This window comes from Physella acuta, unplaced genomic scaffold (assembly GCF_028476545.2).
Source record: "Physella acuta isolate Inbredline_101_S28 unplaced genomic scaffold, ASM2847654v3 ptg001294l, whole genome shotgun sequence".
Classification (NCBI taxonomy): domain Eukaryota; kingdom Metazoa; phylum Mollusca; class Gastropoda; family Physidae; genus Physella; species Physella acuta.
This window is the reverse complement of record NW_026732809.1, coordinates 11638-83249: the sequence shown is the minus strand read 5'-3', so window position 1 is coordinate 83249 and position 71612 is coordinate 11638. Positions and strand designations below refer to the sequence as shown.

At 36.0% G+C, this 71612-nt stretch overlaps 8 protein-coding genes across 15 annotated transcripts in view; 3 read left to right on the top strand and 5 right to left on the bottom strand.

The window, feature by feature from the left end:
- Positions 1 to 2264: 2264 nt before the first annotated feature.
- LOC131958130 (cystatin-B-like) lies at positions 2265 to 6505 on the bottom strand. Its single transcript, XM_059323008.1, has 3 exons — positions 6292 to 6505; positions 5753 to 5854; positions 2265 to 2562 (listed from the first exon to the last, which is right to left on the bottom strand). The coding sequence occupies exons 1-3, from the start codon at positions 6373 to 6375 to the stop codon at positions 2434 to 2436; spliced, it is 315 nt and encodes a 104-aa protein (XP_059178991.1). The 5' UTR covers positions 6376 to 6505; the 3' UTR covers positions 2265 to 2433.
- Positions 6506 to 7405: 900 nt separating this feature from the next.
- Positions 7406 to 9109, top strand: LOC131958134 (putative PPE family protein PPE12). The gene is made up of 2 exons (XM_059323013.1): positions 7406 to 7530; positions 7677 to 9109. The coding sequence occupies exons 1-2, from the start codon at positions 7518 to 7520 to the stop codon at positions 8942 to 8944; spliced, it is 1281 nt and encodes a 426-aa protein (XP_059178996.1). The 5' UTR covers positions 7406 to 7517; the 3' UTR covers positions 8945 to 9109.
- Positions 9110 to 12376: 3267 nt separating this feature from the next.
- Positions 12377 to 15345, bottom strand: LOC131958140 (tropomyosin). The gene is made up of 6 exons (XM_059323027.1): positions 15060 to 15345; positions 14615 to 14738; positions 13979 to 14128; positions 13004 to 13659; positions 12658 to 12691; positions 12377 to 12530 (listed from the first exon to the last, which is right to left on the bottom strand). The coding sequence occupies exons 1-6, from the start codon at positions 15156 to 15158 to the stop codon at positions 12445 to 12447; spliced, it is 1149 nt and encodes a 382-aa protein (XP_059179010.1). The 5' UTR covers positions 15159 to 15345; the 3' UTR covers positions 12377 to 12444.
- A 10417-nt stretch (positions 15346 to 25762) lies between these two features.
- Positions 25763 to 30828, bottom strand: LOC131958137 (baculoviral IAP repeat-containing protein 3). Of its 7 annotated transcripts, none has more exons than XM_059323018.1 (4): positions 30763 to 30828; positions 29892 to 29943; positions 27308 to 27359; positions 25763 to 26654 (listed from the first exon to the last, which is right to left on the bottom strand). In XM_059323018.1, the coding sequence occupies exon 4, from the start codon at positions 26633 to 26635 to the stop codon at positions 25772 to 25774; it is 864 nt and encodes a 287-aa protein (XP_059179001.1). In that variant the 5' UTR covers positions 26636 to 26654; positions 27308 to 27359; positions 29892 to 29943; positions 30763 to 30828; the 3' UTR covers positions 25763 to 25771. The 7 variants fall into 7 exon arrangements, with proteins under 7 accessions (XP_059179001.1, XP_059179002.1, XP_059179003.1 ...); XM_059323019.1 differs by lacking the exon at positions 30763 to 30828 and adding an exon at positions 30659 to 30703; XM_059323020.1 differs by lacking the exon at positions 30763 to 30828 and adding an exon at positions 30167 to 30183.
- An 11029-nt stretch (positions 30829 to 41857) lies between these two features.
- On the top strand, positions 41858 to 44042 carry LOC131958133 (uncharacterized). Its single transcript, XM_059323012.1, has 3 exons — positions 41858 to 41990; positions 43665 to 43900; positions 43986 to 44042. The coding sequence occupies exons 1-3, from the start codon at positions 41903 to 41905 to the stop codon at positions 44040 to 44042; spliced, it is 381 nt and encodes a 126-aa protein (XP_059178995.1). The 5' UTR covers positions 41858 to 41902.
- A 4060-nt stretch (positions 44043 to 48102) lies between these two features.
- Positions 48103 to 53213, top strand: LOC131958136 (kielin/chordin-like protein). 2 transcript variants are annotated; one of them, XM_059323016.1, is made up of 4 exons: positions 48103 to 48225; positions 49605 to 49745; positions 51471 to 51592; positions 53174 to 53213. In XM_059323016.1, the coding sequence occupies exons 1-4, from the start codon at positions 48168 to 48170 to the stop codon at positions 53183 to 53185; spliced, it is 333 nt and encodes a 110-aa protein (XP_059178999.1). In that variant the 5' UTR covers positions 48103 to 48167; the 3' UTR covers positions 53186 to 53213. The 2 variants fall into 2 exon arrangements, with proteins under 2 accessions (XP_059178999.1, XP_059178998.1); XM_059323015.1 differs by having other exon boundaries at positions 48109 to 48225; positions 49596 to 49745.
- An 8524-nt stretch (positions 53214 to 61737) lies between these two features.
- Positions 61738 to 65573, bottom strand: LOC131958131 (uncharacterized). The gene is made up of 6 exons (XM_059323009.1): positions 65475 to 65573; positions 65260 to 65383; positions 64664 to 64798; positions 63315 to 63850; positions 62663 to 62696; positions 61738 to 62225 (listed from the first exon to the last, which is right to left on the bottom strand). Exons 1-6 carry the CDS (start codon positions 65571 to 65573, stop codon positions 61822 to 61824), a joined length of 1332 nt encoding a protein of 443 aa, XP_059178992.1. The 3' UTR covers positions 61738 to 61821.
- A 5310-nt stretch (positions 65574 to 70883) lies between these two features.
- The window catches only part of LOC131958135 (uncharacterized), a 3164-nt gene continuing 2435 nt past the window's right edge, over positions 70884 to 71612 (bottom strand). Inside the window, exon 3 of the mRNA XM_059323014.1 lies at positions 70884 to 71387. Coding sequence (XP_059178997.1) covers positions 70984 to 71387 — 404 coding nt within the window. The 3' untranslated portion in view covers positions 70884 to 70983. The remainder of the gene's footprint in view (positions 71388 to 71612) is intronic.

The window sequence follows — 71612 nt, the reverse complement described above, 5'->3', positions numbered from 1 at the left end:
TATAAACTTTGTCTTCTATTTATAGTAAAAAAAAATAGAATTGATTCACATTGTGTAATATTTTTAAAGTATTAGTTTTTGTACTAAAATCTAAATTGGCGTATACAAAACTGAATATTGAATATTTTCAAACACAATTTCATTTTACAACTTTTCATTTTAATAGACAAGGACAAAGAAAAAAATCAAACTAAATGTATCACAATTGACAGAAATTAAAATTCTGTCTTTAAAGTTATACAAATGTCATACCTTTATACCAATTACTTCCCTTGAATATATTGTTTAGTAATTACTGTTTTTACTTTCTCGTATATACGAAGTATAGAGAAAGTCTAGTAATCTTGCAAAAAAAAAAAATCGAGATTTTTACAAATCTCGACGTTTTACATCTCACTGAAACGGAAAAATATAATTTTACAATCTTGTCCGTATGTGTGTGTGTGTGTGTGTGTGTGTCCGTGTGTAAACACGATAACTTGAGTACCGTTACAGCTAGGTTGATGAAATTTCATATATAAGTATTTTATCAAAATCGTACATCCGTATCAGCTTTTGAGCGATTTCCGATATTCGGAAGTGGTACTTTTTCTACTTTGAATTTTTCAAAAGCCTATAACTTGAGTTTTATTTCAGATAGATAAATGAAATTCGATATGTAAGTAAAAGATCTAATTCTCTACCTTCTGTCAAATTTTGAGTAATTTCCGTTGACCGGAAGTACTTATTTACGCTATTTCTGATTTCTCAAAAAACGCATGTAAATTTATAAAGTACTAATAAGATTGCGCACTATTATGCACATCTTTATTTAGAGTTCACTTGGTGTGCATTTCTTTTTTCTACGAGATTATATTCTATTTTTAAAAATTGGAGTAATTAAAATGGATTAAAAATTATGTCTAGAAGTCTATATCCCGAGTTGCCATCCCCCATAGTGTTATATTAGAATATTCGAGAAAGTTTAGGGGAGATCACTCCCGGTTTATTTAATCAATTATGCTTTAGAAGCCATACCTAAATGTCTTATTTGTTTGCGTTTTTGTTTGCGTGTAAGTACGGCTCGTGTTTTTATATAAATGAGATTGTATGCGTTTCTGGGAGCATTTTGTTAAATTTCTGTCTGCAGTGATTTCCAACTAAAGAGAAAAAAAACTGCAATGAAATTGATCGCTTTTGAAAAAGTCTGCTATAAATAAATGAAACTTTCATAAGGAAGGTTAAACGAAATTGTTAGCAGAATATATATCGTCAGCTCGGAAATCGTTAAGTAAGCTATCGGGAATACCCCGGTCAGCAAGCATAAAGCTGATGTTAAATGTGTCTAAAACGATGGGCAATAGTAGCTAGTGTTCACTTTACGGGAAATCCTTACTTTCAATTTCTACGTAAGTTGTATTACAGAAAAAGACGTAAGATAAACGTTTTCATCGTTTATTTTAATTTTTTTAGGAATGTAGTAAATTACATTCTGTAATTTTTTTCCCCGCACCTTTACAAAATATATTGGGCCTATGCCTATATTATATTAATATATATATATATATATATATATATATATATATATATATATATATATATATATATATATATAATATATTGGGCCTATGCCTATATTATAATATATATATATATATATATATATATATATATATATATATATATATATATATATACACATATATATATATATATATATATATATATATATATATATATATATATATATATATATATATATATATATATATATATATATATATATATATATATATATATATATATATATATATATTCATTTTTAAAGTTGCTGGTAAAAAAAAAGATAATGTAAAATAGTTTCAAAGATTATGTTACTATTGATAAGCGTATGCGTTCATTCCAAAAACTATAAAAAGCACATGTGCCAACAACTCTTGAACTGATAACAATGTTTAAAGTGTGCTAAATCTGGTTATCGTTGACACGACTCCATAAAACATCCCCGTCAAATTTTACTGAGTCATTACAAAATTCCTCTATGAAGACGGAAGTACTTCCTTTGTTTTAAATGGGTTTTAGTTTCCTCATGGCCTTGATCTAAATCTCAAGGCTAAACAGGCATGTTAGTATATCGTAGCTTGTATTAAGTTTGTCAATCCACTTACATTTTTTAAAAAATCCCCTTTATTTATACAATGTTCCAAAACCTTTCTTTAAAGTTAAGAAACAGAAAATTATTACAAGTGACAACATTAAAATAAACAGCATAAACAACACAATAGTGTATTGATTTAACTAATTTAAATTTTTAATAATCGCACTTCCGTCAACACTATAAAATAGATAAACATCATGATTGTAAATTCGAAATTATAAATCTCACTAATTTACAACGCATTAGCTAAAATTTTCAGCATACATGTAATAACTTAAACAAAACGCCATTTTGCTTTAAAAATACTCGATCTTCTCTTCCAAGCTTTTGTTAACCTGATAATCGGAGACCTCCAGACGTTCTCCATTGGGGGGCAGATGTCGGTAGATCCTAACATGGATATAGCAATCCACATCCACCTTCACCTGAAAAAAAAAACAAAAAAAAAACCATACAGACATATCTGTAAAATAAAACGATTTGATACATTTTTGTTCCTTTGTACTTTTTTGTATACGAAGTAAAGAGAAAGTATAATAATCGTGAAAAAATCGAAGTATTTGCAAATCTTGATGTGTTACACCCCCCTGAGTCGGAAAAATATAGTTTTACAATCTTGTCCGTATGTCTGTTTGTGTATGTGTGAGTGTGTGTGTCTGTGCTTGTGTGTGTGTTTTTGTCTGTGAACACAATAACTTGAGTACCGTAACAGCTCGGTTGATGAAATTTGAAATACAAGTATTATATCAAATGAGTAGTTCTGTATCAGCTTTTCAGCGATTTCCGGTAACCGTAAGGGGAACTTATTCTACTTTCTATTTTTCACAAGCCTATAGCTTAAGTACTGTTTCAGATAGCTTAATCAAATTTCGCAAGTAAGTAAAAGATCTCATTTTCTTTCTTCTTTCAAATAATGAGTCATTTCTGTTGACCGGAAGTAGTAATTTACGCTATTTCCAATTTCTCAAAAAAAAAAAACAAAAAAAAAAACGTATGTGAATTTATAAAGTACTTATAATATTCCGCACTATTATCAGATTGTTTGGCGTTCACTTGGGTAGCAATTTTTTTTTCTACCAGATTATATTCTATTTTAAAAAGTATAATTAATTAAAAATGAATTAAAATAATGTCTATATCCCGAGTCGCCATCCCCTGTTGTTTTATATAAGAACTAGCCGTCCCGGCCAGGCCCTGCTCTGGCTTCTGTGAAAAACCTTTCCGTTAAAGACCATTACCTGTGTGTTTAGTAATCATCATAAACCCGGCATTGCCCACCCAAACCACAACCAACCAAAACAACAAAACGCAAACATAACGCTAACACAATTAGAAATACAAACGAAAACAAAAACCTAACAACAAACCCAACCACAACCACAAACACCAATACAAACACAAAGAAAAAACAAACGAAAACAAAAACCTAACAACAAACCCAACCACAAACACCAATACCAAAAAAAAAAACAACGAAAAAGCAAACGAAAACAAACCAAATCCAAACGCAAAACCAACCAAAAACACAAATACAAACCCAAACAAAAAAAAACACAAACAAAAACGAAAAAAGAAAGAACAAAAACGAACCAAATCAAAACGCAACCACTAACGCAAACCCACCTAAACACAAAGAAAACACTAACGCGAACATAAACGCCCGGGGCAGAATCGCCTGTTTTAGCTTAATAAACGACTATAGTACCCCAACTTATTCATAGTTTTTGCACTCACTTAAACGAACGCGCCTGTTTCAATTTAATGAACAATTATAATACTCCAAGCTTATCCGTAAAATACCTAAAACATTTGCACTTGATCAATCCCCGCTAATTATGTAATTATTTTTTTCCCAACACCAAAACAAAGTAATTAAAAAGTAAATGCTTTTCAACTAATGCAATGATTTCATAAAGGGAAGTAATTGTGTTTTGCCTAATTTATCAAAGGGAAGTAAGCGCTATAGGACTAAATAAAAACATAATTAGAATTTTTGTAAAAGATGATATTTTTTTTAAAACTTGTGTTTAATGAACATGCCGACAATTATTACTATAATTTGAAAAATGAAAATGATTTCCCAACACTTTTAATAGTAATTTTTTAACTCATAAATTTAGACAAACGCGCACGATAATTGATCTAACACTTAAATCCGTAGAAATGCCAACGACAAACATATGCGTTACAGAATTGAGCTTTATATTCGCGGAAATTTAGGGGAGATCACTCCCGGTTTATTTTAGTTAGGTTCACAGAGTCGGCCCTACTCTAAGACCTTTCAAATGATAACAAACGCTGAGAAATAAGGTTCACAAGCATTCAGTAGCTGTCTGTTTATACAACCAGTTTGATGTTTATTGTGTAGGGATAAAGTACACGGATATTAATGCAACTGATGTTTACGACATTAGCCTGGTGGTTTTTGTCTCTTTACTAATTAGGTTAATTGGATATAGCCTTACTTCGATAGTCCTTATCTTTCAATTTTATATTATCATGAGTATACATTTCACCTACTGTATTTCACTAAACTTGACGCTACATTTCACAATTATAATTTGCTACATCGCATTTGTTATTTTGCGCTATACAGTACGTTACATATTACACTTGTCTGAGTTCTGGTAAGCTTGGCTGCTATTCTCTCACACTCCACCCCCCTCGCACAAACACACAGACACACACAGGCACACACATCGCATTACAGAACACTCAACAAACACACTTCAATACACTCACACGCACACAGAAATACACAAAACTTTATTAACACATGCTTCGTTTAACCTTTGAACCCAGATGTAACGAGTTAACCACTTTAAAAAATGTACTGAGTGTCTGTAGTTTGAAGCACCTCGTGACCTTTCTACTTAAAAAAATTCTATCCAGCACAATCTCCCCTTCCCTCCTGTGTGTGTGTGTGTGTGTTGGTAAGGGGGGGGGGGGGTCCAACAAGAATGGAAAAAACAACAACTGACGGTAAAGAAAATATTTCATAACTAAGTCCATTCACCGAATTGTTTGTAGTAATCGTTAGCTTGGTAGAATAGTTGAGCACGCGACCTTTTCAGTGTATGTCGTTAATTTTCTTAAGCTCGAATCTTTCAGATGATTCAATTCTTGGACAGTGAAGAGAATATGACATACTACAGACCTTACATGCGACTGCTAACACGAAAGTCTCGAGTTCGAATCTTCTAGTTCATGTCAGTAGAACGTCTCTGAGTTCACCCAGCTTTAATGGGTACCTAACTCACGTGAGGAAAAGTAAAGTTCGCTGGGTATAGTCCTGATCACGTTATCCCTTCATATGCGAAGGTCAGTGTCAGAAATAGATTAACTCTACTTCACCGACCCATCGACCGTCGGGTTCAAAAGAGTACTTAACTTACTCACCTAACAAGCGATTCACACACTATGTATATATATATATATATATATATATATATATATATATATATATATATATATATATAAATTAGGCCAGTATAAAGTCGACTTCAACTTTAATTTTGTAAATTGGTTTTGTAAGTTTTTTTTTCTAATATACGTGGCACTGTATCAAAGCACCCCCCCCCCCCCCGTTTCAGATGACGTAAGAAGGTCACTGACCTTAACAAAGAAGTTTGTACCTGCCACTACCTGTGACCTGTACCTGATCGCCTCAAACACCTTGAACGTTCTATTCATCTTTTCCTCCAGTTGGGGACGTATCTAATTAGTCATTAGAACATGACACTAATTAGGCGAAAATAACTATGGCATTATTTACTGAACATGTAGAAAAAATATACATAATTAGTAGTAAACTGCTTAATTAATTAATTTTGGCATTTCATATAGGACACATTATATTTAATTAACCCCACAGGTAATTTTACAAATCAATTTACGTAAAATATGTTTTTATGAAGTAAATCAAGAGAGAATAAATACTCCCCCAAGGTCTGACGTCCTTAATTAACATTGTAGGATATCTTTAATTTACTAATAAGGAGAATTAATCAAGTTTTATTTATCTTAAAATATGCCACTAATGAGAAGAACTAATCAAGTTTTAATTATCTTAAAATATTTCACTAATGAGAAGAACTAATCAAGTTTTAATTATCTTAAAATATGTCACTAATGAGAAGAACTAATCAACTGACCTTGTCCACTATCGTCTGAATCTCCTCATTGGCTGCCTGTTCGTCTGTCAAACCCCCAGCGATAAAAACTCCTTTCCCTTCCATGTCGGATGTCGCAAGTCTGTCTGAAAAGTCTGTCTGACAAGTTTGTCTGACACGACTGTCTGACGTCTTAAATTAGATCCTAGCCGGACATAGTCAGGTCACAAGCTGGTTACAAACAGGTCAAGTGACCAAAACCGGACATAGAGCGGTCACAATCTTGGGGAAAACAGGTCACATGAATGAAAGGGTTTTCCACTTTAAGGGGGGATTGGTACTTAAAGCAGAACACTTCAGCTAATAAGAACGGTTTTTTTAGTGACACAAATTAAAGTTTCCGTCAGTCACAACAATATATTTGTTTTTAGTTGCTTTAATTTTTTTTTGGGGGGGAGGGGGGGCTTAAAATGACTAGTCAAGGGGCTAATAGATAGAAATATAATTTATATTTTCTATAATAGGCAATACGCTAAGAGTGTATTAGTACTTTTTGTAGTGTATACAAACACACATACAAGACTGTTATCAGCCAAATTAAGATAAGAAAAGCTTAAAGGTTGAAAATGTAAAGGTTTAAAAATAAAATTGAAATTTTCCTGATACTTGCATTTAGATGAAGTGTCCATGTCACACTTATAAATACTGCCCTCCACTCTAGTTAGTAAGATAAATACACGTTATAGAGACTGATAACAACTGTTAAATATATTTTTGAAAGGTTCAAATGCGGATATCTTCGATTTGTGATGAAACTATTACTTTTGTAGTGACTTCCTACATAGAAAAAAGTTGGCTCTCTCTATCACCCCCTTTCTTTCCCTCGTTTTCCATATATTTCTCTCTCTCTCTCTATCTTTCTCTCTTTATATATATATATATATATATATATATATATATATATATATATATATATATATATATATATATATATATATATATATATATATACTCAGTCTATTTTTTGCTAATATATAAATATACGTTATAAATTTATAAATATCGACTGTCTTAGGAAATGGGCTTACACAATTTACTTTTGTTATTTCCTCTGATTTCAAACACGTAAGTAATTTAGTAAAACTGGAAATTCCCGTTTGTCGATATGTTCGGATTTCCCTGCTAAGAAAAAACAGAACACAAATACTAGGCCTAGTTTGAAAAGACACTAGGTTCTATCTCAACTTCGGATACTATCTCAATTTCCGATGAGAAAGAAAGGTAATTTATAAACAAAAATTAGTGATAAATAATGTTTGCTACTTTAAAACACAATTTAAATTAATACTTACATAAACAAAACTTTATTATTCCAGATGTAAATGTTTCTTTGTTAAAATATATTTGAATGTGTTGAAATATTTCAGTGTTATCAAGCTTCACTATGGATGTTGGAGACATACCAAGCCAAAGACCAACGGATCCTCTAGTTCAAAAAGTCAAGGAGGTTGACAGAAGCAAAAGGTTGGAGCTGCTTGCTGCTTATTTAACTCTTGTGGCTTCTGTGAACCTAAGTTTGGGTTACCCTGTAATGCTCATCATCTACTGTATCGTCTGCCTAAAGGACCTGAATAAAACGGTCGACGTCAAAAGCGTTATGAATTTAGCAGAAGACTTTGAGGAATCTTCTGGGCCAGACTGCTTGGATTCTCTCAAACATTCAGACGAGGAAAGAGAACTCAGGGACCGAACGTTGAGCCTATTACCTGCCCAGTACAGACCAGCAGTCACAGGGGTCAACAACAACCCGCCCGACCCCCGGGGTCAAACTGGTGACTCTAGCACCAACGTAGGGAGCGGTAGCTCTACGAACACGAACATAGCTAGTGGAAACTCTACGAACACGAAAATAGGTAGTGGCAACTCTACGAACACCAACAGTGCTAGTGGTAACTCTACGAACACCAACAGTGCTAGTGGTAACTCTACGAACTATAACATAGCTAGTGGCAACTCTACGAACACCAACAGTGCTAGTGGCAACTCTACGAACACCAACAGTGCTAGTGGTAACTCTACGAACTATAACATAGCAAGTGGCAACTCTACGAACACGAACATAGCTAGTGGCAACTCTACGAACACCAACAGTGCTAGTGGCAACTCTACGAACACCAACAGTGCTAGTGGTAACTCTACGAACTATAACATAGCAAGTGGCAACTCTACGAACACGAACATAGCTAGTGGCAACTCTACAAACACTAACATAGCATGTGGCAACTGTACGAACACTGATATAGCTAGTGGCAACTCTACAAATACTAACAGTCCTGAACAAACAGGACTTCTAATTCCTTTCACAAGACCAGATTCGGGTACGACCTCAAGAAATTCTTTATCACACGAAATCGCTAATGGTTTCATTAACTCTAACAGTTCCTTAAAACCTTCAAACGACACATACGCTCAAACCTGTTTAGCTGCTCTCGAGAGGCGGTTTATGGCGGTTAAAAACGAGAACAATCTCCTGGAGAAAAACATGCGCTGTGTCCATTGTGGTCAGAACCCCCGGGGGGTGACCTTCCTCCCGTGTGGTCACTTCATCACGTGCAAGAGCTGCTCGGGTCCCGTCCACGCCTGTAATCTGTGTAACAAGAACATTCTAGCAACCGTGGACACATACTTGAGTTGAACACGATCGTCAAATTTTAATGCATGCGAGGATGTGGACACGTAAAACCGCAACAGCTGTTTTAACCAGCTGCACCACACAGCTGCACCAGCTACAACATCCAGCTGCACCAGGTCTACACATCTTTAACACCCCCACAAATTGGTCAAGTATTTTGGTGTGTCACCTGGCAGTGTTTCTGTCACGATATGACGCAACACAACTGTACTTTTGGTTTAAACTTGCTACGGCTTCCTTTTATTAATAACATTAAGTACATATTGATGGAAAATGTAGGATTATCTTATTTTATTTATAAATTTATTTATGTTTACAGTTTGGTCTAATTTTACTTCACGTTTTGGATGTAAATTAGACATTTTTATGATAACATAAGGTGTACAGTTAAAGTATGTATTTATAGGCGTTAAGATTCCAGCTTAAGGTTTAAAAGTTTTTTTTAAAAGATTGTTTCTTTTATAAAATTTCACCTTACTTTCGTTTTAAAACCAATATCAAGCGTAACTATTAATATCAATAAAAATTAAAAATAAAACGTCTCCCAATGTTGATTAATTTTTTGTTATTCTCAGAGTGATTGATGCAAACAACATTTAATTTGTGAAAGACATATTCAATCAGATAAAATATAATAAACTAATTAATATTTTAATTGTACTATTTGTAAACTAAAAATCGCTTAATAATTAAAAAATGAAATCATATTTTTACAGGTGAATACAACAGTACAACATTAATGTTCATTTTTTTTCTCAAATAATAACAAAAAGAAAACTCAAATGCAGACTTCTTTAAACTAAGAAAATATTTTTTTAAAAATAGATTTTATTGTGAATTTTGTTTGTAGGTATAAAAATGTCTTGCTATAAATTACTTTCTCATATTCATGTAACCCTTTAAAAAATATCAGTTATGTTTTCCTAAGCGTTTCTTTACCTTTGAGATTTTTAATTAAATGTATAATTTCTTTGTATCTTGATGTTTTATTTAAATATTAAATGTATATTTAAAAAAAAAAGGTTTTTGAAAATTGTGTTGGAAATCGAACTTAGGTTTTACTTATAAATACTGCTTTAAATTATTTGTCAACATTACTAATCTATTTTAACAAAAAGGTGTTCTTCACACAATTTTATTTTTATTTTTTTCAAAAGACTGTTAAATTATTTCGCTACAAATCTAAAGGTATATTTGGCAAAAATCAATCAACGCCTAAAATTTGACTTAATTCATTAAATCCCTCGCTGTCAACGGATGGTAAGGTAGAGCGGCGGCAAATCCAATGTTTGCAAACCCAGAAGTATCGAGTTCGGTTCTATTGCCTGAGTTCATGTGTGTGATGGAGACCTGAGTCCACAAAGCACCGGTATGTACCCGGTTGTGATCAGGAAAAATATTGGCGGCTGGGCATAGAGTTGACCAATAGGTCTTTTCATACGACGAGGTCAAAGCAAAAACTGAGCTCTACTCGACCGGTCAGATCTGATATTATTCGCTTTGTTTACGTTAAAAATTTCCATATTTTCAAATCTAAATAAGTATTTTAAAATAAAGTCATTAAACAATTGAACATTTTGACAACATACAAAATCAAAACGAATTTTAAGCTTTAAAAATAGAATTATTTTTTTTTCGCATTTATAGAAAAAAATCCTAGTTGAAGATGTTTCTACTTTACCCAAAAATAATAAAACCTCGATGTTTGAGTTAATATTTGATTACACGTCACTAAGCAATTTCTAAAAAAAAGATTCTGTTAAAGTGTGTAAAATATTTTAAGAGAATAGGAAAACTAGGTAGATCTATATGGGTTTAACGAGGAAATGTTAAGTAAATACGTATTTTATTGTTTTAAACTATGGATATTTGCCTTTAGAATTGTAAATATAATGCGTAGCATAATTAATAAAATTACGTGTTTAAGTTACATAGACAAATAAATCAGAGTTTACTGTAACCAGCTGTTACTGGCTGGCCGCCAAGATTTAACGAAGTCGGAAGGAAAAAACGGATTTTCCACTTAATCTATTTTCATTAGATCTTTAATTTCATAAATACTTTTTAAAAATGTAATACACTTAATAATTACATCAAAATAGAATACATTTAATAAATACCTTAAACATTGAAAATGTTAAAATTATAATTTTTTCGTTAATTAAATACAAAAACTATAAAGATCACTCATTTTATACAATTATTGACAACAACACATTAAAACATCAGAATGACGTCAAAAAATTAATAGAAGTCTATTATTTCTTTTTTTTTAAATATAAAGGCATAATTTTGTTTTAAAATTGTTAGATACAGTTGTTTTTAATAAATTGTAAACAAAATATAATAACGAACATTTCCGCAAAAAACAGTTATTTATCAATGACTTTTTCTAATTATCAAAAGAGTTTGACCGCTAGCTAATTCATTTCCATAGAATGTGTTTTTTTTTAAAATTTTTTTATTAACTTTTAAAAAAAATTCTATGTGAGATGCAAAAAAACAGCAACAATAAATCAAAATTTGTACTGAAGTCGACAATTTTATAGTTGATAGACAAACACAAACCATCAGTTATCTAGCTTTATTAGCAAACACTGAGATGTTTTATTTTCCCTGATAATGTTACTTTAAGAGAAACATTTGACAAGTTTGTGACATAAAAAAACCCACTGATACACGAGAAACATTTTTTTTTAAAAACTCGTTCAATTGTCATTAAACACAGAGGCGTAGCGAGGGAGGGGGCGGGGGGCGGGGGGGGGGACATATGTCCCCGGGCGCCGACCTTAGGAGGGGGGGGGCGCCAAATTGAAAGTTTGAGGGGGGGTTGCAAATGAAAAGTTCGAGGGGGGGTGCAAATCTAAAATGTGCTCCCGAGGGGGGCGCCAAATTGAAAGTATGTCCCCGGGCGCCGGGAAGGGTCGCTACGCCTCTGATTGAACATGAAGCCTGGATCACACTAGCCACATTCTGTTTGTCTGTTCGGGCTCTCTACACTTCATATGTACTTACTGTACAAAAATACCACATGCACACAAATACCTCGGGTACACACATATCTCCTCTACACAAATACCACATGCACACAAAAACCTCGGGTTCACAAATACCTCCTTTACACAAATACCTCCTGTACACAAATACCTCCTTTACACACATACCTCCAGTACACAAATACCTCCAGTACACAAATACCTCCAGTACACAAATACCTGCTGTACACAAATACCTCCAGTACACAAATACCTCCAGTACACAAATACCTGCTGTACACAAATACTTCCAGTACACAAATACCTGCTGTACACAAATACTTCCAGTACACAAATACCTGCTGTACACAAATACTTCCAGTACACAAATACCTGCTGTACATAAAAACCTCCTCGTCCCTACTGTACCGGGTTGACATTCACCAGAAAGAAACCACCGTCAGGGCTAGTAACTCCCTCATTACATTGTTGAAACGGTAACCTTTGTTTCCCATGATACCACTACCATTAATCATTGTTCTCTTTGTTTTTAGATGGAGTCCCATGTCCAAAGCCTGGATAAACCCCAAGGCTCTTTGATTTGTAGGTAAAATCTGAAAAAATAATTCATGTTTTTTTTACATATGAACATTTGCATATCATACCTTAAACATACATTAATGTACCAATCATTAGAATAAAGTGTTCTCAACATGTTTTATTTTCATTATGCTAACTTACCTCTGATTGCTTTGTTTTTACCTAAATCGCTAACCTAAAATAGAAAAAGAAGTTAAAACAGATTATGTAGATAAGAAGTACATTTTGTGCAGTGAATGAAATCATGGTAGCAATGTTGTCATTTTTATAGAACAAAAATGTACAACTATTTATATAGGCTGTGGTGGAGGTTGAAAAACGTTGCTCATGATAATGATTTAGAAGGAATAATAAATCAAAGGTTGTGTATTTAACGTTTAAGTGTAACAAGATACTTAAATTATACATCAAAGCGAATTACTATTTTTTTAATCTGAAAACGTTTTTATAAATGTAATTTGTACATGTCTTCACCCACAAAACAAACCTTATCGTCCAGACTGCTAGATTTAAGTGTCTGTCTAAACTCGTTGTCTGAGATTCTCCGACTCAAGCTGTCTAACGACTCCCGGCTCTTGGCGAACCGCTCATCTACACTGCGCGTCAACCGCTCTACCGCTCCAGCCACATCTTGTCTGGTTTGTTGGTCTGACAAATCTCGTAAGGCATCTTCCAGCAACTGGACTCTGTTGGACAGTGACTTGACTTGTGTCTGGATGTCTGTGTTTATCTCGGTTAGCTCCCTTCTAAAATCTTCTATTTTGGATGTGTCGTCTTCATGTTTAGACTTCTGTGCGTTAATTTCTTGGCAACAATTTTCAACTTTTTTCTCACTTTCGATCAGCGATTGTTCCAGAACAGTAGCTTTTTTATCGATCTCCTTTTGGCTGCAGATTACGTCTTTAAACTTCTCCTCCATATCACTTTGTTGTTCCTCGATGTCGTTTTGATTTTTTTCTAATTTATTTAATTTTTCTTCCATTGTGTTTTGATATTCCTCCGCTTCTTGCTCTTTCTCTTCGCATTTGTTTAACTTTTCCTCAACTCTAGTTAGTTTGCTAGACATGCGCTTGTTTGTCTTTTTCAAGGAAGAAAGAGATTTTTCGAACTTTTCTAATGTTTGCTGAAAATTATCTTGTTGACCTAAAAAATACAGAAATACTGATTAAACAAGTATATCTCACCACGAATTTATTTAAAACTTTTATTTAGCAATACCCTAATGTAACATTTTTATCATCTAATTATATTGAAGCAGGCATGATCTCTCCTATAAATTAACCTACCTATGTTTTGTTAATGCAACGATAATCATTTTTCAATTATCAATATTTGCACTTTTATCCAGAGTATAAATATAAACAGATATTTTTTTATGCAAGCGATATAACATAACAAAATACAATGTTTAAAATGATATAGTGTATGTTATCATTTGTATTTAAAGTTTACTAATGAATACCTGCCAGTTTTCCTACGTCTTGCTTGAGAGTTTCCAGATTTTCTAGCCTTGCTAAAATTTCTGAAGATTTATCTCTAGAGAGGCGAGGTTCAGAGGAAAGATTGTCTGGGCTTTCAGTCAGCGATAGGACCTCTCTGTCTGCATCTCTATCTGCAAACATATTGTGCACACCGTAGTGAGTGAATACATCAAATCATATTCTGCATTAAACAACAAGTGACGTTATATTTAATATTTTATTTTTAAATATCAAAATATTGCACACGCATGTATTAGTATGCAATTTATTTATTTATTCGTGTATTAGTATTAAATATCATATATATAAATACATATATAAATATAAATATATATATATATATATATATATATATATATATATATATATATATATATATATATATATATATATATATATATATTATACACACACACACATATATATATATATATATATATATATATATATATATATATATATATATATATATATATATATATATATATGAGTAACTGTGTACGATATAACTCTTTATATATGTGTTTTAAAGATTCGTATTTTTTTAATTACGTAGAAATAATCTCTATATGAAAGGTCCAAATATATGTCAGCAAACAACGGTTACCATTACTTACTAATAATTTCCGAACATTTGGTTAAAACAGTTGTAGATGCGTTATCAAGTAGCTGGCAAATATCACAGAAATTTGAATCTTCTTTGTTTTTCTCTTCTAACCAAGATCTTCCTTCGTCTAGTGCCTGGTGAAACGTGGAAACAATTTTTGTATAGATAAACATTATTTTTCATATACACATTTTTTGTATAAACATTTTTAATAGATACACATTTCTTACAAAATATACATTTAAAATTTTTTACTATTATACTGACATTTTTTTTTACTGCTGCACCGTACTTTTCATAAATTCATCTCATTTACATATATTTGGGTTACATATTTCAAACTCTACAACCTCACATCACAAAAAATTAAAAGTAATTAATTGCTATTCATATTTTAAAACAAACAAACAATAACTTATGCGAAATAGTTAAATCAGAAAAAAGTAATTCCTGACATTTTTGATGAACTGAAGCAGCGGCACCAACAGAGATTCTTGCTCCTCTAGACAGAACATGAGAGAGGACACAGCAACAATTTGACTCTTTGGACGCATCTTGTTAGACGAGTTTTGATTAATTAAAGAAATAATCACTAAGCAAAATTAAAACAAACATGTACAATCGAGTTGTAAGTATTCGATTTTTAAATAAAATTGGATTTTTCAAAATAATTAAATTGTGATGCAATCCTGCCCTTAGATTCATAAATAATGGGTAATATCGGTTATTCCCATTGAACTTTAATGACAAAAAGTTTTTTGTTTTAAAAAAAGTATTTGATTTAGACTCAAGCTAAAACTTATAGTCACAAGAAAAAGAAATATAACCGGATTGGCAAACATTCGAGTTTGAAATTACAAAAAAAAAAAAAAAAAAAAATTTAGATTTTTTTTTTTTTGTAAACTGAAACTGAAAATGGCTAGACGCAGAAAACTTCTAGAAATATCAACAATGAATGAGGTGGAAAGACAGGTTAGGAAATGGAGTCGATTGGATTTTGAAATTACTACAACTATTTTTATTTAGATTTGTGTGGTATAATGTAAACTGAAACTGAAAATGGGTAGAGGCTAAAAAGTTCTAAAAATATCAACAATGAATTAAGTGGAAAGACAGGTTTGGGGATTCTTATTTCACCCTCGGTGATATTAAACCCAAGTGCTACTTATTTCATTAAAGAAATTAATATTTTAGTACTGGCCTACGAGCTTATAAAACCTGAATACATTTGTATTATTTGTATTAAAGCATGATTGTTTTTTTTAATACGGTCCAAGGGAAGCTAATTGATATAAAATATCAAGAGCTGATTTTGGAGTATAAGCCCTTTGTTATTTTTCAATTTTTCGTTTAAGTATTTAATCTCATAATTGTCCAAATTTACGGTATTGAAAAATTACACCTTTTATAGGGGACGTTATTAAGGACAAATAAAAAAGTAATATCTTCCTATCTATTTACATTTTTTTTTGGAATATTTTTTTTCTTGTCGATCTGATACTGAAACATTTACTAAATGCCGTTTGGCGAAACGCCATTTTACATAAAGGAAGTTTACTGCTCATTATCTATATTGGCACTTTCTTGGAGGTATTTTATCTCCAGATAGTCTGGTTGCTACTCTAGTTCATTGATAATAATAGCGTAAGGCCAGCAGATAATGGTATTCTCCATGCTTTGCTCGGTAAATGTCATTTATTTTTATTTTTATACGGGTTCTACGCTTTTCTATTGCATCTGTACGTCATGTCAACAATACTACTTGTGTAGGTCTTCAAGTTATCGTGTTCACACATAGTCAGACAGACAGACACACACAGACACACACAGACACAGAGAAATACAGACAAAATACTAAACTAAGTATTTCCGACTCAGGGGGTGGGGGCGGGGGGAGGGGGGGGGGCGGGGGGGGGGGGGAGAGGTATAAAACGTCAATTTTGTAAAAATTACGACTTGGAAATTTTTGCACAATTACAATACTTCATCTGTACTTCGTATAGGAGAAAGTGAAAATGGAGTCTCCGGATTTATTAACTTTAAAAGTTCAAGGTCTGGAGCTTGAGGGTCCATAAACATTGTTCATTTTGGTTGCACGGTTGTTGCACGGTTGTTGCACGGTTGTTGCACGGTTGTTGCACGGTTGTTGCACGGTTATTGCACGGTTGTTGCATGATTGTTGCATGGTTGTTGCACGGTTATTGCACGGTTGTTGCATGATTGTTGCATGGTTGTTGCATGGTTGTTGCATGATTGTTGCACGGTTGTTGCACGGTTGTTGCACGGTTGTTGCACGGTTGTTGCACGGTTGTTGCACGGTTGTTGCATGATTGTTGCACGGTTGTTGCACGGTTGTTGCATGATTGTTGCACGGTTGTTGCACGGTTGTTGCACGGTTGTTGCACGGTTGTTGCACGGTTGTTGCACGGTTGTTGCATGATTGTTGCACGGTTGTTGCACGGTTGTTGCATGATTGTTGCACGGTTGTTGCACGGTTGTTGCATGGTTGTTGCATGATTGTTGCACGGTTATTGCACGGTTGTTGCATGATTGTTGCATGGTTGTTGCATGGTTGTTGCATGATTGTTGCACGGTTGTTGCACGGTTGTTGCACGGTTGTTGCACGGTTGCTGCACGGTTGTTGCACGGTTGTTGCATGATTGTTGCATGGTTGTTGCATGGTTGTTGCATGATTGTTGCACGGTTGTTGCATGGTTGTTGCATGATTGTTGCACGGTTGTTGCACGGTTGTTGCACGATTGTTGCATGGTTGTTGCATGATTGTTGCACGGTTGTTGCACGGTTGTTGCACGGTTGTTGCACGGTTGCTGCACGGTTGTTGCACGGTTGTTGCATGATTGTTGCATGGTTGTTGCATGATTGTTGCACGGTTGTTGCATGGTTGTTGCATGATTGTTGCACGGTTGTTGCACGGTTGTTGCACGGTTGTTGCACGGTTGTTGCGCCACTGGTTTTCGATCACACAAGGGACATTCTTCATTAGCCACCGGTAATTAGTGAGCACAAATCTTGCTAACATGCTAACAAAGCTGATAATTATGAGACTAATACTCAAATCAACACAAATGTCTATAATTTTTTTAAACCTAAATTAAACTGCACGAAATGTTCACTTCATATCAATTTCTTGTTTTAGTAATGTAGTCTCATTTTTTAAACTATTTCGAGGCCTGGAAACTGAATATGTTTAGAAAAGAAAATGGATGATAATATCTCTAAGAAAACGAATACATATTACAGTGAAACATTTTTTGATACTCAGGTATCGATATATAAAACTGCTATTTATTTAATCAAAAGACCAAGTTAACAATGTCGTTTTCCTCTCTGAAATTTTATTTTATCACAATCAAAGGGAAACCAATATTCACGAACAATCCATTTTACTTCCTAGAGTACAATCCCTTAATGTTAAATATCTTCTGTGTGGATTAAATGTGAAGTGTGTGTATGTGGTTAAAAGGCTACTCAGCAAAATAAACAGATGTTATCTTGATTCAGTCAATTTAAATAAAACGTTTTAAAACTAAACGATACTTCGCCAGCGTAAGCCAGTTAACTGTATCGAATTACCAAGTATACACGTTAAAAAGTGCCACCCCCCACTCAAATACACACTCACGATAAATATTGGTAATTTATACTATAATACAAACCTCATTGGATGGATTGGGGTTTCAGGCACTAATTAAACACTGTGACGAGGAGAAACGGATGAACGGGGGGGGGGGGAGAAGAAGAGAGTGGGGGGGGGGGTGGAAGAGTTGGGGGTGGAGAGGGAAGTCAGAACGTGTAACGTCCTATTTTGACAATTTTAAGTTACTTTTAGGTATTTAATTTGTTCCTCACTTTTCATTATCATATAATGTCACACAAGTCAGATAGTTCTTTAGAAAGTTGACGTGTATGACTCCCCCCCCCCCCATCTCTCTCCAAAATACAATCTTCTTCCTATATTTACAGAGCTGGTGAGGAGTAAATTTTAATTATTGCTTTTAAAACACGTTTTAATCTTCAGCAAGTTAGAGAAATTAGTTTTGTGCCAACATATTTAAGTAGTGACGTCTTGCAGACGTATTGTTATTATAACGATATCTTTAGAAAACCATTAATGCCTATATTCATAGACTGCTTCATATGCCGAGTCCACAGAAACAAGTAAACTCTACTTCACCCTCCCCATAGACCTTCAGATTTGTAAGGGAACTTTGTTACTTAACATTAAACAACAGATTGACGTCATTGACCCACCACACGCCCCATGCTCCCCCCCCCCCCCCACGTAGTAAAAAAAAATACATAGCAAACAACGCGTACGTCTGCTACCACCTGCCACCATCCCGTAACCAATGAAAAAGCTGCATGATAAAAGATAACACCCCTATCTAGTTCAAACAAAGTAGTTTTATTATTACACCATTTTTTAAAAGAAGAAAATGTGTTGTATGCTTTCAAACTCTTGCCCACTGTATTTGTTTTACACACGATTAGATACATGACAGCAGAGTTTCTTCCAGGAATCTCTTCGGGGGGGCGCCTCCCCCCCCCCCCCGAACGAAACGAAATTTATCTAATTTATATAGAAAATATATACTTTTAACAGTGTCCGCCCCCCCGAAGAAAGTCTACCGCCCCCCCCCCCCGAAAATTTCAAGTGCCCCCCCCCCCCGGAGAAAAAAGTCTGGAAGAAACACTGTATGACAGATTCTCACTTATGCAGCCGTCAATGTGTATAAAGTGTCTGTCCCCAGCTAACGAGCCTCATCTGCCCGAGGGTTCAAACTGGAGACTTTTCGGTTTAGCAACCATAGCTTTACTCGACCACGCCAATCCCTCACTGACTACTGATCCTTACCAAATTTGTTTTGACCTACCCACTTTCTTCTTTCATAATGGATTTTAAATAAATTATGCCTATCTGGTGATGTTGTTTGTTGATTTGTGCAAGGTGTGTCCAATCCATCTAATTATTATATTATCACGGTAATAGGGCTGGTAAGTAGGTCACCAACCAGTTCTACGGCTCAATAAAACCTGCAAGAGCCATAGAACTGATTGGTGACCTACTTACCAGCCCTATTAATACTTTTTACCGTCTTTTGTATTTCTTGACTAACTAGCAACCATTTTCATAGGTCGAAATTTTTAAAAGTATAATTAATACAAGATATTAGTGTAAAACTGACCAAAGGCTCACAATCACAAGTGTTGTCTAGCACAGGATAGGTCAGTGACTTGCCGTGACAAGCGCCTGTTAGAACGTATACGGATCTAGATGACGCACGGGCTGGTACAGTAGACAAACGTCACAATAAGTGTCTGTCAACATTACAATAAGTGTAAAACTCATATTTTTCTTATGTGGTAGTGATATTCCATATTTTGTTCTTACCCCCACCCCACCACCTCGCTGCTACCTTAGTGTCTACATACATACTTTACTAAGATAAAACCGGAAAAACTAAAACTTACAAGACACGTAATGCAAAGAAATCTCTAACTATATGGATAAGGCGATAAAAAAAATTAACCTTGGCACGTAAAGTCTGATCTTTGTAAACTATAGACTTTATGTCTGAATGTTACAGTAACGTATAGTGACAAAAACCATTGTAAATTCTTTATACAATTCTGGTTAAAATGCACCTGATAATCAGCAATATAAACCTGTTTCTTGCTAAACTTGTATATCACATAAACTTTTGACACTATTGAAAACATTATAGAAACAAATAGTTTGCCTGATTCTGTTGTTGTATTTGCTAAAGTCAACTATACATCAATCAGCATCATCATCATTTCCCAAGACACTAGGGACAGATGAAGTAGAGTTCATCTGCCTCAGAAACCTCGGCATATGAAGCGATAGCATGGTCAGCACTGTGTCCAGCTTTTTGTTTCCATAAGGTAAGTTAGGTACCCATCAGAGCTGGGTGGACTCAGGGTCGCTCCACTTATTTGAACCCGTTCCGTGCTATACATTAATATGGACTCAACATATTTCAAAGTCAAATACACATTTTATTAGCATGATTATAGTCTACACATTTTAATAAGTGGTTCGGTCTATACACTCAGCTCGTGCTTTAAAACCCTATAACAAATAATCGCAGAGTTTCTTTCAGGCCTTTGTCCGGAGTAATTCCACCGTCCTCCTCCCGAATGAACTAGAAAAATTCTATAAATTATATAGAAAATACAACCTTTAGCCATTGCCTTCCCCCTCTCCCTCTGGTTACAAGATCTCTCGGGAAACAAACGCCTGAAAGAAACCCTGAGATTTTAGAACAAAAACTTACAATACATAGATTAAAATACATAGAAGCCATATTTGTTCACATCAGCAGCCAACACAATTTGACAAATCAACATTCTAAAGCTATAAGCCCCGTTTAACTAGTCTTCTAACTGTTTGGCTTGTGATTTCAATGTATCAAATGTATACTACCGATATCGTTGTAATAAAATGTATGTGAAACATTTGAGTTGATTACTGATTATTGATATCATTGATATGAAAGTTGAACGCTGACGCCTTTAAAACGTGGTCCCAGCTATAATCATTGTCTCGAGGTCTACAGTAGAGATTACAGATGTTTAGAATCAAAACAACTTAGCGGAAACAGGAGAAAAATCTCTGCCCACTCTAAAGTTTTATTTTTTAAAGTGAAATATACTTATAACTAAATGTTATATTTCGAAATTTAATAGCACTTACACAGTGTATATGTAAACTTATGTCGTACCCATTTAAACTATCCTTTACCATATCAATAAAATAATCCAACTGTAACGTATCGTAACACTAAACCTTCTTATTTTATCTTCTGAAATCTTTCTGAAACTTTATTCATGAGTTACCGAAAACAGTGATGAAATAATTAATAATTAGTAAACAATGCAGCTGTATTCGACTTTAAAATTAAAATAAACACTAAAAACCTGACTTGTAACTATAGAAACATTTTAATTTTTTTTTTAAATATAGTTTTTTATAGTCAACCAGCTTTTATTTCAAATGAATACTTATTAGGAAAATACAGTCTATGTACGGCGCTACATTTACAATTTTGTTAACCTTAGTGAAACTAAAGTTAAAGTGTTTACACGGAAATTGAGTAAGGTATCGCATCCGGTTACCGGAAATATTTCAAAAGTTGAGAAAATACTGTACATACAATTTAATACATGTAAACACTTTAACTTGAGTGCTGTTTCAGTCAGGTAAACGAAATTACATTTACAAGTGTAAAATCTTATACTTAGATTATTTTTAATTTTGAGTGACCTCCAATAAACGGAAGTTGTACTTTACTATATTTCCGGTTTCTAAAAAAAAAGCGATAACGTAAGTGTAGTTTCACTAAGGCTAACAAAATTGTATGCATAGGGGTCATCCATAAATGACGTCACGCTATTTTTGACGATGTTTACCTCCTCCCTCCCCTCCGTCACACGTCGTTACAAAAAGCCAACACCCCCCCTAATATTACGTCACACCTCAGCCTACAACCCCCCCCCTCAAAATTGTTATTGAATTTTTCTTAAAACATCGATATTTTTCTAAAATCTTGTCTGAACTCTGTCAAAATAGAGTGTTTTAATCAATTCCTATCACAATTTATCAAAACCGTTTTTTAAACGCGAAATAACGGCTTAAACTCGTTTTCTAACATTGCTTTTTTATAATGCAAAAAAAGTGACGTCACACTATATGAACCCCTCCCCTCCCCCTCATCACACACCGTCACAAAACTACGGACCCCCCCCCCCCTACGAGCTTGACGTCATATATGGACGACCACATAGCTGTAAGGTCTCATTATGTTGGCTCTGTTAAATTATGAGTGTTATTATGAGACCGAAAGTAGTACTTTATGCTGTTTCCCATTTCTCAATAAATATCACTTCAAACTTTTCAAGTAGGTAAAGACTCAACGACAATACACTGTGACATAAAATGTTACTTAATTAGATGTTTTAAAGCACCAATATTTCTCTCAATCATGCATGCAATGTTTACATTCATTTTGGTGCGCAATTATTTTTTTCTACTCAATTGTATTTTTTCTTAAAGTATTACGTATTTAAAATGCATGAAAAACGTTCTAATAACAAGCTTTTGTATAATTGTGCGCTAAAAAGGAGAAAATAAACGATTTTTAAAAAATACATAACAATACACTACTATTCAAATAATTGAAACGAATCGGTCAGTTAGAAGTGATCGAAATTTCGCTTGGCAGTTTCGATCCATGCCGACAGACAGATAGTAACACACACAGAGGAAGCATGTTAAATAAAAGCTTGTAAAAACATTTTTATTACACGATTGCACTGAAAGTGCCTTCCGCCTTACTTTTTTAAAAGAATATACGAGAAAGATTAGTGGAGATCACTCCCGCTTTATTTTAAACATTTACGTTTTTTTTTAATTGAATAGAATCGCGTAGAAAAAAATAATTCCGCACCAATTGAATGTAAACAATAGTCAGGAAAATTAGTACTTTATAAAGAAAAACATAATTATTTTTTAAAAAGCTAGACAATGATATAACTTATTGTCACAATACTTGTCATCGAGGCGCGACCTACATACAAAGTTTGAAATAAATCGTTCTGGTAGAAGCGTTCGAAGTTTTGGTGTCAAGTTTCTGCTCATGACGGAAGATACAAAAGATAGAGAAAACAAGTTAATAAAAAGTCTAGTGACAATTTAAGCGCAATTTCCTTATGTTATCTAAAAATAGATATAATGCTGGGGTGCGTTCAAGCTAGGAGAACGATCGGTTTGTAGGTGTTTATGCAATTAAAAAAAAATTGTGACCAAACGAAAGGATATTTTTGAAAACTTTCTTCGGCAATATTGTTCTAAATTATGGCAGGAATCGATTGGTAAATGTTTCAAGTCGCTAAGTGGTCTGGTTGCCGAGATATGGGCAAAAAACTGCATTTTCGAGGTTTTTTGGCTTTTCCGGGAAATCCAGGAAGGAATTCCGGGAATTTTTTTGGGCCCACAATCATCCTCGGAACTTACTTAACATATTTGCTTTTGGAACTAGTCCTCGATATTGCTTCGTTGAGGAGGAGATACGACTTAAAGCTGAGGACACACTCCTTGACGAGTTAATAATCGCAATTGTCCGTATGGAAATTGCGCTAAAAAGTTACATTCTTATGGTTTGTTTTGAGAAATCGGAAGTAGCGTAAAGTGCTACTTCCGGTCGTCGGAAAGCACACATTATTTGAAAGAAATCAGTAGATAAAATATTTTTACTTATACATGAAATTTCGTCTACCTAAAATCGTACTTTTGAAAAGCCGAAAATGTGCCACTTCCGTTTACCGGAAATCGCTGAAAAGTCAATACAAAACTACAAATTTGATATAATATTTGTATATTAAATTTCATCAACTCAGCTGAAACGATACTCAAGTTATGGTGTTAATGCATAGACAGACAGACAGACGGATAGACAGAACAGACAATAGATTTCGTATTTTCAACTGCTTCTGTACTCAGTAGACGAGAAAGTAAAAATGTAGACATAAGCCTATCTGGCTAAAAGCATACTATATTATTTTCGTCTTACTACTACTAATGTAACCCTAACTACAACTAGATCGAAGACTAAAGCGCATGACATAAATAAGAATTCAAACTTTGCTTAAAGGTTTTGATCAAGAGCTAAAACAACTTCTTCAAAGCTCGCTAACAAGTTACGTAAAGCATAAGTATAGTCTATATAGGGCAACAACTGTTTCATTGCTTTTTTTATTTATTTACTTGACAGCTACGTCGGTATTTTAAAAGGCTGACTGCTCTTTCATTAATTATTCGTTTGTAATGTTTAGTATTCCCGATATATATTTGTATATATATATATATATATATATATATATATATATATATATATATATATATATATATATATATATATATATATATATATATGTATGTATATATATATATACATATATATATATATATATATATATATATATATATATATATATATATATATATATATATTTATTTATTTATATAGGCATATTTGTATTTTTTATCTATTCCTATTATTGTAGATATTTTAGAGAAATAATTTTTACTAAATACTACAGCTGCGAGAGTGAAGATCTCGAGTTCGAATCTGGGTCGGATTCGTGTCTCTAGAACTTCCCTGAGTCCATCGAGCTCTTATGGGTACCTGACTCACATTAGGGAAATTAAGGAAGGCTGGGGATTCGCATGTCATGTATGAAAAAAATAATAATTGTATCACTGAAATATTCTGACAGCGCCTGGCGTAAAAATAAAATGTACACACTCAAAATGAAATGTATTGTTGCATTTTACTTGTACAAAGTCAATTACTTCGTAGTCACATTCTATACTTGTATCATAGATTTCTGCATTTGAACCCTTTTTTCTACGTGCAATGACGGTGGACTACGAAATTGAAGCTGAATCGTAATACCACAAAATGCTCTCTCACTGAGGTATAATGCTAATGTAAAAAGGATGGTAAATATAGCATTTCTCACATCACAATTATCACTGATCTAATTAATAGTAATATATCAAGAGGAAGGATATAATTCTTTAAATTCAGCATATCTCAAAAGAATATCGGAAAGGAACAAATAGAGACAAAAGACTTGTTACCTATAAATGTGTTTAGGTTTATTTAAGCTTTAAACTTTGTTTTTTCACACAATTTTAACCCTACTGCTTGTGTATTTTTATTGAGCCAATTGACTTAAAAATGTGTAAAAAAAACATAAAATACGATTCTGAAAATATCAACACAAGTATAGCAGAATATTACGTGTAGTTAAGACAATAAAATAGAAATATTATCTTCAAAAAGCTATCTACAATCATCTTCTCACCAAACTTTTTTGAGAATTTTTACAACAGGATTTGCCCACTAATATTATATAGATATAATATAGTATAGTATCATATTATATTTTCTTTATCAGGAAAGTCAAGTCCTGTTTTTACACCTGCTTCTCTCTTCTACCTTTGCTGCTGCCCTTCAATATTTAATCTCGTCTTTTACCTCTGATCAATCAATTCTGAATTGTTACACAATTTAAAACCAAATTATGTTTTTCTTTCTTTGCTTTATGCTTTTATTCTTCAACTTAAATACGTATCAACGGTCGCTAAAATATTTTTGTTACACAACGAGCAGACATACATGGGGACAGAACATTCCCTGCACGTGGTGAAGTGACCACAGGGCAAGAACGTCACCCCCCGGGGACTCCTTCTACACTGCAAGCACTTCCTCTCTCCTTCCAGAATTGTATTTTCATTCTTCACGGCCATGAGGTGTTCCTCAACTCGAGAAAAATTATTTCTATCTCTCCTCGTTATCCTTGTATCTTGGTCTACTGAAGTGTTCACAGTCGCTAACGAACTTCCAACACTTGCTAAAGCCCAGGCTCCTGTATGTTCTGTTGTTGTATCGTCCCCACTCGCCTGAGCGGATATCTCGCTGTAATCTAACGCTGCACCACTCAACGCAGTAAAATCTACATCCCCTGACGTCAGAAATCCATCAACCTCATCTCTTCCATGTTGACCAGCCACAGCTCTACTACTTCCCTTCTGGCCATCCTCCCTACTCGACGCTGACGTTTGTTTATCAGAAACACTTGAAACATTATCACTCACTCTCGCCTCGTTACTTAGAGTTACCTCCCGAGTTTGAAAATTTCTCGCTTTCATTTTTAAACCATTCTCTACATCCGATTGCAGAAGTAAGCCCAAACACCTCTCGCCTACATCACTGAGCAGCTTCTCTGCGCAGTCCATCAGGCTCTCGGTGTTGACATTACTCCCTGCCTCACGGAGGGTCCAGACACAATAGATAAGAAAAATGTAAGGATACTCCATCACACTGGTCAAGGCGGAGATCTCCTTGAAGAAAGTATTAAAGATGGCGTTAATCTGTTCCCCTTCTAATCCCAGTACTCGCTCAACAAAACTGTTGTCCATGATTTGATTGTGGAATAACCTGATAAAAAATTAATTACTGCACATTTATTTCATGTCTCTCCTACTATTGTCTCTCTCTCTGCATATAACTTGTGAGTATGTGTGTGTGTGTGTGTTCGTCTTTGTGTCTGTCCTGTCCCGTACCGTATCGTACCGTCCCGGTCTGTCTGTCTGTCATATCCTATCCTATCCGATGCTATCTTGTCCTGGTCATGTCCTGTTTTGTCTGTGTGTAAATACGTATAACACACACACACACACACACATATATATATATATATATATATATATATATATATATATATATATATATATATATATATATATATATATATATATATATATAGTGGCGTAGCGAAGGGGGGCGGGGGGTGCGGACCGCACCGGGTGACATCATTTAGGGGGTTGACACCAAGGCAAAAAAAGCAAAATATATAGAGAAAAGTTTGAGTGGGGGGGGGGGGATGCAAATCGAAAGTTTGAGGGGGGGGGTGCAAATCGAAAATTGAAAGTTTGTCCCCGGGAACGCCTCTGGGGGGGCTACACCATTAAGTGCCGCACCGGGTGACACCCGACCTCGCTACGCCATTGTATATATATAATCTTACTTTACTTCAATATAGAACCATTAAACACAGCCAAAATGTGAAAATAAATAAATCATTGACTCACCTGATAAAATATGTTCATTTTTCTTCCTGGCTACAGCTGCATGTACAGTTTTCTTAGACAGTAAAAAAAAATTGTAAATATTTATTAGTCTGAATACAAATAGAAATAAACGACTTAAAATAAGATGTTATTGGCGGTAAAATATGTTAAAATGCTTCATACAATAGTTTAAGGCTAATAAAAACATATAAACCTACGTAACGAAAAGTATGTTGGTCCACTTTGCTAAATAGAAATAAATATCTAAAGCGTTCAGAACTAAAGAGCAGGATTTGACAAATTATGTAAGCATGAACAATTTACCAACTTTTCCGTTATGATCATTCATCAATTCTAGGAAATTCCTGAAAGCTAACACAACTGGCGTATTATAAAGTCAAGCATTACCATTATTTGTAAGCATTACTTTATGATTTACAACAAACAAATAAAAGAGATATTTAACTACATATGACAAATATATGGAAGTTTCATGTGTTTTTAAAATGGTGTATACACAACAGCTTCATGAATTTAAATGAAGACGTATGCAGTTTTTATTTAATTTATTCATTAGGTTGAGTTTTCATTTGGTAATGCAAAGTTCAAAGGGTTAGACGAAAAGGACATAGCTCTTTAGTCTTATAGATGTAGTAAATTATTTTATATAAGCCTAAGGCTTGCAATTAATAATTAAATTGCTTTACGCAATGCCTAATATAAATTCAAACCAAGTATCATAGTCCATTAAGACTACTGTTTGTCATTTGTTTGTTTTACTTACCCTCTAAAAATAAAAACAGAGAAAAATCATCAAACTATTTCGAAATCGGTATTACGGGAACATCTGGGAACACCCGGGAAAACCCGGGAAAACCCGAAATTGTAAAGTAATGAAAACCCGAACATCGGGCAAACCATAGATTACATTATTATATAAAACATTCGCCATTTTTAATACAATACTTGATCATTTAACAATAAAGAAAGTCCATCATTCAAACTTTAAAACATCAGTAGTTTCTATAAAAATTAATATTAACTTTAATTTTAATTTTTTAATAGATCTAAAAGTATGTATTAGGCCTAATTAGTTTATTTAGCTAAAAACTGAACTGAAAACGTGCTAGCTTGTCGCGCAAAAACAAATACAAGTTTAGAGTCACTTAAATAAATTACCTGTTTCCATATCGTATAACATTCTACAGTTGTTTTAATTTTAGGTAACGTTCGTCAACACTAATCTTAAAGTATGAAGCCACTGAACTGTCACACACACGCCTGCCTTTTGCGCCTGCCGGTCGCGGTCGGCTAACGCTGCGTCCTGATTCACCTCAGTGATCGTGAACAGTCAAGTTAATACCGCCTTGTCAAGTAGTAGCCTATTAAATCTCGTTCTAGCTGTGACTGTAAGATCACGCGCTAAAGATTGTGGCGTATTTTTCTTAGCAAGTAGGACCAGTTTAGTTATTATTCATCTTTAGTTGAGTTTTCTTTTTTACATTCGTCAGAATTTACTAACCTCAATGGGGTACATTTAAAAAATGTTTTTACGGCTTGATTTTAAATACATTTTATCTTGTTGTTGCTATTGAAGGATTTCGTTTTATTTCAGGGTATTTCTAAAAAAAATAACTTTAACTATAGACTAATATAATTAGACGTACCAGACTTTAAAAGTAATTTATGGATCAGGTATGATTTAAAGCAGGAGAATGTCATAGCTTTATTACTTGAGTAAGAATCAGTTAACTACATAAGTATTTAAATTACTAATGTGTTGACATTCCACTTTATGAAAATCTGAATGGCATAAAGTTATGCCTCATCTTTATTGACCGAATAACTGTAAGGTTGCTAAGGGTGACTAAGAAGTTTGTTGATATTTCTTTCCATGATGGATTATCCTTGATTTTGAAAATGACTTTAAAACGTTATAAAATTTGATAATTAATTATTTTCTATGTTGTGTCCTTATCATTTAGGGATCAGATCCTATCGAAGCGACGGGTCAAGCTGTATCTGAAGTAGCAGCGTCACAAGGCGGGGTGGGGGATGCCGGGGAGTGGGTCTGCACCAGGTTACACCATTTTACGGGGGGGGGGGGGGCACAAAATCAAAATATCGTAAACTTTACTGTCAAAACAATGTTTTATCCAGTTAAAATAAGAAATTAGTATGGTTGAGGGGTGACACCTAACCGAAACTGCTACATTTTCAGAGTGGAGGGGGATGTGGTGACACCCTTTGTTACCATACTGAATGACACCGACCCTAGTGACGCCACTGGTCTAAATATCTGTTATAGCAGGCTACAGAAACCTGACACAGTCAATGGACACGAACCTCGGCGATTACAGCGATTACACACAAGAGAGAGAGGGAAAAATGGACAGGCCTGCATTAACTTAACTGCATTTACCGCAACGACTGTACGTAGGCTATAACGTAAAAACTTCTGACCACTTTTAACAATGCGAAACTTTTTCCTGGCAAGTCTGTAAGTTACGGTAAGCTTTGAATTGTGTAAAATGTAAAACTTTCTATGTAAGATCTACACAACTAATCGAATCATATCTAAACTAATGGGCTTTTAAAAACTTACTTATTGTATTAAGCTCGCAGTGAATCAAAGTCTGTGCTTTTCGACTACACATCTGAAACAGAAACCTTGGTTATTTAAGCTACCAACCCATCTCTTACTTTTCACATAGCTACTTCATACAAGCAAACTGAGAAACACATTCAAACACCTCATCGAAAACTACCTTTCTGTTTACGCCGGAAGTTACATTTTAAATAATATAGAACACTGATAACGCAGTAACCAATAACATAATTTGGTGGGTTTATTTTACAGGTTTTAAAATATTGTTATACTTGTCATAAATGCATAGTGGTAACTACGAAAACATGCATTAATTGTATTATTATGCACTGAAGTTACACCTAGTTTGGTAAAATTTCTATAATCGGGAAATCCCAGAGTATGTGCGTTGTTAATGAACTTAACAGTTTGATTAATAATATTTGTGCATGATTCTTTAGAGACATATCTAGGCCTAATAGTAGTCTTTTGAAAATCGATACTGAAAGTCGGTTAATCTTTTAGCGTATCTCTTACATGGAAATAACGGAAGATTTTTCCACAAATAACAATATTCAAAACTCGTTAACTCATGTTATAGGTTCAAATTAAAAATATATAAAATAAAACAACCTTAATTTTTTTTCTTTAAAGCTTTAGGTATAGGGCCTACACCAAAATAGAAAGCTACGTTTTTCGACGGATTGAAAAATTTGTTTCTGAATCAGAAAATGTAAACACCCAATTCCACGATCTGGCACCACTATGGACTAATTGATACCTACCCACATCTGTTTGGCTGAAGTAAACAATAAATGGAAACCAAAGGAAGATACATAAAGTAATAAGGCTCCCTTTCTGTTTAAATTTACCAGTGACAATTGCTTACCATCTAATTTTGGAACTTCAGTATCATAGTATGCCTATAAATCCAACTCTTACCTCACCACGATAAATTTTAAAAGACCCGCAGTTTATTTGCAACATTCATACACACATAGAAACACACACACACACTAGTCCTATTTATATAGATCTACATAGCCTACATATAGCATATCTTTCAATTCTAAAATTCCCGAAAAAATAGGTAAACATTGCTTATGTCTATCAAATATTTTTAAACATTGCAATCGCTTGAAAAAAAAAATCGATATCTTAAATCGATATAAAAAAACGTCTTTAACAACTCAAGACCAAATTATTACAACTTTTAATCATGGAATATTTATCAATAGTTAAATATTCTCCTCGCTCCACCTCTCACCCCACCCACCCCTTAAAAAAACTTGGTCTACATTTACGCTAGAAATAGTTTAAATCATGAACAGGAAGTTTTTTTTACGTCCTGACCACGTCAGATTTCATTCTAATAGAGTACGATACTCAATTAGGCTTTTTACACTGTACAAAGGCATGAGTTCGAACCCTCGGGCAGATGAGGCTCGTTAGCTGGGGACAGCCACTCTTCTAGGAGAGACAACTCCAAAATCAAACAACTACTGCCTTGTAGCAGTGGCGGAACTAGAAAAAAAGGGCCACCCCGCAAAATTTTTTTTAGACCCCCCCCCCCATATATATATATATATATATATATATATATATATATATATATATATATATATACAAGCACAAAATAAGAACATAGGAATAGGATACTCATTACTGGCCTGTTCGGGTTTTCAAAAAACAATGTTGATTTTTTTAAAGTTAAAACAAATTACTAGATCTAGATCTACATCATGCCAAGTGAGTAAGTGCATTAGTGTGTTTTGAGAAAACCATATTTTTGCATCTGCGCTATAGGTCCTCCTAACATTCAGTCGGCCAAAAGAATATAAAACATGAAAGCATTGTAGAAGTAATGATGTCTCGTGTTATGATTATTTTATGGTTTTTTTTTTTAATTTATATTATTAATTTTAAACACATTTCCTTTTTATACAATGTCATTCTTTAGTAAATATTTTATAAAAAAAAATAAGTAAGAGAAGTAATTGCTTTTTAATTCGTTTAGTACAAATCTATTAAAAGGAGCTTATGAGCACCTCTATTTGACTATTTAAAAAAGGGAAATAAGTCATGGAAGTGGTTTGAACGTTTGCTTATCTTTGTTAAGTTTAATTGTAGGAGAGTGAGGACTCGGCTTTCACAATGGTTCAAAAACAAAGGGAAAAAGAATATACTAGAGCTTGGGTTGGTGTTAATAGAATAAAGATGATCCAACCGCAGCTACGATAATCGTTTTACAAAACAACCATCAAGTCAAAAATGCAAGAAAATTAGATTTTTTTTAACCAATAAAAAATTTATTATGGTCGGCTGTGGGCCCCTAAATGGCGTGGGCCCCCCCGCATTGCGGGGTCTGGCGGCACTGTAGTTCCGCCCCTGCCTTGTAGTGTGTTCTTGGTTGGACAAAGGCTATGGAAGCAAATCTAAAAAGAAAAGCAGGCTGAAATCGGAATCAATGGTCTCAATGGCGCATAACCAGTTGACACGTATACTTAATTGTGTTGTAGGGGATCTTTTCCAATACTAAAATTAAGAACGAAGAAGAAGAAGAATTCTGGCCGGAAGTTGTCATTTATGAGTGCCCGCTTGTTGGGAAAGATAAACGCCCCGCCCCTCCATATGGACATATTGGGGGCGCTGTTTACGATTCGCTGTTTCTTTACAGGTTTAATTCTATTGTCACACCACACAATTCTCGTATAAAACCGTTAAATATGTCCGTAAAACGACGAGGCAGTCTCTGCACTCCACGTGTAAGTCAGTAACGGAGCTCGGAAAGTTTTTTTTCCGCGCCCCGTTCCATTCTGAACGGCCACCCCACCCCACCCTCCACTAACTACGCCTCTTTAGTCCACACAGCATTCCCCCCCCCACCCGGACGAAAGAGAAAAATTATTATAAACTATTTTGTTTATATAAATTATATAATTTATGTAGCAAAATAAGTAGCCCTACTTTAACCAGCGTCCATCTCCCCTCCCCACCCCTGCAATTTTAGAGTGCACTAAAAGGGAGAAAAAAAGAGAAAAATGACAAAGCATTGACACTAAAAGATGAAACAAACACCAAATGGTATCTATCTGTAAAATGGTGTCTGCGTATTTGGTTGGGTCAGTGTATTAAAAAATTTGGGAAAAATAAAACGAAATCAAATTAATATTAGCCTACATTTACATAGTCCACATTGAAAATTACTGTTACTGATTGTTAAGTGACATTAATTCTGATAGCGGGAAACCCCTAGTCGTGATTTCTATTTTTAGAATAAGTTTTCAATTCAGTTTCTGGTTTCTTCCTCATGCCACTGACTAATGTGCTTATCATTGGCCAAAACAAAAAGTATTAAACTTCCCTCACGATTTCATGACTCTCTGATTATGAAAGTTAAACTGTAACAGAGTAAATTAGTCAGCCTGTAACCAACTTTAAAACACCAATACTATGTGGCCAGTGTTTCTTCCAGACTTTTTTCTCCGGGGGGGCACTTGAAATCTTCGGGGGGGCGGTAAACTTTCTTCGGGGGGGCGGACACTGTTAAAAGTATATATTTTCTATATAAATTATATAAATTTCATTTCGTTCGGGGGGGCGGTAAAAATTTTTCGGGGGGGCTTCGCCCCCCCGAAGAGATGCCTGGAAGAAACTCTGTATGTGGCAAAGTACAATAAATATTTGTTTTATATACAAGTAATATAAGGCAGAATCTTATCAAAATTAAAGAACTGTTGAAACAAGCATTAATTTTCTTTTTTATAAATGACCATTTTAACAAGCTAATCCTTGTATTTTATTTTATTTTTTCATTTTGCTTATTGTTACTTAATAACAAAACGTAAATCTTTCAATGTTGAAATGTTATTAGAAGTAAAAGAAGCTTTTAACTTAAAATAGTATTGATAGTATTTGAAAGCCATACATCAATACTTTAAGTTGGTCTAACAAGTTACAAGACAGAAATACATCAATACTTTTAAGTTGGTCTAACAAGTTACAAGGCAGAAATACATCAATACTTTAAGTTGGTCTAACAAGTTACAAGACAGAAATACATCAATACTTTTAAGTTGGTCTAACAAGTTACAAGACAGAAATACATCAATACTTTGTTGGTCTAACAAGTTACAAGACAGAAATACATCAGTACTTTAAGTTGGTCTAACAAGTTACAAGACAGAAATACATCAATACTTTTAATTGGTCTAACAAGACAGAAATACATCAGTACTTTAAGTTGGTCTAACAAGTTACAAGACAGAAATACTCAATACTTTAAATTGGTCTAACGAGACAGAAATACATCAGTACTTTAAGTTGGTCTAACAAGACAGAAATACATCAGTACTTTAAGTTGGTCTAACAAGACAGAAATACATCAGTACTTTAAGTTGGTCTAACAAGACAGAAATACATCAGTACTTTAAATTGGTCTAACAAGACAGAAATACATCAGTACTTTAAGTTGGTCTAACAAGACAGAAATACATCAATACTTTTAATTGGTATAACAAGACAGAAATACATCAATACTTTTAATTGGTCTAACAAGACAGAAATACATCAATACTTTTAAGTTGGTCTAACAAGACAGAAATACATCAGTACTTTTAAGTTGGTCTAACAAGACAGAAATACATCAATACTTTTAATTGGTCTAACAAGACAGAAATACATCAATACTTTTAAGTTGGTCTAACAACTTACAACACCAGCATTCAACCATGAGACTGTGAGCCTCTTAAGACTTACCTAACCCACTTCTATATTTGATGATTTTAAGTAAAACAATTGTATCAATATATTTAATTATTTTTTAAAATAAAACTTGATAGGTTCTTCTAATGAGAATAATTTTTAATGGAAAATGCATCTGATTAACTCACAAAAAAAAATATAGTGCCAAGAACATCATTATGTAATCAAGAAACACATTTTAAGTAGAAAGCAGAAAATAGCTTACATTTTTAAAACATATCCTAACACCGCATGATTACACATGTCTACCTGCAATAAAGTAAAGGAAAATATATAAACATAAAAATATGAAAGTATTACACAAGAGCTTGTATTTAGATAATATTAACACATTATATAATAAACATGAAAATGTAAATTAGACTAATTAAATAATATAAATCATGACCAATGCTTATAATTTCCAGACCGGTGACCTAGGAAACATTTAAACTTCAAAAACTCTTTCTTGAAATAAACAATAAAAACAAAGTCCATTTCTGTAAATTGGACAAATTAAATAATGTAAATATTGGACAGTGTGGTCATCTGGTAGAGCGCTAGACTGCTAATTTGAAAGTCTTGAGTTCAAATCCGGATTCAAGTCATTGGAAAATCCCTGAGTACACCCAGCTCTGATGGGTACCTGACTCACATTTGGGAAAGTAAAGAACAGCTGGGCATAGTACTGACCAGATTATCCTTTCATATTCCACGGTCAAGAAACATTTTAACTATACTTCATCTACCCAATGGATCCCTAGGTCTAATTATGAATCTTCAAATTATATAAATTATGACCTATGCTTATAATTAACAGACCTTAGAACTAGTAGACATTTAAACTTTCAAAAGTCTTTCTTGAACTAAACAACTAAAGTCCATCTCTGCATTGAGACACTTGAGTTGATTCATGCAACTTGTATTTACTATTCCCTATTCTATTAATATCCATATCTGTTTTATATGTTCTAATACCATAACTGAAAGTGAAAATGTAAAACAACATATGGACTAGACTGGACTTGAGAAACTATTTTCTAGAACTATTACCAAGCAATGTGTAGCCTACAACACAATGTATTTGGAATTTGTGAGCCAACAGTTTTCAATATCACTTCATGTTTTTTCGGTATTAATAATACAGACAAAGCTGTTTTATAACAATAAATGTAAGTTTATATTATTTAATTACAGAAGAATTTGGATTTTGTAAAATAAAGAAACTTTTAAAATTAGAAAAATAAGAAATCTGAGGAAATCTGAGACCTATACCATCTTTTCTAAACAGCGGAAATAGAATTTAAATTTAGCTTTTTCTCTTGTAGACCAACTCAAACAAGACCAACATAAGAAAAATATTTTAATTCAAAATTCATATTATTAGTAATATTAGTAACATCAAAGGTTGAGCTTTCTTATAGGACACAATTTCCAAACCAAATCCTTTATACTCTCCTTTCTTCAAATCATTCGCTATAGGCACACTTATTGTTAAGGGATTTTTATTCATGTTATTTTTAAATTTACAATTCTTAGCCCAAATACAATTATAACAAGACTTTTAAGGTTGTGATCTAAAACATTTGTTTAATAGAAGGACAGTCTACACAAGGATACAGGTCAAGACCAATCTTCAGTTTATTCAAGAAAGCCTTGAAGTTTGCACTAGGCATTAGGTTTCGGTTTCTTTCTTGTAAAAGCCCAACCCACTTGAGTACACAGCTAGTACTAAGTACACATCAGGACATTTTGTAGGAAAGTTAGATTCTTTATTCAGGACATGGGGTTTTAATTTCAGGTGGTGTAATTTTTCTTTCAGTTTCTCTCCCCAAAAAAATCACAATTAGTAAACTCATGGAGTATAGAACTTGTTTTTCTAGAAAATTGTTTCCATAAAATCATGTACTTCAGGATTTGTTCAAAGGTTAAACGTCAGTGCACTGACCTGACCTAAATAGATGAATTTTGTGTAAGATTAAAAGCACATTTTTCTTTCCTGAGAGTTAAAAGTTGGAGCTGTAACTAAGATCAAACAAAAATAAAAATATTAAACATTTAAATAAATAATGTTCAAAGGGAGATAACAATATATTTCTAAATATTTCTTTTTTACAGTAATACTACTTGTTCTGAAAGCATTCATTAAAACAAAATTAATGGAACATGAAATTCATAAACATCAGTCGTCATAATCAAATACAATAATAGTGTCTGTTTATCAATATCACTATCAAACTTAATTTTCTTCTTCTTCACCAAGAACAAACTACAAGGCAGCAGTTGTTTTATTTTAGAGTTGTCTCTCCTAGAAGAGTTGCTGTCATCAGCTTCATCTATTTTACCGACTCGACCACGCCGACACCCTATTTAGTTTGTATTGGTAACGTAAAATAATGTTTGGTGCGAGTAATCTATACATGATTTCACACCCACGGAGGGGGAGTAGGGTGAAGTGTTAGGCTCACCTTCATATGGGGGGGGGGGGGGTTGTTTCCTGGATGTAGATAGAGCAGCAAAGTAGCCTATTCGATAGAAGAATGAAAGTTATTTTTGGAAAGTATGACAGGCCTGGTTCTTTCAGGCATCTTTCTCGTGGTCACTGCCCCCACCACACACATCGTCACTAGACGAAATAGAAAAAACAATATAATTTATATAGCAAATAGATCTTAACCATTGTGCGCCTTCCCCCCCCCCCTCCCACACTCAATAGGTTAAAGTGCCCTCCCTCCCCCTCCCTTATAGAAAAAGAAATCTTACATAATTGACGGTAAATTGAGATAATATATGGACGATCCCCATATCAGTGAGAATTTTTTTTTCATGGCACTTAAGCGGCACAGTTACCTTAACACCTGATAAAGTTGGAGCGTCCCGTCCCGTCCCCCTCCTCCGCCACCCCCTAGTTACGCCAATATATTGTGACCAATAAAGCCAAAACGCCACTGCAATACACTGCTCTACCAAGTAACTCATGACCTGTCGAGTTCACATTTTTAGATTCTCATCAGGTCCTGGTGATTCACGTAAGATGGATCAGTCCTTTTATCATTATGGTCAACCTTCTATAACATGTATAATCTACAAGTGTCCATTGTTTTCTCTCCGTGGTTGCCTTTCCTAAGAATGGTTTTCATTCACTTCTACAATATGCTACTGATATTTTTGACTATAACCAGTTATTAAATCAGTAAAAAGCAATGTATAGTCGTCGCCCTATGAGTTCCCCCCCCCCCCCCCCAAATTTCATCGAGCCTCCCTCTGTGATCACTTCTCAACCTGGGACACCGAGACTTGATTAGAATATTGGCTGAAGACCAGATGACTAACGATTACACGCTACGTGAGCATGAATCAGTCAGACAGGGCTATGGTAGAGGAGAGACTGAGAGAGAGAGAGACTGAGAGACAAATAAAGTGAGTTGGGAGATCGTAGCTGGGTCTTTGGGTGCAAACATCAGTATAAAGATAACACAAACAGGTGCTCCAAGAGGCATATGGCAAAATACTCGTGCACCAACGCGCATACTGAGGCAATAAATGGTAACAAAGTATTTCATTAGCAGATACATATCGATAAACTTGTCACCAACAGCAGTCTACGTAAACTATTTATATCTTTTATTTTTGATCACACGAAGGAGTTTTCGGGTCTGAGGCTACACATCTCCTTGACCTTTCACCTTAGTTCATGTCATACCAGTATGTTTCACTCTTCCCAGCAGATACCCCAAAGGGCCGTTGCTATTTCTTTTGTTTTTTTAATCAGCCTATACGTTAGCAGTGTTGCATTCAGATATTTTTCTCAGCGGGAGGGGAGGGGGTTCAACTTTACATTTCCTAGATAAATTATTTTATTTTATCGCATCCTGTGGTGGGGCAAGAGATAGCTGACATTTACTTTGGTCTTTAGTTCTATTGAGGATCTGTCCTACACACGCACACACACACAAACATATACAGAGACAGACACACACACACAGACACACACACAGATACACACACATACAGACACACATACAGACACACACACAGACAAACTAACACGCAGACACACACACACAGACAGACACAGACAGACACTCAGATGCACACGCACACACACACACACACAGACATACACAGACACACACACACACACAGACACACACACATACAGACACACACACACACACAGACAGACAAACACGCAGACACACACACACACAGACACACAGACATACGCACACACAAACATACACACACAGACAGACACAGACAGACAGACAGACATACACTCAGACACACACACACACACACATCGACACACACACACACGCACATACACACGTTTAGACAGCTTTGTGAAGTAGATTAGGCAACATTCACACACACACACACACGTTTAGACAGCTGTGTGAAGTGGATTAGGCAACATTCACACACACACACACACACACGTTTAGACAGCTTTGCAAACGGGATTAGGCCACAAATTAAATTCTCTTCTGGTAACACATACGCTAAATACTATTTTATTTCACCAGACATATTCACCACATAAACATTTCTTTCGTGTGACATATTGTCTACAAACAGCGTAGTCGGCGTCAAAACAGCAGAATCAACACAGCTAGAAGCAATTATTTAAAACAGCAGACCTTAATTACCGTTAATTATTCTGATGTGACCATATAACAACACCTTGTCCTTTGAAAGTTTATTCAAACTAGAATTTTGCAATCAGTCGCGACACAAGTTCACACAGTATTTTATGGTTTTCAATTTCGTTTCGTTTATTTTAACGTTTCAATTTTATTCACACTGTTAAACATACAATTCAAATATTTTGTAAGGGAATGTCCATTATGTGACACGATATGGGGAAGGGGTGGTTAAACGTTTTGTTATATTACGTTATAATGGAATTAATGTTACTACAGATATTTTTTGCATACAACGTAGTTTTTTTTCACGTCTGTAAATAAGGACCACAATTTATTCTTTTAACCGAAAAATAAAAACTTCGCAAATGTGTTTCTAATGTTGGGTACCTGATGACTCACGTTAGGGAAAGTAGAGGCGTCTGGGCAAAATGCTTACTTCACTATCCCTTCATATTTCCAGGTCACTAAAACAGATGAAGTCTACTTCATATGCCAAATAGACCGTTTTCTTGTAGGTCGTACTACACTGTGTCGTTGTTCCTTAGGGGTCGTACACTCGTAGGGGGGAGAGGGGGGGGTCCGTAATTTTATGACGGTGTGTGATGAGGGGGAGGTGGGGGGGGGCGGTCAGATGGTGCATCTTCACAATTTTGCATTATATAAAAGCAATGTTAGAAAACATAATTTTTGTAGTTATATCGCGTTTTAGAAAACTATTTTAATAAATTACAATAGGAGTTGATTAAAATACTCTATTTCGACAGAGTTCAGACACAATTTTAGGAAAATATCGATGTTTTAAGAAAATTTCAACGCAATTTTAAGGGGGGGGGGGGTGTGTGGCTGAGGTGTGACGTCATTTTATGGGGGGTCTGACTTTTTGTGACGATGTGGGGGAGGTAAAAATCGTCAAAAAAGCGTGACGTCATTTATGGATGACCCCTTAGGGCTGGGTGGGTGGAGTTTTTAGAGGCCAATTTTTTTTAGGGGGGGGGGGGGGAGGACAATGTAGCTTGTGAAATGAACTGAAAAAATAAAATAAAACTTCTCTTATTCGTGTTCTTACTAGGAATAAAATTCGGTCTCATTCCTTTTCCTTTACATAACTGTGAGCTTTATATGCTTTATGTAGATATGTAAATCTAGAACTAAGGACAGCTACACAAACCCCAGTGAATTAAAATATTCCTTTCCGACACAACCTCAGGATTTTGTTCAAAAAATTATCATATGTATGGAAAATGATGTAGTGTGTGTCCTAATATCGTATAGCAAATTTAAACTCTATCGACCAAGTTTTATGCTAATTATGACACAAATTATGGCATGTGTACAAAAATGTACAAAGTGTCACAATAGAGAAAAATATCAGTAAGGCCTTAATTTACTACCTGCAATTCTGTATTGCTGTTTACTTAGTATTAGAATAAAGCATTTTATTTGAAAAAAGAAACAATACAGAAGCCACCTAGAAAAGTATTAAATTATTGTTTTAAATTCTCAAATATTTTCACCTAGATGAGGTCCGTGGGTTTTTTAAAATAAAAATTTGATTGTTTAAAAAGCAAAACAATAATGGAAATAAACTTTGTACCATTCAAACTGCACCATAGGAGTTCTTCGACGCTTACCTTGTCATTTCACCTTAAACGCTGTCCCGTGTTGGAAGAGGTATAGGCAGATGTCTGTTTCTTTATGTTTATGTATTACTACAAATTCTTTTAATCGCCAGTAGCATTAGGTGCTAGAAAGTTTTCATACAGTAAGGGGTCATCCATAAATGACGTCACGCTTTTTTTGACGATTTTTACCTCCCCCCCTCCCCTCCGTCACACTTCGTCACAAAAAGCCAGACCCCCCCCCCCTAAAATGACGTCACACCTCAACCTACAACCCCCCTCAAAATTGCAGTTGAATTTTTTTAAACATTGATATTTTTCCAAAATCTTGTCTAAACTATTACAATTTATTAAAACAGTTATCTAAAACGCGAAATAACGTCTAAAATTCGTTTTCTAACATAATTTTTTATAATGCAAAAATGTGACGTCGCAACATCTGACCCCCCCCCCCCTCCCCCTCATCACACATCGTCACAAAATTACGGACCCCCCCCCCTCCCCCCTACGAGTGTGACGTCATTTATGGATGACCCCTAAACCCCTGGGGACGGGACAAAACTGTGCCCTAACAAGAAAGATTCAAGAAATGTACGGCAGAAATTGTTTACATTTTAAAAACTCTTCTAATCAACCAAAAATTCTTAAATTATTAACTCTTTTTATTGTTTGCACGATTAAAATACTTCCGCTTGCGGCTTAATAATCGAGAAAGTAATAACTCAATACAGTTTTAGTTTTACACATGTGCAAAGACATGTTACGTCACTACATAGCTAACAAATACGAAAATGTATTTTACAATTCTTAAGAAAAAACACTACTAACTTTTCCATTATTTCGATGTTATTATGATAATTTCAATCAAATTTTAATTAAAAAAACTAAGACCCATTTCCCGCTCCGTTGCTCACACGTTCGCCTTCAAGTCACTGGCTATAAGAAAGCGTCACACGATGCTCTGCCTGCAACACACTCTCAGAGACGTTGAGTTTTGTAGACTGTCAGACAAGAGAACATGAAGCTTCTTGTGGTGGTGATGCTTGTGGTGGTGCAACTTGTGGTGGTGATGCTTGCAGGGGTTGTGGCTGCACAGGACAACACAGGTCAGTTGTTAGAAAAATTTGACATCGGTGAGTTTTCTGTGTGCGTTTTTTATTGCATTTTATCCAGGGTTGCTTTTAAAAAAAAAATTCCCGGGGTGATTTTGTGTGTGTAAATACACACACAAAATCACCCCGGTGTGTGTGTGTGTGTGTGTGTGTGTGTGTGTGTGTGTGTGTGTGTGTGTGTGTGTGTGTGGCGGGGCACTTGAAACTTCCGTGTGGGGGAGGGGGGGGGCGCTAAATTTCCAAGGATCCGTCACTGGTAAAAGTACATATCTTCTATTCGCATGTTGTAGTTTTTCTATTTCATCCAATGGAGGGTGGGGAAGGAATTGTGGATGTGCTCCAGCCCTACCCCCACCTCACTGAAGAGATAACTGAAAGAAACTCAGCTTCTGGGCGGTTTTGTGGCGTCGGGTAGATTTTTTAGACAAAGGTTCATTGTCTGGTCACATTTTTTAGGCTCGTTAGATGTAGGCGTGTCGATGACAGTCGATGACAGTCGATGACAGACGATGACAGTCGATGACAGTAGATGACAGTCGATGATCGTCAATGACCGAATGAACGTTATCTGAAGCACATGGAGGTTTCATCGACGTGAGAGTGTGTAGGCGGTTTATGCAAAGAAAATTGTTGTACGTGAGAGATATTTTTTTCATCTGTTGTGTTACTGCACACACACATACACACAGAGAATGAGAGCGAGAGAGACAGAGAGTAAGAGAGAGAGAGACTGTGAGAGAGAGAGTGTGAGTGTGTGAGAGAGAGACATAGTGTGAGAGAGAAACAGAGAGTGAGAGAGAGAGACAGGGATACAGAGAGTGAGAGAGAGATAGAGAGATTGAGAGTGCGACTGATAGTGAGAGAGAGATAGAGAGAGTGAGAGAATGACAGAGGGACAGAGGGACAGAGAGCGAGAGTGAGACAGAGTGAGAGAGATTGAGAGTGAGAGAGATTGAGAGTGAGAGACAGAAATAGAGTGAGAGAGAGAGTGAGAAAGAGTGAGAGAGAGACAGAGAGTGAGAGAGAGTGAGAAAGAGTGAGAGACAGAGAGTCAGAGAGAGGTAGAGAGTCAGAGAGAGACAGAGAGTCAAAAAAGACAGTGAGAGAGATTGAGAGTCAGAGAGAGAGAGTGAGAGAGAGACTAAGAGATGAGAGGTGAGAGAGAGACAGACAGTGAGAAAGAGACCGAGTGAGACAGAGTGAGACAGAGAGAAGGAGAGGCATAGACAGAAAGAAATAAAGCGAGGGAGCATGAGGAGATATAGAGAATGAGAGACAGAGAGGCAGAGAGAAATAGGGCGAGATAGAAAGAGACAGTATTGTTCTGAATAAAGCGTTAATAAATATCAGAAAAACTTGAGGGAAAACACTTCATTAAGCTAATTAAAAATTAGTTCACCACTGTGACTATTAGGGCATCTAAATGGAATGCCGGTCAGTTTTATAAGTAGCCGCCTTTACATTCCCTAACCTGCGCCAGGTCCTTATTAGAGCTAGGCGAACTCACTGACGCCCCGGGTCACGTGTTTAGCTCATAAAATATCGATCTGATTATTGAATGTCCAAGATATGGGTTAAAAACATGTTACAATTTTTTGCTGATCTAGCACACACTATTTTTGTATATAATCTTCTAAATAATGCATACGATTTACATATTTTTTCTAGCTGATTCTGCCTCAAACAATACAGACACAGTTCTCAGTACCGAATCAAATGATACAATATCGGCCTTAGATCTCAGCTCAAATGATGCGGCATCGGCCTTAGATGTTTCTTCAAATGATACAGAATCGGTCTCAGATGCTGGTTCAAATAATGCACCACCGGCTGCTGATGTTGACTCAAATAATGCACCACCGGCTGCTGATGTTGACTCAAATAATGCACCACCGGCTGCTGAGGTTGGCTCAAATGATGCACCACCGGCTGCTGATGTTGGCTCAAATGATGCACTACCGGCTGCTGATGTTGCCTCAAATAATGCAGCACCGGCTGCTGATGTTGCCTCAAATAATGCACCACCGGCTGCTGATGTTCCCTTAAATAATGCAGCACCGGCTGCTGATGTTGACTCAAATAATGCACCACCGGCTGCTGATGTTCCCTCAAATAATGCACCACCGGCTGCTGATGTTGGTTTAACTACTGCAGCTCCAGCTACCGAAGCTAAACCAAAAGATACAGCTCCACCGGCTGCTGACGTCGTCACCACACAACGAAAGGTAAACTTGTGGCCTTAGACTTGTAATGTTTCAGTCACAAACCCAGAACAAATTAAACTTGTGGCCGTAGACTTGTAATGTTTCAGTCACAAACCCAGAACAAAGTAAACTTGTGGCCGTAGACTTGTAATGTTTCAATCACAAACCCAGAACAAAGTAAACTTGTGGCCGTAGACTTGTAATGTTTCAGTCACAAACCCAGAACAAAGTAAACTTGTGGCCGTAGACTTGTAATGTTTCAGTCACAAACCCAGAACACAGTTTTATTACAGGGTACTCGCTAACATGTTACCTTTTGATAGTTGCCTGCAGCATACACTGGGTGGCTAACAGCAGCGTACAATGGGGTGGCCCAGAGGCGTAGCGAGGGGGGGGGGGCGGGGTGCTGACCGCACCGGGTGACACCAATTAGGGGGGTGACACCAAGGCAACAAATAGGAAAATATAGAGAGAAAAACTTGAGGGGGGGGGGGCGGTGCAAATCGAAAATTTGAGGGGAGGGGGTGCAAATCGAAAATTCGAAACTTTGTCCCCGGGAAGGGTCGCTACGCCTATGGGGGGGTAACACCATTAAGTGCCGCACCGGGTGACACCCGACCTCGCTACGCCACTGCGTGGTTGCTAGAAGCTTACAGCTATACACCTCTTACATAACTATAAAATTTAATTATAAAATAAGCTTATGTACATTATAAATTGAACTTTTTAAAACAACACAATACTTTTAAAAGAACGTGTCAAGTAGAATAATCATTTTTTTCCAGGTAACTACACAAGGTACATTCCGTTATCCTCAAAATGGACAATTAAAAAACCAAAACCGTGGAAGATCAGAAGATAACAGCCGGTCTTCTCAAGAAAGATCAAAAGATGACAAACGCAAACCTCAAGGAAGATCAGAAGATCAAAGACGATATCCCCAACCTAAACGATCCGAAATTCTCAATCAAAAGCCGTCAAGAGGTCGATCAAAGAACGATGATTGATTTCGTAAGTCTATACAATGGGAAGACCAATGAAATAAAACTTTAACATATTGACTTGTTCTTTTTTCTTTGTCAAATTTTTATTTTTTGAGCGTCAAAAAAAATTTTCTAAGACGTAAATCGGGTTTAGTTGAATTGATAACGTAAAAACATAATTATTAAAATTACAAATGAAGAAAAAAATCGCTTTCGCACGCTACACTGATGGGGGAAAATCATCTTGAAAAATAAAACAACTAGTATGTCAACGAGGATGCTACACTCAGAGTTTCTTTGAGACTTTTTTCTCCGGGGGAGGTGGGGGCACTTTAAATTATCGGGGAAAGAACTTAATTTTCCGGGGAGGGGGGGGGGTCGGACACTGGTGAACGTATAGGTTTAATATATAAATTCTATTTCGTCCAGGGTGGGGGGGGGGGTGGGGGGCAGCGGTAGAAAAGAAGCCTGAAAGAAACCTTGGTTACACACTGTGTAGAACCCGACCCAATATAACAGGAGGTAACATTTATATAGACAACAATCTTTCACACACACACACACACTCCTCGACTGACACACACACACACACACACACACACACAAACCACAGCAAAATTGGATTTTGATAATTTTTCCAATCAACCTAAAATGGTGAAGGTATTTTTAGTACTAAAAAAAAGTAGTACATAATATTTGTTCTCTAACACCGATCTACCCAATGTAACACGATATAATAAAATTGTGAACCAACACCTTCTCCTTTGGTAGTACTTTATAAGTGCACACTCACATAATACACAACTCTGATGACAACAATATACAAAACTCATGACAACTATAATATACACAACTCAGATGACAAATATATACACAACTCAGATGACAAATATATACACAACTCAGATGACGACTATATAAACAACTCAAATGACGACTATATACACAACTCAGATGACGACTATATACACAACTCAAATGACGACTATATAAACAACTCAAATGACGACTATATACACAACTCAGGTGACAACTATATACACAACTCAGATGACAGCTGTATACACAACTCAGGTGACAACTATATACACAACTCATGACAACTATATACACAACTCAGATGACAACTATATACACAACTCAGATGACAACTATTTACACAACTCAGATGACAAATCTATACACACCTCATGACAACTATATACAAAACTCATGACAACTATATACATAACTAAGATGACCACTATATACACAACTCAGATGACAACTATTTACACAACTCAATTAGAAACTCAAGAAAATCCAAACTCTCGTTGACCTGCCAACATGCACCTACAGCCTCGTCCATTGATTTCTTAAAGTCTCGTGTACGGCAACTTTACGGGATTATGTAAATGTGAACCAATTAACATATGCATTCTGTGATGTCAGCATTCGATGCAGGTTAGATTTTCAACATAGAAACCACGTCAACAAAACAGTTGTATTATAATGTGACACCTACATACCCAGATTTAGGTATAATGTTATTTAACGATAATAATTAAGTCAAGGGTGGTGTCTTTATTGAATTGCGTGTGGAAGGCGTAGTATGTATTGCAACGTTACCAACACAGCCTTTCTTCTCCTTTCTCATTCTTAAAGAAAATATTGGAGGGATTTCCTACAACACAATAATTGCTAGCGTGTTATTCGCCGTTGACTCCAACTTCACCATACTTTTTTCTAGATGTGCTTCTATAACATTTGTCCAACCAACTACAATCTGCCCGGCAGCAGTAGTTAACTTTTGGAGTTGTCTCACCTAGATGAGTTACTGCCCCCAAATAACCATCCTCTGTTCCTGGGTCTGATCTCATGACCTTTGGAGTTAACAATCACGTGCTGTCTTACCAGACCACACCATCCCCCAACACACCATGATATTCTGAGTTGTATTTTTATCCGTTAACTTTGTGCCGTTCAGGGTAGTTGGATGTATATGTTGACACAATTTGCAGCTAGATGTATTTTAAATTATAAGGTAATCTGTGGAAAGATAAAAAATGTTCTTTAGGATAAAAGTGGGTCTGATAAATTTTTTAAAATAAATTAGTGCAAATGTGGGACGAAGTGGCCAAGGGGTAGAGCGCTAGACTGCTAACCGGAAAGTATCGATTTCGAATGTGGGTTCAAGTCAGTAGAACGTCCGTTATGTAAAGGCGGCTGGGCATAGTGCTGACTACACTACCCTTCATGCCGAGGTCACAGAAGCAGGTAAACTACACTTCAGTTGCCCCATTGACCGTCAGGTTCAAAAAGGGAACTTTACTAAATATGAGCACGCTTCCTAATAGTTTAGTGATCGTAGACAATAAATAAATATTGACTTAAACCACGGGACAAACATAACTGGTCATTGCCTGAGAATTATCAAACAAAATCGCAACTCAGCAGTAAAAAAAAACATAGTTTAAAGATTGTTTGAAAGATGCACACAAAGAATTTCACGGTACAGTTTTAGAGAATTCAGTTTATTATGTCAAGTTTCAAAAGAGCACTAAACTGCTAATCCAAAAGTCTCGAGTTCGAATCCGTGTTCTGATGGGTACCTGACTCACGTAAGGGAAAACAAAGGAGACTAGGCATTGTGCTGTCCACACTAACTCTTCATTTGCCTAGGTCACAGAAACAGGTGAACTCTACTCCACTTGCTACATGGACCGACACGTTCGAAAAGGAAACATATATAAGCACACAAAAAAAATTAATTACATTAGGTGAAAGCTGAATCCGGTAAAAACCAAGATAAACCTGACAAACATTGACGAGCAGGGGTAATTATGTTAATCCCATGATAATCCCCAGACATCAAACAAACAACTTGATGCGCTCGTTAGTGCACCAGCTGGACAGCAGACAACGATATACACAGGTGGCGACACCTACCTTCTCATCTGCCCAGCCTCGTTATCGTCTAGTCGTGAAATTGACGTGCTAACAGAATGAAGTCTCTTGTTCTCTTGTATCTGGCATCTTGTCTCACGGTGTTAACTGTAGCACGTAAGTCAACTTTTCTCACATAAAACTACACATAAAAAGTCAACTTTTCTCACATAAAACTACACATAAAATATTACAACACACAGCAATACAGCAACACAGTGGGAGAAATAACTTGATTATAAACTGCGAGCTAAGCATGTTTAGAGAAAATAATTGAGAAAGGATATGCAGAACGAATTCTATTACAACACTTACATGTGTTCTTGTATAAACGTTCTGTGTCGAACTGCTTTAAAATACAGGTTTACGTGTGGATATTTTGTACGAAATTGTTACCAAAAAGAAAGTTACTTTATGGTTTTTAATTCAGCAAAAATGTAAACAATATAATATATTATGTTGTTTGTGCACATTATTCTTCATGTATATGGTACATATTTATACCATTTATATAGTATATTTGTTACAAATAACATCACGTGATTATGATAAGTATTACAAATGTTAAGTTAAAAAACAGATTGTATTTTAAACTTCTTTCAAAACGCGAGTTACATATTTAGAATAATAAATTATTTATTTCTGAACGCAGCTTTATCTAACAGTGAAAGTAGTCAAAAAGTATTTGAAAAGATGTTTATAGTTTAGAAAAGAATTGACAATTTATTACCATCTTTGTATAATATTCGGTAACATTAAAATTTTCTCCAACGTAAATACGAACTGTGTAAGCTTTGCGTGCAGAGTTTCTTCCAGGCATCTCTTCGGGGGGGCGAAGCCCCCCCGAAAAATTTTTACCGCCCCCCCGAACGAAATGAAATTTATATAATTTATATAGAAAATATATACTTTTAACAGTGTCCGCCCCCCCGAAGAAAGTTTACCGCCCCCCCGAAGATTTCCAGTGCCCCCCCCGGAGAAAAAAGTCTGGAAGAAACACTGTTTGCGTGCTGTAGATTTGGTTTTCTCGAAATATGGACAAATAGGGCCGACATAAATAAATCACTAAATATACAAGCACACAAACCCCAGTAAATTTTAGTACAGCATACATCAGATCAGGGGCGTAGCGAGGGGGGGGGCGGGGGTAGCGGACCGCACCGGGTGACACCATTTAGGGGGGTGACACCAAGGCAAAAAATAGCAAAATATATAGAGAAAAACTCGGGGGGGGGTGCAAATCGAAAGTTTGAGGGGGGGGGGGAGTGCAAATCGAAAGTTGGAGGGGGGGGGTGCAAATCGAAAATTTGAAAGTTTGTCCCTGGGTGTCTATGCCACTGGGGGGGGGGGGGGGGGCGGGGGTTACACCATTAAGTGCCGCACCGGGTGATACCCGACCTCGCTACGCCACTGCATCAGATCACATGATCACAGACTATAAGTTTAGTACAACATACATCATATTACGTGTCACGTGATGTTCACAAACTCCCCAGTCCCCGCAGACGATGAGGTCAACCGGATGTGCATCTTTGGCGACATTGCTGTGCGTCACGGCCACTTCACCATGGACACCTGCAACAGGTGCAAGTGTTTCAATGGAAAGGAGGTCTGCGAGGACAAGCCATGCAACAAAAGTACAGTTTTACAGTATAATAAGTTTTATTTTTTTGTCATGCAAAAAGTACAGTTTTACAGTATAAGTTTTATTTTTTGTCATGCTGCAAAGTACAGTTTTACAGTATACGTTTTATTTTTTGTCATGCAAAAAGTACAGTTTTACAGTATACGTTTTATTTTTTGTCATGCTGCAAAGTACAGTTTTACAGTATACGTTTTATTTTTTGTCATGCAAAAAGTACAGTTTTACAGTATACGTTTTATTTTTTTGTCATGCAAAAAGTAGTTTTACAGTATACGTTTTATTTTTTTGTCATGCAGCAAAGTACAGTTTTACAGTATACGTTTTATTTTTTGTCATGCAGCAAAGTACAGTTTTACAGTATACGTTTTATTTTTTGTCATGCAGCAAAGTACAGTTTTACAGTATACGTTTTATTTTTTTTTTCATGCAAAAGTACAGTTTTACAGTATACATTTTATTTTTTTTTTGTCATGCAGCAAAGTTGTTTTACAGTATACATTTTTTTTTTGTCATGCAAAAGGTACAGTTTTACAGTATACATTTTATTTTTGTCATGTAGCATAGTAGATTTACAGTATGCATTTTTTTTGCCTTGCAACTAAATTGGTTTTACAGTATATATTTTACATTGTGCCATGCAACAAAGTAGTTTTAAAGTATAAATTTGATTTTCCCCTGCAACAAAAGAAGTTTTACAGTATAAATTTTATATTTTGCCATGTAACAAAATTAGTTTTACAGTATACTTATTACATGTAGCTAAAAAAATCTATAACGCATAGCTTACTGTACTTTAAAACATACCGACATATTCCTATGCAACTCGGCTTGCATTATTTCATGCTGATTAAATTATTATAAACTACAGCTTGTTTAGCTAGCACGTAAATCAGGCACTGCGTGGCCGGGCGATAGCGCGCTGAACTTCTAACATGAAAGTCTCGAGTTCGGATCGCGGACTCCTGTCCGTCGGTCATGTCCGAGTCCATCCAGTGCTCACGAGTACCTGATTCAGGTAAGGCAAAGTAAAGGCGAATGCACAGAGAACTGACCACACTATCCATTCATATTTCATATAGAAACAGGTGAACTCTATTTCATCTGTCCTATTAGGGGTCATCCATAAATGACGTCATGCTTTTTTGACGCTTTTTACCTCCCTCTTTCCCCTCCGTCACACGTCGTCACAAAAAGCCAGAACCCCCCATCCCTAAAATGACTTCACACCTCAGCGTACAACTCTCTCAAAACTGCTGTTGAATTTTTCTTAAAACATCGATATTTTTCCAAAATCTTGTCGGAACTCTGTCAACATAGAGTATGTTGATCAATTCCTATTACAATTTATTTAAACCGTTTTCTAAAACGCGAAATAACTGCTAAAACTTGTTTTCTAACATTGCTGCTTTAAAATGCAAAAGTGTGACGTCACACAATCTGAACCCCCCCCCCCCCTCCCCCTCATCACACACCGTCACAAAATTACGGACCCCCCCCTGCCCCCTACGAGTGTGACGTCATTTAAGGACGACCCCTTGACCACTGAATCCGATGTGGAAACATGTTTACAAATGTGGCTAGCTACTAAAAATGTTCAGACCAGCACAACAAATACACACCGAAGCATCACTTTAAAGAATGTATAGACCTACAGTTATCAGAGAAAGCCTCAATGCTAAACACCAGTCAAAATGACGCCGTACTTTTCTTGTTCCAGGAGGCGCCGCTTGCGTCATTGACGGTAAAAAATATGCCAGCGGCCAGCCAACACCTGACGAGTGCGGCCGATGTCGCTGTCGCCATGGCAACCCAGTCTGCGACAAAAGCGCATGCGTGAAAGTAAGTAACTCCGTTTGATGCGACAACCCAGATCAACTTTACCATCTCCAGTAGGTATTTTATCTATGTGTGCTTTACCGCTTGTGTTAGCGTGGTGCTAGTTCTGAGATTACTTGGTGGGTACAGTTACTTTCGCGCATCACTTCAGGGGTGCAATGCTACTCCAAATCACGTCCACCCCACCCCCGAACGAAAAACATATGTATATAAAAATATATACTTTAACCATTGTCCAACAACCACATCCCCCCCCCCCTGAAATTAAGCGTCCCCTCCCTCGACATTTGTAGCGTCCCTCTCAAGAAACACCGATTAAGTAGCTTAAGGTATCCCCCCCTCCACCTCCGCAACCCCCACCTCAGATGTTGGGCGGTACTTTGCAATAAATTAAACTACAAATAATATCGTTTCAGACCAGATTGTCTATGCTGCAGATGAAGTAGAGTCCATGCTTCTCTGACCTCGACATCTGCAGTGACAGAGTTTCTTCCGGGCATCCCCGAGCCCCCCCCCCCCCCCCCTCACCCCGAAGAAAGTCTCCCCCCCCCCCCCCCCCCGAACGAAATGAAATTTATATAGAAAATATATACTTTTTCAGTGTTCGCCCCCCCCCCCCCCCCGTAGAAAGTCTACCGCCCCCTTGAAAATTTCAAGTGCCCCCCCCCCCTCGCCCCCCGGAGAAAATAGTCTGGAAGAAACACTGTGCAGTGAAAGTACAGCTTTAACTGGATTCTTGGACGTCCGACAATTTAAGCATTTGATCTAACCGCACCGTCCAGCATTGTTACCTAGTTAGTTCCTAGTCCAAGTTCACAAACATGTATTTTGTCTTTAAAGTTTGTAGCTTCTTATTTCGTTTGATGTTCCCCACACTCGAAAGGCCTGACGCTGTCCTAATCCAGGGTCTCACCTAAGAAAATTACAGCTTTTTAAAATGTATTTAGTCCACATTGCATCACCAAGACCTGACATAAAAAATCTTGATTTTTTTTTTCTTAACAGCTGCACGCGTTCACGAGATCCGTTGAGATTTGAATAATCCGTTATAATGTCGAAGTCAGGAGGATGGTGGTGCAAGGAGGTGGGAGGGGGGTGGAGGAGGGGGGGTGGAGGGGTTAGAATCTATCCCATGCCTCTCGTGAAAATTACTGGCGATAGTGCGTTTGGTTTAGCATTCATGGCTTACCATTCAATCAGTTGAATGTCACAGAGCTGAAAAAAACATAATGTGCGTGTTTGTGTTAGTGTATGTGTGTGTGCGTATGTAGTAGCTTCCTATTTGAAACACCCCTCTTCGGGGGGCACATCTCCTCCCCCCCCCTCCCCGAACAAAATAGAATTTAAACAGCAAATATAGACTATTACCAGTGTCCGCCCCACCCCCCTAAATTTTTTTGTCCGCCCCCCGCCCCCCGAAAGTTTTAAGTGCCCCCCCCCCCCCCCCGCCCCTGGAGAAAAAAGTCTGAAAGAAACACTGCCTAGATTAAATTGCCTCCCACCTTACTCCCACACAAAACACAAACAATTTCCATAATGTGTAGGCCTACCAGCTGTTGGTTCTGATTTGATTTTATCCCCCAGGAATCTGACTAGACTGGCGGTGTGTTCAGGCAAGGTGTGTTTTATGAAATAAACATTTTGAAACTGAAACATCCAGACTCAATGTTCTTTCGTGTTATAAGTGTGTATGTTTGGTATTTTTAGTCCTCTTTGTGTTAAATAATACAAAGAATCTTATTTTAATGTGTAGTGTAATACGATTTATGTAGTTCAGCTATCCTAAAACAATTTTTAAGAAGAATTTGTTACGATTTAATTAAAAATTCTAAAAACCAGTACACCGATCAAAAATGAAAATTGGAGTGGAGTTGGGGGGGGGGGGGGGGGGTTGAAACGCAGAAGTATAAAAAAATTGAAAGAAGATTTCGATATTAAATTATGGATACTACATTGATATATGTATATCCAAAATTAATTTTAAGTAGTAAATATTTAATACCTTCACCACTGTTGCTCATTTAGAAACTCTACCTGGATGAGACTCAGCCCTCCCTAGGGTGAGACTCAGCCCTCCCTAGGGTGAGACTCAGCCCTCCCTAGGGTGAGACTCAGCCCTCCCTAGGGTGAGACTCAGCCCTCCCTAGGGTGAGACTCAGCCCTCACTGGGAAGGCGCTGACTACTGCTAGTGAGGCGTGATAAGTAACAGAAATGGCCAATATTATGATGCATCAATGTGCAAAGTGTACAATTGTAATTTTCAATAGTCCTCTTCAATCCCCAACATTTAGAATTATTATTTGTCTCTAGTTTGAATTTTAAAATATTAGCTTTATTAACTTATATAATATGTAAACGTCTTTAATTTTAGTAAAATTGTACAAGAATAGGCCTTTATAGTGAGCATATTTCTATGTACAACGGACACCGATAGATGCAATAATGTCGATGTTACTGTTAGCTTTCATGATGTATTCATTTGGTATTCACATTACTATTAGGTTCTATTAGGTTCCATCTATAATATCAATTTTCGATAACACCTTTGACAGATCTTCCAATATGAGCATGGGAATAGATTATTTAATGTTTGTATTCATTAGCGTATTTATTGACGAGGGTACGGACCACCCAGATATAAGGTGGGGTGGACGTAATGGGATATTGGTTTGTGGTGTGCAGCTGAGAGACCGTCTTCATACGGGAAACTGGATCGTCTAGGAGGGGGTGGGGGAATAAGGGTTAAATATCGCTAAGATAGAGGTAGGCTACAAAACGGTAAATAGACTAACCTCTTTTTTTAGAATAGAGCTCAAATATTAAATAAAATAATTAAAACGTAGAAAAAAATTGATGCTGTGTTTATTTTTATTTTTGTCAAGAACGTGCGTCAATGTACAACAGAGTTTATTCCAGTCATCTCTTCGGGGGGGGGGGGGGGGGGGGGGGGCAAAAACCAAACGAAATTAAATTTATATAATTTATATAGAAAATATATTTTTTTAACAGTGTCCGCCCCCCCGCCCCCCCGAAGAAAGTCTACCGCCCCCCCCCCCCCCGAAAATTTCAAGTGCCCCCGGAGATAAAAGTCTGGAAGAAACACTGATGTACAAGAGTTCTATTTATCACCCCCCCCCCTCCCCCCTCCACCCTCCATTATATATCGAACAACTTCACAATATGTCCCTACAGTATTTGCAGTCCGGTATTTCTTGTAATGTTAACAAAGAAACATAAAAAGGATGTGTTAGAAATCCTTGTTATGAGCAAAAAAAAAAAACGAAGAAAATGTGTTCGCCTAATTAATTACTTTGGGAATGAGAAAGAATTAGAGAAGATTTAAAAATTATTATTGAGATGTTGTTATTAATTATAATATAAATAGCTATCGGTACGCGTTCCACGTGCATTATAGCAGTGGCGTAGCGAGGTCGGGTGTCACCCGGTGCGGCACTAAATAATGTCACCCCCCAGAGGCGTAGTGACCCTTCCCGGGGACAAACTTTCAAATTTTCGATTTGCACCCCCCCCCTCTCAAACTTTCGATTTGCATTCCCCCTCAAACTTTCAATTTGCACCCCCCCCCCCTTATAACTTTCGATTTGCACCCCCTCAAGTTTTTCTCTATATATTTTGCTATTTTTTGCCTTGGTGTCACCCCCCTAAATGGTGTCACCCGGTGCGGTCCGCACCCCCCGCCCCTCTCCCCTCGCTACGCCCCTGCATTACAGGCCTATATATTTTTAAATGTTGTACTTGTTTGAGAAAAATAATTTATGAAATAGTTATTGGTCAAAACTCAATGTGCTTTACTATACGCTGAACGATATTAGTGACAAATCAAAGAAATAAATAATTAGCTAAAAATACGAAACAATTAACATAACACAGACACACACTGATTAAGTGACTTAAATGATTCCGTTAAAAACCTAGAACACTTACTACATGATAAATCATGCATAACAAAACAATACAAACACTAACGTGGGTCGAAATTACTGAAGCCAACGTGCACATTTAAATTTACAACTAGAGTTTTACGGGTGTTACCCCACCCCCACACGTGCTCTCACATTTGGAGGCTGTTGTTAATAACATGCTTGATTCAGACTTAATAATTGATAAGCTACTTAGTAGTCACGTCAAAGCATCGAATGATTTTCAAATATGGTGTCATCCAAACCACTTCGTTTGTTGTCGTTTTCTTTCTGATCTGTTAGGTAATACATTGTTTGTTCTGTGAAAGGTGCATTTGGTACTCCCCCCCCCCCCCAACCCCTAACCATGGCATCAGGGCCGGCGCTACCTACTAGGCGAACTAGGCGGTCGCCTAGGGGGGGCATCCCTAGGTGGGCGTAAAAGGTTTAATCGATATTATCAAAAAGTACCTAATAATTAATAACTTTTATAAAGGAGTAGCGGTCTATTTCGGCACTCAGGACGAACTATTAATTTTGCACCCCACCCCAAAATTAGGTCTATATAGGCCTATATTTATTTGCGATGGTGAGAATACAACCCCACCTCCCTAATTTGGAAAAGTCGGGGCACTTTTTATCAGTCACTTTGCCTTTTTAGTTTGGTGTCACATAATTGATGTAGAAAACGATTAAATAAGTTCGTAATTTAAATTTCGAATATTTCAAACGGTTATTTAATTTTAATGTTGATTTAGTGATCGCTCCAGCGCGTGAAGGCGTTACAAAACACGTGCAATTTTGTTTTTAATAGGGGTTGTAAGCAGAGGCGTAGCGACCCTTCCCGGCGCCCGGGGACAAACTTTCGATTTGTACCCCCCGGTCAAGATTTCGATTTGCACCCCCCCCCCTCAAACTTTCGATTGGATTTGCACCCCCCCCCCCTCAAACTTTTGATTTGCACCCCCCTCAAGCTTTCATTTTTATTTTTCCAACCCGTTTTGGCGCCCCCTAAGGCGGGGGACATATGTCGTCCCCCCCCCCCCGCCCCCCCCCCCACCTCTCTACGCTACTGCTTGTAAGTCTCGCTTTCTCTGACTTTGAATTAGAAATCTGTTCTGGTGGAGACAGTTTTGTAATGACGAGATGTTCAAAGTATTGTAATTGTTTGGTAAGTTTTGATGAATCGTTTAGATTTGGGAGTAACAGTGGAAGGCTGTTGCTGATATGGTTTCGTAGGTAAAAGTTGTCGAAGTGTTAAAGTGTCGATAATTTCATTTGGCTGTTGTGTAGTTGAAGGTCTAGTGGAATCTGATTGGTAATAGAGAAATGAGAATGTAGGTGATGAGGTATCGTAGTTCTGGAGTTCAGGACTATCGAGTCCTGTGGTATCAAGGTATCGAATTGTGTTGACTGTTAACGTATAGCAATAGGTCCTGTTAAATCGTTGTTGATTGGCAGCAGTGTTTCTTCCAGACTTTTTTCTCGGGGGGGGGGGGTCACTTGAAATTTTCGGGGGAGGGCGGTAGACTTTCTTTAGGGGGGGGGGACACCACATTGTTAAATGTATATATTTTCTATATAAATTCCATTTCGTTCAGTGGGGAGGTAGACTTTTTTCTGGGGGGGGGGGGGGGGCGGAGCCACTCCGAAGAGATGCCTGGAAGAAACTCTGATTGGGAGTATCGTTTGTAGAGCTTGGTGAAGTTAGTTGAGGCGGTGTCGTAGTTCTGGAGCATCGAGTCTAGTTATGTTTAGGTATCGAAGTTTGATGTGTTTTGAATGTAGTAGAGTATATCAAGTAGTCGAGTTTATCGTAAGTTAGATTATTTCAATTCAGGACGGTGCACACTACAAAGAAAGGTAGGCGTTCTCTAGCTGACAAATCTTATAACTTAAAATCTTATAACTAACCGTAAACTTAGTTTTTTTTCAAATTATATTTTTTAAATATAATAATCAATAATTATAGCAATGTCTTGAGTTACCCGTATTAGATTTTTTTCGAGAGGCGTCCCTCTATTTAACGGATCAAAAAATGTTGTGCAATAATAACTAATGCAATAGGATGGATAATAACTGCAATAAATTGTATGTCATCAAAATTGACTAGAAGAATGTATAATAAAGCTACCGTGTTCAGACTTTCAAATTAAACCCACAGTAAATAGTCAATGAGTAAAATATATTCATTCGATACAGCTACATAACTAGTATAAAATATTTGTTATAATTTTTAAGTAATGAAATTTAAAACTTTTTATTGTGTTTTTCAACCAAGTCTTAGTAACACTTGGTTAATTTATCTATTCTTGAGAAAGTCATTTCCCTTGAATAAAATTTTGGTATTTGATATAAATGGGAGATAATTCGTTGTTAAACTTTACTTTCATTTCAAATGTATGCACCTTAGGTTGACCGCATACTTCTAAATGAAACTAAGTTATTATTTGCTATTGTACAAAATTATACAGAGCAGAAATTCTAAACAAAATAGTTTGGTAGGTTTTTTTAGCAATATGTGGGTTTTTCTTCTCAGGGTTCTTTTTTCCCCAGACTTTTTTCTCACGAGGGGGGTGGGGGGGGGGGGCACTTGAATTTTTTCTCTTTGAATTAGCAACAATTACAATAGAATATTATCAGTTTCTTTTTCTGCCAGGCATCTCTTCGGGGGGTGGGGGGAGAGCTTTCCCGAAGAAAGTCTACCCCCCCCCCCGAACGAAATGGAATTTATATATATATATAGAAAATATATAAACAGTGTCCGACCACCCCCCCCCCCACTTTTAGTCTGCCACCCCCCCCCCCCCCGGAAAAATGTCTGGAAGAAACACTGAATGTGATTATGCTTGCAAATTGGAGTTGAAGGAATTAGTACAAGCTTTTGCGACAAAGGAGGCAAGTAAAATTTGATATTTGATGTCTACTTACAACCTGTATGCAGTTGATAATAAATTAATGTCACTTCTTATTAATTGACTAGCTTTTTTTTATAACACCAGACTTTTTTTATTAATAGAGTTTATGTAGTGAAAGGTTAAATAAAAACAGGAAAAATTTCTAAAGACATTCATTCCAAATCCAGATTAATTATTTTAGAATTAAAAAACAAGTATTTGCATGATGTTAATTTAATACATCATGTTTTTCATCATTGTAGTTTTAAATATTTGTTTGGTCTATTCATGTATGCATTACTTCTTTTATCAAGACAATAACATTTAGTCAAGACTGTGGCTAAAAAAAACCAAGGACAACATAACAAACATACCCTAAGAAGATCACCAAACTCTAATGAGAAAACGAAATCAGTTCTTGACAATTTTTATTAGCAAAATTAGAAAAACTATACAATAAGTAAAAAATTGTGAAGTAAAACTATAATCCAAAGTAAATACAATATCTCTCAGCTTACAAGCAAACAATACACACGTAGCTCAATACAAGAAAATAATGAGAGATATGTATAAACTTAACAGTTTACAATAACCCGTATGCAAATAAAAAGGTCAACGTAACTCAGCTATCTCGATATACCACATAACTCTTCTAGAGTAGACACCATTGAATTGTATAAAAGTATAAAGCAATTACATTCAATAGAGATGTAACCTGACACTTGAAAATGTAAGGAGATTTTTCCAGTTATGGAAATATAGGTATAGCACAGAATATCTCCTTACAACTTTAATTAACTAGGATTTTTAAGGGATTTTTTAAAAATCCAGATCATATTTTTAAAATTGTCTGTGGTAAAATTTTCTTTACATGAAAAAAAAAGAGGAAAAAAAATTTGCATCTCTGCTTTCAAAAAATTGTACAATAAAAAAAATATTTAATATCATTAATATCCATTTCCAAGTCACAGGGATAAAACAAAGTGTACATTTCAGCTGCTTCACATCTGATAGATGGCTGAGATTGTACAAGGGAGATCAGTTGCCACATATAATTATATGATTATTGGGGAACAGAGAAATAAGGGGAATAACATAAATCACAAAAAGGCATAGCACCAATCAGTAAATTTACAGTTGTAGAATTAATTAGTTTCAAAGTTTTCATATATATTCTAAAGGCAACATAAAGTTAACATTAAAAATATGCAACAACAACCACATATTTCTCTTTAGACATAAGAACTAGGTTATGCATTGATAGATGTGAAACAATTTGGAAGCTCTTTTGATTGCCCTATAGGGCCTGTGAATGATCAACTAAAATATCTTAAGATTTAGAATTACTCCTGAACAAAACTTAAACAATGAAAGCAGAACTTACAACAATAATCAACAGTATGGGTAACCCATTCTTACCTCCAACATCAGAATAAGCCTAGTTCTGACATGATTACACCTCAGTTAAAAAATGCAAACAAGCTTAGTGAAGACAAAGCACATTGGGGAGAAATCAGAAAAATTTTAGAGTATATTATTCTAAGAAAAAAAATCAGTCTCTTTTAGAATTGGTACCTCTAAAATGCATGAGCCAGATCATGAAAAACACCAGCACAAATAAAACCTACAGTAAAATCAGAATTCATACTATATTCAGCTTAACTTCATAAAAAAGACAGCATAAAAATTAGTGGAACTGGGCAGGTGGCAGCCTTGTATACACTACTTCCATCAACAGAAAACATCTGTAGATTTACAAACAGGAAGAAAGAAATTAACCCCACCACAGCATCATAACCACTATCAACAGGTAAGGCACTGAAACTGTGTCATTAGATGTAACAATAGAAGAACTCTCACAGATACAAACGGTTAGTCCATAGTTTAGAAATAGACACAATAGAAGAGGTAACTGCAGAGGACACATGACTAAAACAACCAATAAGAATAGAACAATCTTGAACAGACTGAGTTGATCAACCGTAAATATCAGTAGAGACCCTTTGAGGTCAAAACCCAAGCCATAATCAGAATTATATTGCACTTTTTATAAACAAAAAAAGGGAAATTTTCTTGCACTTTTTATAAACATAAAAAAGGAAATTTTCTCGCACACAGAAAATTAGATCATTTAATCCCACCACATTCAAAAATGGAACTACCTGTACATGTGCAAATGTTGGTTATTTATAGTTGAGGCGGGCGTGAATAGTCTTAATATTGTATAAAATATTTTAAAACTTTGGTGCAATGTTTTAAAATAAATATGGCTATAATAACCAGATTACTTGATTTTTGACAAGTTTACATAAGACTGAAAGCTTTTGATGCAAGAGTATTTTTTGTAACTAAAACAAAAATGTATAAGTATTTTCTGTAACTAAAACACAATTTTTAGAAAAAGGTAAAAAAAATTTGGTTGTTTACTTTTAATCATACAAAATATCGGAAAACCAGCTGAACTAGACCATGAAGTTTAAAAAAATTAATTTTACATAAAAATTGTATCAGCACAAATTGTATAAGAACAAATTGTTTTGAGTTATTTATGAAGTGGGGTTTGAGAATATTGATCACGGTTCCTGTACAGCCAATAATGTTTGTCTTACAAAAGGAAAACTTCTGGGTTATTACTTAGGGTTGATGAAAAAAAAGTAGCCGTAAACTCAAAAAATTATTTTCAAGTTCTTTGGATTCGCAACTTTCATTAATTTCTGAATTATTTTCAGTTGTTCTATTTATTAAGTTTTATTGCATCTTTGAAAGCAAAATCTAAAAATAACCCAGTTTTTTTGTTCAAGTCAACAATAGTTGTTGAAACCAACGAGTCAAATGCGCCTCCATTGTTTTAAATCAAACCAAACTAATTAAGAACTAAAGTTAGAAGTTTTAGTAGTTTAGATGTATTAAATTAAAAATGTATTCATTTGACAATTTTATAAACGTTATGTTTTGGTGAAAAATGTTTATCTTACACTATTTACAGATAAATGCACCAAATTAAAAAAAAATGTTTCCTGTAAACCTGGCATATTGATATAAACAAAATTGTCATTCTGGTAGCTCTGATGATTAAATTCACTGGTAGCTCCATTTGATTCATACATGTTTCACATGGTACTTACACTCACAACTTAAAATACATTTGAAACAAATATGAGATCTCACAACTTAATATACACGTGAAACAACAGTTCTGCTACCTCTCACACCTTAATACATGTGAAACAAACATTGAAACCTCTCACATCTTGATATATTTGACACATTGATACCACCCACAACTTAACACATGTGAAACATTGACACCACTCACAACTTAACACATGTGAAACATTGACACCACTCACAACTTAACACATGTGAAACATTGACACCACTCACAACTTAACACATGTGAAACATTGACACCACTCACAACTTAACACACGTGAAACACGAGTAATGCGACAATGAACAAATATTCTGATCAACAAACACCACCTTGAGATAAATCTTGTCCCCGGGGTTTAAGTTGACGCTACACACATTACACGCGCTCGAGTACCCAGCCTGGCCGTTGACCTGGCAGATCCACTCTGTGTCGTTGTTGGTTGGCCGTTCTCTGACCACCCCTATGGCCACCTTCTCATCAATGGAGATACCCAGCAGGTACAGGCCCCCCTCCGGCACCGTGAAGACCCCAGAGTCAGGGTGGAAACAGTTGCCGTTGTTACAGGAGACGCGGCAGTAGTTTTTTACGACAGTCCCAGCTATCAGAGGCTTTGTGAGGTCCAGGTGGGCAGTGAAGGCCACGGGCCTGGAGACACACAGGATCTCTGCAATAAGAAAACTTGTCTCAGTGATAGGTCAAGTACATGAGGGACTGTTTTATTTACTTAGCTAGCAATCAGTTGATTAGGCTTAAAATATGAAGAACTATTCTAAAGCACTAAACCTAGTATAATTAGAATTAAAGCATGTTCACTACCAACTAAACTTAAAAATTTTTTTATTTAAATATAGTAAAATATGCTAATTTAACATACTTTTTTAAACATTTGTTAATTAAATCAATTTTAACAGTTAGGCTTTATCTTTTACTGCATTAATTTCAACTTATTTTCATACCCCCTGTTTTCTTAATAAGTCACTAGAGTGAACATCATTTCATTTCCCTAGACTCAACAGTACTTTCATGTCTGAATCTATCCATTATTTTAATCTATATCACAAGAGTGAAAAAATAAAAAATTAAGTAGGCATTCAAACTTACCCAACTGCTGAATTTTTTTCACAATCTTATCAAACTGCAATTAGAAATAAAAGTCAATGAAAAGAAAGATTACCTACTAATACACTGACGCAACAATATTTTGGTCACAAATACAGTCACTCAGTGATACAACAAGCTTATGGAATAAAAAAAAACTTTTATAAAAAAAATATACCTATATCTAATGAGAAATCATAATTTGTTGTGTAACACAGTAAACACAGGTACAGTACTACAAATTAATAATCATACTAAAATATGAACTAAACAACACATTAGATGTGAGATGCTTATCAATTAGCATATGGGAAGTTTATGCCTAATTCTTAGCAAACTAATGTGTTTTAATCAGAAATTCTGAGTACAGTAAAAAAATATTTCCTAAATTGTATTAAAAGATAGATAGTAATAATATTAAATAAGCAGACACAAAATATCACTGGATTATCTATATTTTCCATTCTTGCCTTGCTGTAACAATAATTACACAACTCTAAAGCCTATTTTCAAATCATCTATGATGAAGATAAAAAAAAATGCTAGTTTTCATTTAGTTTTATTTTTAATGAGTAGGAACTAGCATACAGTGCACAATATTTGTGTTTCTACATTATAAAAATATTACTCTATTATTAACAGAAAATATACTCACATTTAATTTCAAATTATCCTCAAAATATGTACACTTGGCCCGAAGTGATTGCGCCAACTCATTGCTATGCGAGGCTAGGAAATTAATTTCATTGGTCAGATTGTCCACCTTCAACACAAGCCCCTGGTTGTTCTGTTCAATGGTCAAGCTGATGACCGTGTTATCTATGTCCTGCACCGCTGTCCTCAGGTCCTCCATCTGTCTCCTGGTCTCAGTTAGCTGCCCTTGTGTCTGTGACACCTCATTACTTATATCATCTAACTGTCCACAGTTCTTCAAGTTAGAAAGTTTCAAGTTCTCCACAACCTCAACAAAACCCTGCATGGCTTTCTCTTGGTCCATAATATGCTGTGCAAGATCCGAGTGCTCAGACAGTTTAGTGTTGATGGCTTCTATTTGTTTGTGGTTCTCACTCAGGGTGTTTGTGACTTTTTTCATCTGTTTTTCCAGTTTCTCCACTTGTTTAGAGCCCTTGAGCAGGGAGATAACTGCCTCCTCTGCCAGGTTGAATCTTTTTTGTAACAACTGAAGTTGGTCTACACAAATATGAAATGTTAAACGGAGCATGAGTTTATTTACCATGAGCAATGCATTAAGTTTTGTAAAGCAGGAAATCACCGAAACATCATCCTTAACAGTTGAAAATAAAACGGGAGTGATTTCCCCTAAACTTTAAGGGATATTCTAATATAACAGTAAGGGGGAAGCACTTTCAGTGCAATCAGGCTTAAGAAATGTTTTTAAAATGCATCTGTTAAATTCCGCATATGATGATGTGAGGATGCATTAAAAAAAGAATAATTGTCAAAATTTCATTTAATTTTTGCGCACAATTATAATATTCTCTCTATATGCGAGAAAGTAAAACAAAAAAACTACATTTCTGACATTTTCATAAAGACAGATGATCAACATTTAATTGCCAATATTAAAATAACTATCTGTTACTACTTGCAGAATACAATTATGTTTTTTTTGTTTCTAAGGTTTGAAAATAATTCACTGGGTAGTTAAATTAAAATCAAGAGGTAGTGTTAGAACATGGTGAGGTCCAGCGCTCAATGGCTAAGTTAAAGTAAGATCCCAGGCACACATGTCATTGGATGGCCACCTATAGGTCTATCCCGTTATAATTGGTACTTAGCTTTATGCCATAGTCATAGAAATCAATGGCAGTCCTCTAAACAGCTAGAATACTTCTCTATCACATTACAGCAATCAATGTAAGTATGGGCAAGATATCAGAAACATCTGAAGTCCTGGTCTTAACTGGCATTGAAATACTAAACAAGTGAAAAGAATCATCACACTACAGAGATTTCTAATGTTATAACACAGCAAAACTTTACCATTCATGTCTTGATTGCTTTCATTCACAGGTTTAGTAATTGTGCTGGTGGATTCCACAGGGTCACTTAAAATTTTGGTTGGTTTCTCATTGTCGTTAAAACATTTAGAAAGTGAAGGTTCAACATTATTTTCACCTAAAACAGAAGTAGATTTTACTCATTATTCTTTAGCTTTTTAATAATGCAAAGACATCCATCATGAATCTTTAAACATAAAGCCATTGCACAGTTTTCAACTTAATCAAAGGTGACAATTTAAATGCTTCTTTTGTTTGTTTATTAATTTAATAATTTTTTAATTAGAAAAAAAAAAAACAACCAAACTGATAATTATTAAAAAAAAATTGTGATTGCCACTCTCCCATTTTTTATACAAGTGTGCTCAATCATAAGAATCTATTGAGACACTCTTGAAACAATCCATATCAGGCACGCAAGCAAAACCCTCTGCAGATCACATTTTAAATATTTCAATACTCATGCTAGCATTCATTACTTATTTTTGTATCATCATCCATCAAATTTTCTTAGCCAACAAGAAAAGAAACATCCACAACATTCACTATGAATATTTTATCAAAGAAGAAAGTATTTACTCAATATTTCAAGGTATCTGCTGAATGCTGCTGTCATAGCCCCATCCAGCTGTTGAACTATTTGCACGAAGCTTGAACTGTTTGACTCTTTCTCATCTAGCCAAGCCTTGCCTTCCTCAATCACCTGTACAACAATATAAATTTTGTTTTGTGTGTTTTATGATGAAACTTTTCACATCACCAAATACCTTGACATTTAAAACAATGCTACTTACATAGTTGAGCTGTGTGATTAGAGAAGTTAAAACAGAAACTTGATGCTCCAAACAGTCCAAATGTTGTTTCACAGTTGATGCTTGCCTCGGGGGCCTCATCTAACAAACAACAATATAGTACAGGATTACAATTATTTCTTCACTTACTTAAACATAAGAGTACTAGCTTTTTAATTCTTAACAACACCACTTGACAGGTATCATGAGGGCTATTCATCACCTCAAATATACAACATATGTTTTAATATTCTCTCACATGAATTTGATCTAAATAATCTGAAAAGACTATACATCTATACGATATCAAATAAGACCTTATCTTAGAATATAGTATACCCCTATAAAATTATTTCACCACCACTGATGTCACTTTGGGGGGAGGGAGTGCTGGTGATTAGTAATTAAAATTTAGAGTTCACTTTTGTTTATATTAAGGCAGACATGCTTAAACCATAAACCAATAAGTAAACAGTCATTACAATCTCTGTTTTACTTTTAATTAAGTTAAAAAACATGAAAACATTATTTAGATGATTGCAAACCACTGTGGTAATATGCTAGACAGTGAGGAAGGTCAACTTTTTTTGTGAGTGCTTTACCAACTATTCCTTTTCTACAATCAACTCTTGTTATGGTGGATTGAACACAAACACTGCAATTTATTAAAAAGAGTTTATTTACTCAAACCAGCATATTTGAAGACTTTGTTCAGACAATGAGTGAAGTATCACAAGATTAACATACTTTGGTTGATAAGCTTTGTCTTACTACCCATAAGTGAATTATTACTTTTACAGATAACATTACTTTTAATAAACACCTAACCTAACTTTAATCTTATATTTGACATAATCCTAATCTAAGGATTAGATACTGCTATCAGTTGTACCTATTTTAATTTTTGGATGAACTAAGCAGTTTTATTAATATAGGCATATTCAATAGACAAACACCTTAACATAAATGCTCATTTTGTCTATGAAAATTTGAGTGTAATATCAAGACAAAAATATGTTGAAATGGTGATAAGAATTGTATTGTCAAAATATGCTACAGTTCAATGGTCTCATGGAGTACACATACCAGTGTTTATTCCAGACTTTTTTCTCCAAATGGGGGGGGGGGGGGGGGGGCAAAGTTTCTTCCAGGCTAAGCCCCCCCCCCCCGAAAAATGTTTACTGCCCCCCCCCCCCGAACGAAATGAAATTTATATAATTTATATAGAAAATATATACTTTTAGCAGTGTCCACCCCCCCCCCCCCGAAGAAAGTCTACCGCCCCCCCCCCCCTTCCCCGAAAATTTCAAGTGTGTGTCCCCCGGAGAAAAAAGTCTGGAAGAAACACGGGGGGGGGGGGGGGGGGAAACAAGTTACGAACAGTGTTTATTTCAGCCTTTTTTTCTACTGGGGGGGGGGGGGTTACTTGTAAAAGTATACATTTTCTATAGGCCTATAAATTTTATTTTGTTCAGGGGGCAGTAGACCTGCTTCCCCCTCCCCCAAGAGGTGCCTGAAAGGAACAGCGATTACAAGCAATAGAATAGATTAAACATTCATTCCATTGGATAGATTCCTCTAAAACTTTAAGAGATTTTTGGTAACTTGATAAGTTATTTCCAATGTCTCAAAAAAAAAAAAACGTTCAGGATTTGATACATTTAATGTAGCCTAGGCCTATAGCTCTATCATATTCTATTAAAGCTGTATATTCTAGATCTAATTCTCATATTCATAACTTTTGTTTCATAGGCTAGATCTACTGCTAGGCCTATGTCATGTGTTTATTTTTAAAAAATGGTTTAGACACTAACTTGCCTATCATATCAAGTAGGCCTATAGTCTATTGCCTGACTGCACTGGAAATGCTTTCCCAAAATATAGTAGGCCCTAATGAATAGGCCTATATGAGAAAGTTTAGATCTTTAATCCTTTTAATAATATTTAATATTCTTTTACTTGTATTTTCATACTCGACTCTGTGGAGCGGCTCCCACAATTATTTTAAGTCTACAACCAATGACTCCTAAATTGAGACAGTGACCCTGCCCTGTAGTTAACTATAGGCCATAGGCCTATAGGGCCTAGTCAAGAATTAACTATAAGCCTATAAGATTTGTATTAATAAGTACACCTACCTAGATCTAGACCTAAGGCGTCCTAAGGGTAAGTGTGACTATGTTTATGTTAGTTTATGATTAGATAGATCTACAATATTTATTTTAAGAAGCCTATGGCCTAGTAGATATAGTACTATAAATACTAGGCCTATTGTAATATAAATAATTATAGGGCAATATATAGATCTAGTATAGGGTAGATCTAGAAATCTAGTTCTAATTCATTCTAGAATGTCTAGCTGATCTAGATATCTAATTCTAGAATGGCTAGATCATCCAGAAAAAAAACGTCCTGCTTGACTTACCATTCTAGATTTAGAATCTAGATTCTAAATCAAGATCTGCACTAAACACTTCCCTACAACCTAACTACTAGATTCTAACACAATCAATACTAAAACAGCTAACACAACTGACAACACTTGGTCACTGAGTGACTGACAACACCAGTGACCATCACCATGACCATGCAACAGATCGATGCCATGTGGATGGCAGACGATAAAACGTGGGGTATTTTCCATCATTTGTTATTTTTTAAATAGCCTATCCTCGATCAGCAAGTTTTTAATACAATATGAATTTATTTTATTATCCCGCTATTATATGAGTTATGAACAACCTTTATTTATAGTCTAGATCTAGATCTAGATCTAGATTCTAGAAAGCACCAAGTGTAGTTCAACTTCCGAAGCTGGTTGTTATCATTCCTGGTGGGTTCAAACTGGTGTCGAGTACAAACACAACAAACGTGTGGTCTGATAGTAGTGTGGCCTAGATTCAGCAGATTGGCTAGACTAGGCCTACGGATTTTCAGCAAGACTAAAAATAACTTAATTTAAATGAGCCAATGAAAATAAACGAAACTATGCATACATTTTAAAAGGTTTTTAATAATACGCGAAGGCCTTATTTAATCTTGATACTAATCACAGCATATTTGTTATAGCAATATAGAGCATGGAATAGGTACATTTATTATTCAAATTACAATTTTATTTTACAGTTTAAAACAAGTTGTTTTTATTTTAAAATTTAGATGTTCAGGTTTTTAAGACACACAGAATCTGGGGCCTATTTGTGGATTTTTCCGATAGAGTTAGTCACAAATTTAAAGGGGTAGTTCATAAAGGACGTTACACTCGTAGGGGGGAGGGGGGGGGGGGTCTGTAGTTTTGTGACGGTGTGTGATGAGGGGGAGGGGGGTTCAGATGGTGTGACGTCACAATTTTGCATTATCAAAAAACAATGTTAGAAAATGAATTTTAGCCGTTTTTTTCGCGCTTTAGAAAACAGGAATTGATTAAAATAATCCATGTTGACAGAGCTCAAACAAGACTTTGGAATAAATATAGAATTTTAAGAAAAATTCAACTGCAATTTTGAGGGGGGTTGTGGGGCTGAGGTTGTCATTTTAAAGGGGGGGTCTGGCTTTTTGTGACGATGTGTGACGGAGGGGAGGGGGAGGTGAAAAACGTCAAAAAAGCGTGACGTCATTTATGTGTGGATGACCTCCTTTCAAATAAATGTCTGAAACACTAACAGGCTTAATTACAGCATTGATCCTAGCGGCCCACCGGGATTTTGTCCCTGGCGGCCCATTCCACCCCTGCCCTACCCCCAGCTGTCGGGTAGGCCCCGCGGCTATTAGAAAAATAGGCTTGTTTTATAGTGTAGTGTATAATATAAGGGTCGTCCTGTATGACGACCCAATTCTAGGGGGTGGGGAGGGGGTGATCAGGGGATGGCCTACTTTTTGTAGGTATGAAAAAAATAAACCGAAATTTGAATTTTCCTCAGTGATGATTGAATTTTTTCGCCAGCCATCACTTCTCAGCTCAAGACTTACGGGTTAGCAGTCCAGCTCTCTACCGCGTCCCATTCGAGTTCGAATCCGGGTTCTAGTCGGTAGACCGTCCCTGAGTCCACCCAGCTCTGATGGGTACCTAACTCACGTTAGGGAAAGTAAAGGCGGCTGGGCATAGTGCTGACCACACTATCCCTTCATATGCCGAGGTCACAGAAACTCTACTTCACTTACCCCGTAGACCGTCAGGTTTGAAAGGGAACTATACTTTACACTTCTCAACTCGGGACATTTTCTCATTGGGTTTTAAGCGACCTATGTGATACGTTTATGGGACTGCTGTAGTCAGATGGTAGAACTCATGGGGTTGAGTCTGTAGGACGTCCCTGAGTTCTCTCAGCTCTGACATGTATGTGCAGAGTTTCTTCCATACTTTCAACAGCGTCCGCCCCCCCCCCCCCCCCCCCCCCCGGAAAATTTTGTCCGCTCCCTTCCCCGAAAATATCAAGAGTGTCCCCCCCCCCCGCCCCGGAGAGTAAAGTGGAAGAAACACTGTGCATGTTCACCTGACTCACGTTAAAAGGATGCTCAGGCGGCTGGGCATAAAGCTGACCACACTATCCTGCTGTATGCCGAGGTCATTGAAACACGCACTCTAAATGTTCTGCCCCATGTGTCTTAAGACCTAACGGCTAACTATAATTAGTACTTTTAATTAAGGTCATCACTATCATTGAAACAAAGATTCGTAATTATTTAAGTATATAAAACATTTAAAAATTCCGCCGTAAGATTTTAAACACAACTGATTAATCTAGTGTAGTGTCCAGTTAAGTTCAAGGTCGTAAATAATAGTTTGACGTCACCATCAAAATGTCATGTTCCCTGTACGTGTAAACGTGGTCTCAAGAAAAGTGTCTGGCTCACAAAATAAAAAAAGAAAACAACTGTGTGAACCGGTTACTATTAGAATATCTATTGATTGGATATACAGACATAATATTCATCACTTAAAAACAAAATTTATAAACATCCACTCATAAACCTAAACAGACATACATAATTATTTTGCCTCAACTATATTGCAATTCAAACATATTATGTTATGTGGGTTGGGCAGTGGTGTAGCCAAAATAACTTTCAATTAGAAGATGACGTTCATGTTAATTTTCTTTTGTGATTTGTTTTGTCATTTAGAATGATTGGGTGAATAAGTAGACAAAATGTGTTTGTCATTATTTAAAATAAAATATATCTTTATAACTTTCGTATGAAGATTAAACACACATTTTTCTCTAAAATATTATGATTACCATAATTTTTTTAGGCCCAAATTCTGTTTACATTGTGTGTTTGTGGCCCTAAATCGTATAAAAATACGTATGGTCTATAACAATGGTTATTTATTTTATGGGAGTAAGGGTGAGTCGAAAATATCCCATGTTTGTTTTATTTGATATGTGCACAACCCCTAATTACAAAAAAGATGTTTAAAAAATAAAAAAATAAACCAAAATATCCTGCTAGAAATGTACTTGACATGTAGGCTTACACAAAAATATCCTGCTAGAAACATACTTAGCATCTACAGTTTTATACAAGTGAAATTAGAATTCCCACTAAACTGAACGGTCTTTCCCGATTTCTCAAACTTGAGGTACAGTTTGTCCCCTGCACTCATCTCTACCGCGCACACGGTGCACGCACTCGTCCAAGCCATGCTGGCCTCAACAAAGTGTACTTTCCTCTCCGTGACGTCATTGACCGTCTTCTTGTAAATGCCAACCTCCAACCTGCCCGCCTCACTTTCACCAAACGTGACACTGGTCAGGTAAAGACCGTCTGCTGGGGCGGTGAACTCGCCAGTTTTGGAGTTAAAATGTTCGCACCATACCGGTGCGTAGTTGTCGAAAGTTGAGCCAAGTTTGTATTTGTTTCCTTCTGATAAGTAGCCAGTGAAGGCGACTCTCTTGGTGTTATGGGACTGCTCTAAAAGAAAAAAATCTTACTTATCTACAAGAAAGTATCAATTTAATTCAGTGGCGTAGCGAGGTCGGGTGTCACCCGGTGCGGCACCTAATGGTGTCACCTCCACCCAGAGGCGTAGCGACTCTTCCCCGGGACAAACTTTCAATTTTCGATTTGCACCCCCCCCCCCCCTCAAAATTTCGATTTGCACCCCCCCCCCCCTCAAATTTTTCTCCGTATATTTTA

What these genes read in the sequence shown, in the direction of transcription:
- LOC131958140 (XM_059323027.1), bottom strand. Translation starts at nt 15,158, where the DNA reads ATGCGTCCAAAGAGTCAAATTGTTGCTGTGTCCTCTCTCATGTTCTGT. An exon ending in TGCTTCAGTTCATCAAAAAT is followed by an intron (nt 14,739 to 15,059) that starts GTCAGGAATTAC and finishes ACGTTTCACCAG; the next exon opens with GCACTAGACGAAGGAAGATC. An exon ending in CAAATGTTCGGAAATTATTA is followed by an intron (nt 14,129 to 14,614) that starts GTAAGTAATGGT and finishes ATATGTTTGCAG; the next exon opens with ATAGAGATGCAGACAGAGAG.
- LOC131958136 (XM_059323015.1), top strand. Translation starts at nt 48,168, where the DNA reads ATGAAGTCTCTTGTTCTCTTGTATCTGGCATCTTGTCTCACGGTGTTA. An exon ending in CACGGTGTTAACTGTAGCAC is followed by an intron (nt 48,226 to 49,595) that starts GTAAGTCAACTT and finishes TGATGTTCACAA; the next exon opens with ACTCCCCAGTCCCCGCAGAC. An exon ending in GGACAAGCCATGCAACAAAA is followed by an intron (nt 49,746 to 51,470) that starts GTACAGTTTTAC and finishes TTCTTGTTCCAG; the next exon opens with GAGGCGCCGCTTGCGTCATT.
- LOC131958130 (XM_059323008.1), bottom strand. Translation starts at nt 6,375, where the DNA reads ATGGAAGGGAAAGGAGTTTTTATCGCTGGGGGTTTGACAGACGAACAG. An exon ending in TTCAGACGATAGTGGACAAG is followed by an intron (nt 5,855 to 6,291) that starts GTCAGTTGATTA and finishes ATGACTAATTAG; the next exon opens with ATACGTCCCCAACTGGAGGA. An exon ending in GTACAAACTTCTTTGTTAAG is followed by an intron (nt 2,563 to 5,752) that starts GTCAGTGACCTT and finishes TTTTTTTTTCAG; the next exon opens with GTGAAGGTGGATGTGGATTG.
- LOC131958131 (XM_059323009.1), bottom strand. Translation starts at nt 65,573, where the DNA reads ATGAGGCCCCCGAGGCAAGCATCAACTGTGAAACAACATTTGGACTGT. An exon ending in CAGATACCTTGAAATATTGA is followed by an intron (nt 64,799 to 65,259) that starts GTAAATACTTTC and finishes CTTCTGTTTTAG; the next exon opens with GTGAAAATAATGTTGAACCT. An exon ending in AAGCAATCAAGACATGAATG is followed by an intron (nt 63,851 to 64,663) that starts GTAAAGTTTTGC and finishes ATATTTGTGTAG; the next exon opens with ACCAACTTCAGTTGTTACAA.
- LOC131958133 (XM_059323012.1), top strand. Translation starts at nt 41,903, where the DNA reads ATGAAGCTTCTTGTGGTGGTGATGCTTGTGGTGGTGCAACTTGTGGTG. An exon ending in GGCTGCACAGGACAACACAG is followed by an intron (nt 41,991 to 43,664) that starts GTCAGTTGTTAG and finishes TATTTTTTCTAG; the next exon opens with CTGATTCTGCCTCAAACAAT. An exon ending in ATGCACCACCGGCTGCTGAG is followed by an intron (nt 43,901 to 43,985) that starts GTTGGCTCAAAT and finishes CAAATAATGCAG; the next exon opens with CACCGGCTGCTGATGTTGCC.
- LOC131958137 (XM_059323018.1), bottom strand. Translation starts at nt 26,635, where the DNA reads ATGGACAACAGTTTTGTTGAGCGAGTACTGGGATTAGAAGGGGAACAG.